This window comes from Toxorhynchites rutilus, chromosome 2 (genome assembly GCF_029784135.1).
Source record: "Toxorhynchites rutilus septentrionalis strain SRP chromosome 2, ASM2978413v1, whole genome shotgun sequence".
NCBI classification, from domain to species: Eukaryota; Metazoa; Arthropoda; class Insecta; order Diptera; family Culicidae; genus Toxorhynchites; species Toxorhynchites rutilus.
The window spans coordinates 243,585,648-243,657,736 of record NC_073745.1 but is presented as its reverse complement, the minus strand read 5'-3'; the positions used below and the strand labels follow the sequence as shown (position 1 = coordinate 243,657,736).

The following is a 72,089-nucleotide window of genomic DNA, read 5'->3' as shown; positions in this document are numbered from 1 at the left end:
TACCATAGATAATTCCTCACAGGAAAGAGAGATAAAATCGTTTTTTTTGTTCGCTTTTCCACTCGTTGTATTGTGTACTGTTCTGTCGAATTGTTCTCTTTCTCCCTCTGTCCCTTTCATATTTGCGCTGTGTGCGTTTTATGCACCAGACTGTGATTAGATAGAGATTTGTTGAATCTCCCATGCCACATAATGTTTGCTAATGGATTGAATAGTGCTTATGTTGCAATGCTGGATAATAACGTGCATTGTTTAACCCTCCTGTACTCGCGTGCAAAATCATAACACGTATTCTCGCGCACGGTGTCACAGACCGAAAATTGAACTTCTCTGTAATGTTGCCATTGTATATTCACAGGTTTTATTGGTATTTATTTGAAGAGGGTATGATTAAATGAAAAACCTCCAAAAATATATTAATATAAAATATAAATAATTCAGCTTCCTCAAAACAGAGTAATTTTTGATACTCCAACACAAATATCGAAATTCGAATTTTTCACCGTTATTAATTAATAGTAAGCAACTGAATATAATTCATGGAAGTATAAAGAGCTATTAAATAACATAAAAACGTATTAATCGATTGTGGTTTCATTGGAGTAAGAGTCAGAACATAGCATAACTGCATGCTCGAAAAAAACATTTATTTCATGCAGTTGTTGCGTGTCTTTCGGGTCTTTTATCGAACAGAAGAATGTATAACGACCTTCTAGATAATTACCAGATGATAAAGGTTCTGGAATATAAACATTGTATATTTCTAATATTCTTTGTCTCTGTATTCTTGGTAAACTAAGAATTAATACCTTTTTTTTTAGATGGGGCATAAAAAGATGATATAAAAGAATTTCTAGTAACTTCCTTTTATTTTTCTTGTTTTCTTGTCGATATTGATCATTATAAAAAAATTATCCCCGAAACTTTAATTGTTAAAAATTACCATTAGTCACCAACTAGTTCATAGTTTACTGTTTACAATTCTTCCACAAGTGAAATTCTTTCACAAGTGTGTATACGTATGACCATTATATTTAGCGAATAACTATACGAAAGTCAAACATTTACATTTTGCTTTTGAACGTATGAATCTAACGAGGAATACACCGACGAATAGTTAATATATGGATTAATTCAATCCAGTTACAAAAGGGGCTGAAATCAAATAAAAATAGTCCGGCAGTAATATTATGCATTATATTCTATAAATATTCCACACCACTAACATTTATTTAAACATTTCATTCAACGATATTCTAGAATATGAAAAAAGACACTTGTTAAAAAAGTGTTAAAAAAGTGGCACACATCCTCTTTATACCAACACATGCGATACGCTAAACGATGACGAACGACGAATAACAAAGCTAGAGAGAATCGCAAAGTCGTAGTGTTGATATTTTCTGAGAAATGAACGAATTTGTTGATTTCTCGGTCTGACAGACCAATGCGCGAGTATAGGAGTGTTAAGTACTGAATGCTTTACGATAGAATATGTGAGCGGAAAAATGTTCGAAAGGTCAAATCCACACGTTGAACCCCATGTCGGTCCCTAGGGACTGACATTGAGGTTTTTCGTTAGAAAAACGTTGATCACAACTACAAAATAAGGAAAAAAAATGTTTTTTTTCGGATGTTTTACGATGGACCTGATTCTCGAATACACTTCACGGTGGAAACGAAATGAAATGTATCCACGATGACAACGGTACGGTGTCCACATCCGGATACGAAATTAGTTTCCCACTAAAACTTATCATTATAATATTAAATTATCTTCAGATGAAACTTTGGTATGAGATTTTTATACCACATGAAGAAAACAAAGTTTTCCATTCACATTGAACACCAGTTTGATACGAAGAAGTTAGTTTTCATTAATGATTTTTTTATTTGAAAAGTGCTCATTCTGCCTGAAAACTCATCATTATCTTCGATACTTCACTAACTCGTAAAACGTAGTTCAATGGCGTGTCGTTTATTTCATTTCCACCGTGAAGTGTATTCGAGAATCAGGCCCGATATGTGACTACTTTCTAGCCGAATTTCTGACTATGTTGTACAATAAATATCTTTGGGGTGGGAACCGACACTGATATTGTGCAAATGCTCGTGATGCGGGCTGAATGGAAACCGTAGCAAGAACAATTCAGGGCTCAACGTGTTAAGTAGAGATGTTTAGAAAAAGCACAAATTGAAAAAAGATAGTTATGCTCATCAATTTCAAAGATGTCCATGTGCACTCTATTGAAAAAAAAAGGATTGGTGAGATTTCTATGTTGTAAGGTTTCTCTCAACATAAATGTGCGTAGATGGTACATGCATTTATGAATTTCCGAATTTTCTTGATCATTTTGGGGGAAAAAAGAACGTTTTCCTCTTTTTTGAACTTGCTCGTTCGTATTCTTTTTTTATGGTTTGGCCTCGTTTTTTTCTTTGATTACACCTTTTACTATGTTCTGTCAAAACAAAATGAGAGTTGAAATTTGAAAAATGCTTTTTGTATACGTCTTAGATTTTCTGAAGGTTGAATGGCTATTTGTTTTCGATTATGGTATATTTTTTTTGGAGCAGTTGTTATAATCTGACGATCAAAGAATTTGCGACAAATTGATGCTGTTTGGAAGATTGGGAAAAAATGTTCAGTGAAGTCTGTATTGAACTTAAGTTCTCGGAACAATGATGGGTTCCTAAAATTATCAATGAATCTTTCAGTAAAGTGAATATAGTACTCAAGAACATGCCCGCAGAGTTTGTCGTGTTGACTAGAGATTCGCTGGGATTTTTAACCTGCAAATCGGAAGAGCTTGCAAATTCATTTGGGAAATCTGAAAATTTTTTTCTTAAATTTTGCCTCAAACAATACATATAACCACAAATTTAAACTACTTCAAATCACACTGGCTCGGTTTACAAAATGACAATCACGTTATTGTCATCAATTCTGATAAAACATCTGCTGGAGAGCATGTGTCTAGATTCAGTGCGCAAGCGTTACTAAAATCATAGAAGGTGTCTGCACAATGACGCGAATGTATTTTGCACAAACATTAGACAACGTGATCCTGCCACAAGTATTCCATTCATCATGGTTTTTATGTTTAATCAACATAAGTGGCTTGAGGAAGAATACATTCACTTGGGAAACGCTATCATGAGCCACACCTTAATAGTTTCAGAGTCGAAATTATCCGAACGGATTGCAATTTTGCATTCTGAGTTGTGCAAATATCTGATCAGGCCGATTTGTTTCAACTAATTTATTGGAATTCACATCGCTATGCTTGCGTACTACGGAACAAGGTAATCAGATCGACACCATGGAATCTTGCTGGCAAAACTCAGTGTGGACCATGGAATCTTGCTGGCAAAACTCAACAAACTAGGAGTATCATCTGGCCTGCTTTCGTGGCTACGCACATATTTACTTAATCGCCAAATTTCCGTAAAAGTGGGTTCTTCCCAATCGAGGTGGTTCCAGAATGGTTCCGGAGTACCGCAAGGTAGCATTTTAGGACCTTTGCTATTCTCGCTGTTCGTTTACGACATTACTCGACTATTGCCTCATGGAACCAGGTTATGCTACGCTGACGATGTAAAAATTTATCTGCCAATTGAGACCGCCTCAGACTGTCTGCAACTCCAAAACTTGATTGACTTATTCGCGGAGTGGTGCAGCATGAATCACATGACTATCAGTATTCTGAAATACACTGCTACCAGTTTTACTCGTAAAAAACAGCCCATAGTTTTTAACTATAGCATTAATGGCTCGTTACTCCAGCACAGTGACATCGTCACGGATCTCGGTGTTATTTTGGATAGCCCAATGTCGTTTAGACAGCACTACATCTATATTATCAACAAAGCGTATCGTCAGCTTGGAATTATCTTTCGGATTGGCAGAGAATTCTGCGATCCTGGCGCTCTACGAACTCTCTATTGCTCTTTAGTACGTTCCATCCTTGAGTCTAGCTGTGTTGTTTGGAATCCGCTTTATGACTATTGGATACTTCGTCTCGAACGGATACAAAAATGCTCCATTCGTAAAATTTGACGTACGCTACCTTGGAGAAATTATGATGCTTTACCACCTTATGAGGAACTTTACCAGCTAGTTGGCATAGCTACTCTTGAGCAGCGACGCAAGGATATCACTGCAAAGACGGTTCATCAAATGCTGTCAGGAAATTTTGACTGTCCTGCTGTTCTGTCGCGACTCCAGCTTTACTGCCCTCTTCGGCATCAACGGAATCAACCATTGTTACGGGTTGAAGCGCACCGCACTAATTATGGACTTCATGAACCTATTCGGCAGATGGCGTTGGAATATAATCTTCGTGGAAATTACATGTCTAAAATGTGTTGTGTGCAACTGTGAATTTATGCTTAGTACAATATCTTTATCATTGTTATTAAATATTTTTACTTGCTTTATTTTAATGTTATTTTCATTTGTATACTTTTTGTGAAAAGATATTGGGTTCTCATGCCGCTTTGAGTTAAAATTTTACGTTTGCTCAAGGGGGCTCTTTCCAATCTGAGAATATTTTACCATTAAGACTTATAGTCGGATGGTGTTGAATTAAAAATAAATTTTAAAAAATAAATAAATAAAATATGTCAACCTTGCGACGCAATTAGACATAGACAACATTGAGCTCCGTGTTTCATTTCTGTGAAGCAAAAATGCATAATGGATATTCGGGAGGAATAAAAAACAACACATTCTCTGCAATTGAGGGAAAAATCTTGAACGAAAATTGTGTCTTACGATGATTTTATGTTAAAGTTTTGACATGCAAAGGAAATTAGTAGACAAAATAGTTAAGTTAAAATCAGGACTATGTCTTTTATGTTTCAAACGACATCGAGTGATAATTTCCATTCAAATTTCAAAAATTATTTTCAGGTCTGCCAATCTATACGAATACGGATGAATTATTTTGACGTTTTTTTTTAACGTTTTTTAACATTATAAAATCTTCAGGATAGGTTCCCCACCAGGTGCCGGTAATTGTACGGAGAAAGTTTACTCTTTGTTGATATTTTTTACACAGATACTCAGAATATGGGCCCCCAAAGTACATTGGGAGTCACACCAGACCCCAAGACACTTGAATGACATAGCATGAGTGATCGGTTTACCCAAAAGTTGAAGCTTTGGTTTCGCTGGTCTATGCTTCCTAGAAAAGACGACCATCTCTGTTTTCTCCGTGGAGAACTCAATTCTTAGACCAATGGCCCAGGTTGAAAAATTGTTCAAAGTGTCTTGTAAAGGTCCTTCCAGATCGGATTCGTTAGATCCTACGACAGACACCACTCCATCTGGGGGAGGCCCATGTAAGAGAACCGACTTACTGCCGAATCTCCGTGAGAAAAGTTCAAACGTTTCGCACAAAGCAAGTTATATACCATATTATTCAACAGAGGCGGCAGACCCCGAGAGTGTAATTTTTCTGACAAAACCTCTATTGAAAATGAATCAAAGGCCCCCTTTTATGTTCAAGAATACTGAAACCATTTGTTTTTTTTTGGCGTAAGCCATTTGAATTTCTGAAGAAAGCAACGCAAGACAATCATTCGTCCGCTTGCCCCTGCGGAACCCATATTGTGTATCTGAGAGTAGGTCATTCGTTTCAACCCATCGATCAAGGCGAAACAAGATCATTTCCTCCAACAATTTTCGAATACAAGACAGCATTGCTATTGGGCGGTACGAATTGAAGTCGGACGTGGGTTTTCCTGGTGTTTGAATATCTATAACTCGTACCTGTCTCCAATCATCTGGCACAATATTATGCTCCAGAAACCGAATGAATTAATTCAACAAGCGATGTTTTGCCACATCAGGGAGGTTTTTCAACAAATTGAACTTAATTCTATCCGTTCCTGGAGCCGAATTGTTACAAGAAAGGAGTGCAAGAAAGAATTCTACCATCGAAAACTCGGAATCAAGATCGCACCTATCTTGTGGTATATCTCAAACAATTTTTTGCACAGGAGCGGAATCAGGACAAACCTTCCGTGCAAAATTAAAAATCCGTTGATGTGAATATTCTTCGCTTTCATTCGTTGGTGAGCGATTTCTCATGTTTCGAGCCACTTTCCATAATTTTTTCATTGACGTTTCTCGTGGCAAACCTCCCACGAAATTTCGCCAATAAGCACGCTTTTTTCCTTTGATCAAGTTTTTAAATTTTCAAGGTTCAAATTAGATTGAAAATTTTCAATGGTTCCACGTTTCCGAAAAGCTTTGAATGCGCTCGATTTATCCTGATAAAGCTTGGAACATTGGCTATCCTACCATGGAATGGGAGGCCTTCGATATATAGTGGAACTTGGGATGGGTTTCGTTTGAGCGCGAACCGCGCTGTCATATATCAAACGAGAAAGGAAGTAATACTCCTCCAATGGAGGTAAACCATCTCTGGAATTGATGGCTAGAGCAATCGCGTCCGCATATTTTTTCCAGTCAATGTGTCTTGTGAGGTCATATTCCATGTTTATAGATTCAGAAGAATTTGACCCAATGGTGATGGAAATTTTGATTGCCAAGTGATCACTACCGTTGGGGTCCTGGATTACATTCCACTTGCATTCTAACGATAGTGAATTCGAGCAAAGTGAGAGGTCAAGAGCACTTGGGTTAGAAGGAGGTTTAGGTACACGTGTTGTTTCCCCAGTGATCAAAACGGTCATATTGAAGCTGTTACAAAGGTCATATATGTGCTCCCTTGGCCAAGTGGTTAGCGTCATAACTAACATGCCGGGTGTTCGGGTTCGATTCCCGTTCTGGTCGGGGGAATTTTTCGTCAAAGAAATTTCCTCCGACTTGCACTGTGATCACGCGTATTCTAGAACTTGCCACTCAGAATGCATTCAAGGCGTGTTATTTGGCATAGAAATCTCAACTAAGTACTAATAAAAATGACGCAAGTAATACTACGTTGAGACGGCGAAGTTCCTCTAGGAACGTTAGTGCCATTGAAGAAGAAGAAGAAACAAAGGTCATATATCAATATTGAACGATTGTCGTCGTACTGTTCCCCCCAGGCAGTTCCGTGAGAGTTGAAATCTTCCAAGATCAATTGCGGCTCAGGAAGGAGTGAGCACATGTCAACAAGTAGCTTGCGGCTTTAATTTATCTTAGGGGCAGTCCACATTCCACGTGGACAGGAAAAGTACGTTTTAGGATACCCCTCTCCTCCTCTGTGAACAAGTGTGGACATTCCTGATACCCCTCCCTCTGTTGTCCACGTGGACATTCCTTCATTTTTAAAAGACAATAATTTTTTTTATGTTCTATTGTACAGGGTTTTCCAACTTTAAACTCCGAAAGTAAATTGAAATAAAACACACTTAGAATTCGTATTCCGATGAATCTTTTATTTCAAATTAAAGTTTGGTTTATGCCATTATGTGTGAAATACAACATCATTCAAATGTCCACCTAGGGCTTCCTCACACACCTTGATCCGGAACTGGTAATTTTCGATGACTTTTCGGCACATATGGGGCGGTATCTCGGTCATAACTTCACGAATGTTGTCTTTCAAATGTTCAAGAGTTTGCGGAGAGTTGGCATAGACACGGTCTTTCGCATAACCCCACAAAAAAAGTCTAGCGGGTTCAAATCGCATGATCTGGACGGCCAATTGGCATCACCAAAACGCGAAATTATGCGTCCCTCAAATTTCGTTCGCAATATGGCCATGTTCGGTCGTGTTGTGTGGCACGTGGCGCCGTCCTGCTGAAACCACATGTCATCCGCATCCATATCTTCAGTTTGTGGCAAAAAAAAAAATCGGTTAACATGCGGCCATAGCGCTCACCATTCACAGTTACCGTCTCACCGTCCTCATATTCAAAGAAATACGGCCCGGTGACTCCACCAGACCATAATGCGCACCAAACAGTGACTTTTGGCGGATGCAATGGCCTCTCAACAATCACGTGTGGATTTTCTGAGCCCCATATACGGAAATTTTGGGTATTCACACAGCCACCGAGCTCGAAATGTGCCTCAAATTTGATGCGAAAATTCAGCATTTTGCTGCTGTTGTTCGTTCACCCAATCGACTTATGCCCGACACATTCCATGTTCACCACGTTCTAATTTTTGTACCAGTTGGACTTTATATGGATGTAGGTGCAAGCCCAAATGCAAAATTCGCCACAATGATGTGTTTGACAAGCCCAATTGCTGAGCACGCCGTGGAATCGAAACATTCGGGTCATCCTCCACACTGGCAGCAACAGCAGCAATATTTTCGGCCGAACGCACATTACGATGATGCACAGGTTTTACAGTATCCGCTACGGATCCATTTTGTTCGAATTTACGCACCACATTAGCGATTGTGTGCTCTGTAGGCCGTCCATGACGACCAAAATCCGTCCGTAATGCTCGAAAAACATTTGCCGGTTTTTCATCATTTTTATAGTATAATTTAACAAAATTAACACGTTGTGCGATGCCATAACGATCCATATTGTAAAATGGCAGACATTCAACTAACGATATGACGCTTTGGTTGACAGCTATGTCAAACGGTTGTCAGCGCAGGGCTGTATACTTTCGGAAGCCCGAAATGGAAAACCCTGTACATCTCAATCACTAAATTAATGGATTTTAATAACATTTTGGAAGTGAAAAACTTAAAAGTTAGTAATTGTTAATGTATTATTATTAATGTCATCCTGATTTTTTTATTAAACTGGATTGTTTCTATCAATCAAATTGAAGCTCTCTAACCGCTCTACAATTTGTTCTTTGACACCCAACTTCTATCTATCTTAATTTGGCTGCAATATCGATATAATTAATTTTTGGTGAAAATTCAAGCAAAATCTTCAAAAATCACGATTTTTACCCCACCCCACAAAAATATTTTTTTATGTTTCAAATATGACTTATTTCAAGAAGAAATGTAACCTTTCAACGTTAAGGTGTAATTTAAGTGACTAATTCATATACAGTGGGGTAAAAATCGTGATTTTTGAAGATTTTGCTTTAATTTTCACCAAGAATTAAATCAAGTTCCTCTTTTATATTAAAAAAAAAGAAAAATACATGCAAAAAAAACCAATTTTTTTTTTGTTTAGATTCGATTATATACAGTGAAAAGAAATCAGAAACTGCATATAATCGAGTCCGCGCTGTATAATCGAGTCCAAAATTGTATATAATCGAATCACATATAATCGAGTCCGACCTGTATATATTTTCAAATAACCGGTATCCGGCCGGCTAGTTACCGAATATCCGTTTCATCTCTAGTAATTATATGAGCAGTGTTTCAATGGTTTCTTATATTCATCTATTAGGAAACACTGACAGGCATGTTTGGACCCTACAAAGAATGTGATTCAAATGTAGATCTAGCTTATAGCACATAATACTGACAAATGTTGATTTTCGAACAATGTATGAAAGCTGTAAGCTGGAACTACGTCTGTTATGCGGACAAAGATTTTTCGGAAACGTTTCTTCAAAATTGCTCAAATGTTTTCGAACAAAAAACGTTCGATTGCATGTTGAGCAAACGAATTACATTGCGTAGAATGCAAAACGGTGAAAAAGTCGATTTTGTTCATTTTGTCGCTTACGTAAACTGACCAGACGTCCCGCATTACGCGGGACAGTCCCGCATTTCAATAAAACGTCCTGCGAAACGTCCCGCATTTGGCAACAGAAGCAAAAATGTCCCGCGATACCAATATATTTCAATAGTACAATTTGATCAAGTTGATTTTCTTAAATAAATAGATGAACCTCAAAAAAATCTTTTATTTCACAAACTGTTCAAGAGCGTGGAATTTTTGTTCAGAGAGTGTCAACTGGGAACAAAATTGGAAAATTATTTTTATAAAGTCTCCTATTGACTTGCAGGGTTCGACGTCAGAGAAAAGGCTAATTTTCGATCCCCTAGCTCGGTCGGGGCTCAACATGTTAAAAAAGCCGGAAGAACTAGTGTATGCTGGACAGAAAGAGACAGAGTTGGTTGATGAAGTATCGTTTATATAGTGCCGGGCGGCCATACGGAAATGACCGGAGTCTTAACCTTGGCCGATGAAAAGATGGATGCCGGGGGACGTTCTTGAACCTGGTCGTTGCATTGGCGGTCAGCTGTCTCTCCGTTTTGGCTATGAAATTATTGGAGGAAGTCTTCCGTTTGAGGTTCTCCCAAAAAAATTATACCGCTCCAGCTGGTGAATGTTGGGAAGGCTGGGGTTTTCGCTACAATGTTTACCTCCAATCGATCCATCCTCCAGTTATCTTTTGGCATAATGGGCTGCTGTCAGGTTCACCAGAATCTCCAACTACTGCTCCTACTACTGCTGCTGCCTGGTGCTCAAACACGGCCGGCCTCGCATAAAAATTTCTATTTTTGGTCAGATCCTTCTTCACCGTTTGGCCCATTGCTTCGATCTTCCGGCTTAAGGAGCGGCAAGGAGAGGATGTTGTAAATACTAGATCGGCTGTATCCGGCGGACATGGAGTGTCTCAGGATGTCCCACCTCTTTGCTGTGGGGTGGAGTTGGCAATAAGAAAAAATCATCAATACTATGCTACTGCTGTGAATCAACATAGCTGAATAATTTTTGTTGAGGACTATAATTCAATGGAACAAATTTTACTTAAATCTTACGTTTATTAAGGAAAATTTTGTCCATTATGTTTTGTAGTTTTTTTTCCATCGCCATCTGAAATTAGTCCATGTGTTCAATTCATGCGTTTACACTACAATCGCTGAAACATGGTTTGGAATTTTCAAGCATTTCATTGAAGAAAATGGTAGTATTTGAATCATACTTGCCAGGCTTAAATGTTTTGACTATGCGAGTTTTTTCAGGCGTGAACAAACTATGGACCACCGAAGTGCCAATACGTTAAAAGAAATAATACAGAGCAGGTTTCATTGCAGGTTTAATAATTGTTAAGAATTTCACGAATAAATGAGACTCGCTAAAGTATGGCTTATGTTCACATAACGTATATACATAACGTTTTTTTGTATGTCCCGCATTAGACATCTAACCATCTGGCCACTTTACGCTTACGCATCCTACACTGCGTTTCACAAGTTTCCGGTTTCCAGAGATATGTAAGAAGTCAGTTGAATTGAAGTATACAGTATAGGATATAACAACTATCTTCATTTAAAAGACTGGCCATTTGAACTTTATTGTTGTGTTCAGGAGCGAAACATTCAAAAAACAGACATTTCAGTGTTTCATAACTATAGAACCAGATGGAAAAACTCTCACTCCTTTACAAAACTAACGTCAATTTCACATGAATTACAATAGGTTTCTGATTCGTAGGTTATCCTCAATAGGGTCAAACAACTCATTCGGGGTGGTTCGACCAAGCTGCGCCATATTGTAGTATGTATCTCGTTCTACGCAGTTGATACTGCTCTTTTTAGCTCTTCAAATCACTCATACTGCTTGTAAGCTGCTTCTACTATTCGTATGACTCCTCATGAGTTCTTGATAGGGTTTTGATCTGGTAAACAAGCTGATCAGTCCAGAATCTGAAGCCCGTATTCAATAAACCATGACTTGGCTTTCCGGATGTTATGTATTGATGCCAAATTATCAAATTATTACATTGTTTTTGATGCAAAAACAGATGTAAATGATTCTGAAGAACTTCGTTGGAATTCTCACCGTTCATTGTTGTTGATACTAAGCTATCTTAACCAGACCTTTTTGAAAATATTTACCTCAAACCATCAAACTGCCGCCTGCAAAGTTACGAGTTGAATAATTACATGACACGTTCCGTAAGTCCTTCCATTGTGAAGAAATTTTATTCAAGTTGGATTTCTTTTTATTAGAAAAGTTCTCCTGAAATAGTGAAACTCATGGCATTAGCTTTTGGACCCGCAGCTTTGCAGATGAGATTTTTATGGTTTGGGGAGAATTTAATCAAAAAGGCCTGGTTTAGATAGCTTACCATCTACACGAATGAACAGTCGGAAGTACAAAGAAGTACTTCAGAATCATTTACTGTTGTTTTACATCAAAAACATTTACATCAAATGTGATAATTGGGTAATTTGGCATCAATTCACAGAATCCATAGAATGGACTGATCAGCTTGTTTACCAAATCGGAACCTTGTTAAGAACTTATGAGGAGTGATTATACGAATAGTAGATGTAGCTTACAAGCAGTATGAGTGATTAGAAAAGCTTAAACGAGCAGTACAACATGTCGCAGCTTTTTTTTTCCTGTGATGATCCCAAAGGCCTTTCATTTTTTTTTTGGGTCCTACCTCCACCCCATACGCTTCTTTTGGAGTGGGAGGGACTGATTATCTTGTAGATAATTAGTTTTTCAATGTTATATTACTTGATGTCGTTGGATTTTTTCTGGTACTATATTTCTCGTTGCGTCTACTCCCGCGTACAGTCTTCCGTGTTTCACATTGAACACTGGGTACGAGACGAACAGTGTTCTCCCTACTCTCGCAGTTTTATGTTTGCAGACAAACATTATTTTTTGTACCCGTTGTTTAAGAATGTGTCATGTTTGTTTCCCATGATGTTCAAACATGATGTTCAGTTTCTCTCGCATTTTCATCCCAAGCAACAGCAGTGTGTAGAGTAAAAGAAGCGAATTAGACAGCACACCACCACCACTCAACACACGGTGTGTTGGTGCGTTGATATGAAAAGGGAAAGGAAGCATTTATCATGACAATGGTGCAGTCGCTTCCCCAGACTTCAATTGGCAACATGCACGCAAAAAAATCTCATAGAAACTTCTTTCTATTCAGAGAATGTTTTCTTTGCACGAAACCAAGGATTATATAATCAGACTTGCAAAATGTGCATGAACTCATAGCCTCTTAGTTCATGCAATTTTTGTAATGCGAACTAAATTTCAAGTTCGTTTCTGTGAAAAAGTATTCTACGAAGAAATATTTTAGGATGAATAATTTCTTTCCGTGCGTGAAAAGGAACGAAACGAAAGCAATGAATAATGCGTCATCGGGTGATATGTTTGTACATGATGTTCGTGAATTATGAACATCGTGTTTGTTTACAATGTTTATGTTTGTGTATCATTGTTCGCGTTTGGGATAGACATTCAACACTAGCGAAAATCATGTTTGAATTCAAACAAAGACATGTAATTTTCACATCGGGTGGACATGTGTAAGTGTTTGTCGGAAGACTGCCCGCGTATGGCCATCACTCTAAGTCCATCACATCTAGTCAATTATGAAATGTACATTCTGTAGTCATTATATAATTATCATTTTGTTCTCATTCGCTGACATTCATGTCAGTGGTCAATAAAATTTTTTAACGAAGTCAATTGTTGTCCTTTTGAATTGTGCGATATTTGTCATTTCTTTAGCGTCTTGAGGTAATGTGTTGTAAATTTGTAGTCCACGATAGAAAAGTGATCGTTGTGTCGTTGTTTTTGTAAGATATGGTAATCTAAAGTCAGCTGCTCTCCTAGTGTAATGAGAGTGCACGTCTCTTCCATATTCGACATCTTCCATCAAATAATCAAGTAGTAATCCGAGTTTCATTTTATGAATAAAAATCAGGCAATTTCGGATAGTCCTTTGTCGTACGGACAACCATTGAAGCATATCCAACATCGAAACTCTTGGTGTGTACCTACTACATCTAAGAACCACTCTCATTATCTTATTTTGTAAACGTTGCAGTCTTTGTAGTTGCGAATCTGAAGCATGTAGCAATACTGTAGCACAATAATCAAAATGTGGCATTATAACAGACCGTACATACGTCACCTTAGATTCGAATGTTAGATACCTGTTTATCCGGCAAAGCACACCATATTTAACAGCCACCTTTTTTATAACGTAGTCAACATGTTCAATGAGCGTTAGCTTCTCGTCGACTTGCACACCTAGATATTTAACAATTTTTACTCGTTCAATCATTACACCATCCATGAACATAGGTGGATGTCCGTCTTTCTTCCGACTTCCGATTATCATCCAGTACGTCTTGGAAAGACTCAGACAAAGTCTCTTCATTTTCAAATACTCCGTAATTATAAGTCTTCGTTTGCCTCCGCTATTGCTGTAAACAAGTCATCATTCACCCAATAAATTGTAGAGTCATCGACAAACAATTTCAATACATCTCTTCCTGTATGATATTTCATGTCATTAATATAGAGAATAAACAATAAAGGACCTAACACACTACCTTGTGGAACACCTAAATCATTTAGTCTTCGATCCGATGTAGTATTTCCAAATGTAGTTCTATTATTCAAATAACTTTTGTAAACCAATGCAAAACCACACCAACAATTCCTTTGTTCTGTAATACTTGAAGAAGCTTCTGTCTATCAACAGTTTTAAAAGCTCTTTTGAAATCCAAGAACACAGCTACCGTGTATTTTCCATTCTCTATATTAGACTTCCATTTGCGTAATATTAAGTTTATCGCAGTCTCAGTAGAATGATTCTTTCGGAAGCCTGATTGTTCTGGAATCAAAATGCCTTTTCTGTTGATGAATTCCAGCAACTGCTTCTTCACACACAGCTCTAAAATTTTTTCTTGCAGTCTCAACATATTTATGGGGCTGTGTAGCTTTGCATCAGTAGTCACTTTTACTTTCGGGATAGGTTCTTTCCACGGTTCTGGGACTACACCGCATCGAAGACTTTCATTTACGATTTTCAACAACATACCATTCATAACTAACGACGCGTCTCTAAACACTTGGGTTGACACATTTCCAATTCCTGATGTACGTTACAAATTCTTTATTAATTCGTTGAGTTCATCATTTGTAACCAATGAGAAATTCCTCAAATGCGGATCGTCTTCAACTGACACTGACACTAACGCTGACAACTGACACACATTCGACACCAACACTGTCTGACATGGAGGAATTCTTTCATGTATTTCAATCACGCTATCAATAAAATATTCATTCAATCGATTTGCAATTTCTTGTTCGTCTGTTATTTCTATGCCATCAAAGTTCATTATATTCGGTTTCGTCGTCTTGGAATTCAGTAGTTTTTAATTGTTTTCCATAATTTTCTTCCGTCATATTTATTTATTCCCAATTCTTCTTGAAACATTGTATTTTTTGCCTCTCTCAGCGCCCTCGAATATAGATTTCTAGCAGCAACATAATTATTCCAGTTTCGCGTTGTTCTATCTTGCCTATGCTTACCACACAATCTATCACGGCGACACTTTAGATTAGCCAGATGATTGGAATACCAGCTGTTTACTGGATGTGTTGTAACGATTTTGATATCTATTAGTTGCGATACACTTTTTTCTAAGATTTCATCAAATGCTCTCGCTAGAAAAACTTTGTCTTAATAAATTGTAAAGACTCGCCTGATTATAACAAACCCATGATTTAACCGAAACATGCTCATTTTGAGTGTCTGGAACAAATTGCTACCTGGTTTAACACATATAGTCCCATGATCTGGAATTCTATAATCATGTAAAACATTTGCCACGCAGTTTTCATGATTAGAAAAAACTAAATCAATCTTTGTGCTACTTAGTTGGGTTACTCGGGTGTCTTGTACAACATACTGCTTCAAACCGCACACATCTCCACTCGTCTCAACTCACGACTCTCGTACATACTGTTATAATTTATATTGAAATCACCACAAATTATATTTTCGATACCATCATTCATCGCATCTGAAAGCCATTCATGCTCAAGTAATCTCAAGAATTATCACTGAAACTAGGAGAATGATACACGCCGCCAACAAGTAACTTCTGATTTCCTGCTCTAATTTTTATTGCAAGGAACCAGTTTCCATTTTTCTTATCGTTTTTAACTAACTCTATATGCAATCAATCATCTGGTATCCAAGAAGAGAGTAGAAACATAGATTAACATCATCAGTCAAATGTGTTTCAACAATTACCACCGCTAAAGGTTTTACGTCATATATGCTGAGAGAAATGTCATCGAAATGAGTGAATAAACCAGCCGCATTCAAATATACAATCGACAGCTCTGGCTGCTATTTACCGTAGTCAACAAGCTCTCTTGCTTTCCTAACTTTTTCCTGGTATATGGTACATTCATAGCTTAAAGCCGTGTGGCAGATATCCAACTGATGATCAGCATCAAACTTCTTCTTTCGATTGTTCTTGTCACAATTGATACATTTTTCATACTCTGCTTTACAATCTTTTGACTTATGACATTCAGCACAATACGGACAACGTATACTATCATTGCAATCTGGGGACTTATGCCGGTAGCTCCAACAGTTGTAACATCTCAAGACACTAATTGCTTCGAAAACTCTGCATATTTCCCAACCGACAGTCACTTTTTCCATTTTCAGTAATGCTTCGAACGTTACCGCATCAACTTCAATAATCGCTATATTTGCGCTACGTTTCCATTTTCTATTCTTGAATGACTTAACGAGTTGTATCTCCGGATTTTCGTTTAAGTTATTTTGTTTTTGTTTCTTCAATTTATCTAAAAACATAGAACCATCACCTTCTTTAATTTCTTCGTCATGACCAACAATCCTCATCTTTGGTTTGTTTGGCTGTCTGATGCGAATTTCATACTTTTTTCCGAGTTTTTTCTCTGATTCCTTCAATAAAACGGCAGCAGTTTCCCTCGAGTCACATCGTATGAAGGCCTCCCCTGTAGCTTCTACAATTCGCATCGATTTGATCTGCAATCTTACTGGATCAAACGAGGAATGCAGTTCAGAACGGGTAATATCAATGTTTTGGTCTGGTCGAAACCACCACGAAAGGGTTATTTGAACTTATTGAGAACTACGAATATCCTACGAATCAGAAACTTATTGTAATTCATGTGAAATTGACGTTAATTTTGTAAAGGAGTGAAATTTTCCAACTGGTTCTATAGTTACGAAACACTGGAATTTCTGTTTTGTGAATGTTTCGCGCCTGAACACAACAAAAAAGTTCAAATGTCAGTCTTTCAAATGAAGATAGTTGTTATATCCTATACTATATACTTCAATTCAACTGACTTCTTACATATCTCTGGAAACACAGAAGAAATGAGAGGTTTTTTAGTTGTGAAACGCAGTGTATAAAAACATGGACAGAGGAGTTGTAAATGTAAATTCTTTGGAGTCGTTTTCCCGGCTCAAACTATTGTTTGCAAAATTTCTATCTACGAATTGTGCAAATTCATGTTGTTTTTCATGTAGCACAGATTCGTGTGTAACACTGCATTTGATATATTTCATATTTCACAACATCTATCAATCACGCAGCGTATTATACAGCCATTACAACATCCTTTCTAAAGTGGTGAAATTCAGGCACCCAGCCCCGAAGAATGAATCATTGTGTTCCCCCTCTCCGGACTCTCAGGGGAGCGATAATTCCTAAGCATTTATGTACATTCAAAATCGAACGATTCCCTGATTTAGTGACCGGGAGACTGCTCACAACGCTCGCCTCACGCAACTCGAGACAGCAACGGAGCCAGAATCATCTCCCTCGGGGACCTTTTCCTGTGGTGCCGTTGTCCGCTAATCCAATGGATGCGTGTTTTTTTTTGTTGTTGTTGGGTTCTTCTTTCAATCGAAACAGCGTTTCGAGCGTTTCGAATGCCAACGAGAATGCCATGACCGTGTGAAGAGGACAGATGAATAAAAAAAAGTACCATCTATTTACCACTTTTCCCCCGAAATACGGCTGTGTGATCTGTGATCGGTGCACAACTACATGGATGCAGCAGCGTTCGCAACGGGACGGGAGCTGAACGTATTTATGTATATTTTATTTGGTTGAGTGGGTAGCAGGCAGCAGCATTGCCTGCGGAGGATAGGAAACATAAATGATGATTACTCCAGGCAGTAGTATTCGCCCCTCACTGCTCCTTGCTGCAGAAGCGAGGCGTTTTTGGTGTAAGGGGGACATTTATGTATGGGTGTGTATGCATATGCTAATGAGCTGAAAGGATGACGCTGCCCTCCCGTTGTTGAAGCTGAAGGTGGACTTTTTGCGTCATTCCTCATTGTTGGTTGAGAGGGGGAGCGAGCGTTTTTCGTAAAGGGGTTCACTCCGGTGGGTTGCTATGTGTTTCAGGTTGGGTGGCATAAGCAACACTACGATTCAAGGTTTGTTCTGAAATTCGGAATAAAACAATAAGTTGAAAGATTGCTCAGTATTGTACTTCCCGCAAACGAAGCCCCGATATGATCATGCTTCCCATGAGTGGTTAGTTTTTTTTTTCAAATAGTGTTGTTGCGACGTTATTTACTTGTGCTTTGGAGCAGCAGCAGCTGTCGATGCTTGTTCGCAGCGCTCTCTTATGTATTCGGGGCGCATTGACTGAGCACTAACACACAGAAATATGTGCTCGCATGGCGCGTCTGTGTGGTGGTGATGTATTTGCGCAGCTTGATGCTTGAAGTATATAGGCAGGAAAATAAAACCAGAGAATCAGATTAAATAGGACTTTTTTTTGTTGCTGCTTTCTTGAGCCCCAGCGAGATATTCGTGGAGGTTGAGTTTGGACGGGTTTTGAAATCATTTTCGCTCGTCTAGTGGATAATAGCAGGTTTAGTGGTTGAATTTATATTTTGAGATGATTGCCACCAGAAACTTTTATAATAATGTTGTAATAATTGTTGCTGCTTTTTACTTTATTACTCTAGTCTCACAGGAGATCTCCTGTAGATCCTGAAACATGAACAGCATTAATATAATCATGAATCGCGAGCAACATCGCCAAGCATTTTCATTTTATTTCAAAATGCTCTCGGTGAACGGAAATTTACAGAACACGAGCGAAACAAAAGTTGTCCCCAACGCTATGTGGCATTCAAACCTCGTACAGAGTGCGATTACATAAACGCAGGGCAAGCTTATGTGCGAGCGTCTCTCGAGAGGCCGAAGAGGGAGAAGTCGAATAACCTCTCGGCACAAAAATGTGTTCCGTAGAGGGTGTGAGTGAATGCAAAGCAGCGGGCGAGAGCGAGACAGCGAGACCAAACCGTTAGAGGGGGATCGAATTTCAAGCTCCTTCGCGTTGGCTCCTTACGAGACCGACACTCGCCGTGAATGAGTAAGCGAGCGAACGAGAAGCAACGAACGCTGGCAGGCGCTTTCGATGCTGTCATGTGTGTAGTGGTGTATATTCGCGTAGAGACGTGCAATCTGGTTATATACAGCGAGGGTTCCTATGGCTTATGTAGATACAGCTGTTGCCGCTTGTTCCGCCTGGCGCGGCAGTATATAGCACATCAGTTTCAATTGAGACAGCGTTCACGTTGGTCGTGTTTCGAAATATAGTGATTTGAAGGCGATTTTCACCAAAACCCCGAATATCAGAACAGTGAGAGGTGTGCTAATGAGCTAATGATCATTAGTGAATTTAGTGAATCAGTGAAAGTATTATGAACTGTTAGTAATTGATAATCATCAACCGTAAACGCGAACACATTTCAAAAGGCCTTAAAATAATTCGACAGCCTACTGCGTTTGAAACCGTAGCTAACATAAAGTGCCGCGCGTGCGTTTGTGTAGGTGCTGCCACCACAAAGTACGCACGCACACGCGCACAGTGCCCGTGTTTGTAAGCCTAGCAAGCCAAGTGGTACCAACTGTGAATGATTCTCGCGTCGTCATCATTTGGTCGTCGACCGTGAACGGGTCAGTTTCGTGCGTCGTTTGTCGTTTTATCTGATACCAAGTGCGAGAGAGAAAACGAAGAGAATATATACATCAAAAAGAGAGTGCAAAGAGAGAATGAACCAGTTCTCGGAAAAAGAAGACAGCCACAAAGGGAAAGAAGAGTGAAGACCTCAGCATAAAAGTTGTTCGTTACGCGCGCTCGATTTCGTGCACTTCATCAACCTTTCGGTTGCCGTGAAAGTGTGTGCGTGTGTGTGTATGCGCGCCTGTTTTCGACAACTGGTATTTGGCTGCAAAGAGCGCGAATGATCCCGACTGAATGTGGATGGCTGTGTTGGTGAAATAAGTGTTTTACGGTGTTATTGAAATTGGGGTTGCTGCGCTGAGTGATTACTTTTATTTTGTTTTGGAAAAGAAGCGACGAAGAAGTGAAACGGAAATTTGATTTTGTGATGGAGAAATAAGTGCAAGGGGAAATTTTGAAATAGTAAAAAACGTGAAATTCCTGCAGTGCGTGTTCACTTGGATTATTTTTAACGGTTGGATTACGCTGATGATTGGATAAGTCGTTATTTTGGATTACGCGCACTGGATTACACACCATGGATACCGAAGGATTATTTTGAATATCACACCAACTGTCACCCGTGTTTATCGCCAGGATATTGTTGACTGCTATGCGGAATAACAGAATGACAATGACTGGTGAGGTAGCGAAGATGACCAAGACAACCACGGTTGTCAACGGTCCGGAATCACCTTACAAGCCGAGCCAGATTCTTCTCAGCTCGGTCAATCCCTGCATCACGTGTAACCTATGCAAAGGATACCTCATCGACGCAACTACTATCGTAGAATGTCTTCACTCATGTTAGTATCAAATTTCCTTCGTACAAACATTCCTGAATCCCGTCAGCATGGGTCCTTGTCCAAGACATCCTGCCGACACGACTATTTATTTGTGTGTTCCCTTTCAAGGATCAATTCCTCTGTCTTGTATATATTTCTACGCTCTCCTGATGTTTCCAGGCTTTTATGTTTTATTCTCTCATGCTGCCTAGGGAGGCAAACAGAATAACAATAACCTCTTTTCCAGCGAGCCTTAACGAGAGTCCCTAACGACAAGAAGGGATAGAATTATAATAATTCTTATTTCGGCAAAACTCTAGTAGACCTTTTTTTTAACTAGCGAGTCGGGCCTTATTGCCAAATCGCAATGTTTGCGAGGGGACACAGCTCGGTTTTTGCAAGCACGAAATTTTCTCGACGCGCGCGGTGTGTGTTATCTTGCATCATTTATCATGCTTCCCTCGGGCGCTTCTGCCATCCTCAAACGAATTTATTATGGATGAATAATTTGATTTGCTTATTAGCGCTGAGAAGTTTCTGCTCCCTCTTCACCCACGAGGAGCACTCAAGGAAGAAGGGGTGGAAGGCTGTAGATACATAACGCAATGTATCTGGGACAAGGACTCGCCAAACAATGCTGAAGTTGAAAACAGCCTACATCATCATCATTATCGTCATCGTCGTCATCATTCTTATTAATGTTTGTCTTTCTTATGTTTTTTTTCCTCTCCGTATTTTTCCAGTTTGCCATAGCTGCATTATGAAACATTTGCGGACCGAGCAATACTGTCCTCAGTGCGAGATGATGATAAACAAAGCAAAACCGAACATCAAGTAAGTAGTGCTCTCAGTCTGTCTCTTTCACTCGCATGCAATATTCGTTATCCCTCGTGTGCAGAGATGCCAGCTTTACGGAAATATATTTAATTTTTGCAGAAACATGGATTTGTAGATAAAACTTACCGAATTTTGAAAACTTACTATTTACAGAATATGTTGTTTCACTTGCATTTTTCTTCACTGATAGTACTGTATAAAATGTTGTTGATTTTTGAAAAACACTTGATCTGAATTTCAAAATGGTTCAAAAATCTGCAACACATATAACATACAAATCAAAGAATTGCTATGGAATCAAATAAGTCGTTTTTGACCCGATCTGTCCGATTTTGTTTGTATCTTTGAAAAGCGTCAGCCACCCAATTATTATGTGAGTGATGATGGGTGATTCCGATTGCGACTAATTTTTTTTAAAGGCATTACCAAAATCATGTTTCTTATCGATTATCACCAAGGTTCTCGAAACCTACGAAAAGAGCTGAAAAAATGCATTAGAATCGGTCCTTGGAAAAGTTGTTCCTTATAAACAACTTTTGCGATCAATCAAATTGTTACACACAAAATCGTATCGAGTGCACATTGCTGGGATCCAGAATAGGTTAAGAAAAAACCCCGATTTTTTTTCGGAAGTTTGTGAATAGCAGACGAAAGAACAGTGAAATTCCGGAGGCGAGAAATTATGGTGGCCGACCTTCGGCTAGTAGACAGGAAACGACTACCCGAGTATCATAGACTCATCGAACGGCAGAACCGCTGACTTGGTGGATTTATCGCATCATGAAGTTATACAAGGTTTGTCGGATCTAGACTAGGGCATGTCAGTAGAATAAGATAGGGTCCCCGCAAAATCTCTAACAGATCTCAAGGATGAACTTGTTGAACCCCTGATTGCTCTGTGCTTTTGATTCATTTTGTTACGCCGAAACTTTTTAAGCGTCTTGCTTACTCCCATCTTTACGAACACATTATCGACCCTGTTTAAACAATACAGCAAGGAACTTCAGTTCTTTCGAACCTGTTAATTCACACAGCTCTACAAACTATCTATTCCTAACAGATAGCATAAATCGCATGATAGCTGATTTCGGCATTAAAGGAATAATATTCGAATGGATTAAGAGTTACAGTAGAACTCAGATTATCCGCAGAATAGTCTGGCAAGATCACCGCGTGTAATGAAAACCGCGAATAACGCAATAAACGAATAAAAACGAGGTGCAAACACAAAAAAAAATATATATTTCAGTAACAAAATTATATTTTATCAATACAGAAATAATTAAACTATTTTTATGGTCGTGGACACCATAGAACATATCATGTGAAAGCCATGACCAAAACAAAAGAGCACGTTCTACTGTATTTAGAGAGAAAAAGTAATGTGGAAGCGCACAACAACACATCTGGGGTTGTGATCCAACCCATCTGGGGTTAATTTTTTTTGTCGTGGATTTGGATAAATTGGCATAATTTATGACTAACGCAATAGTGTTCATATACACATAAAAATTCAAATAAAAAAATAAAAATTGTAAAAATTCTCCTTCCCGTAAAAGATATCGATGACTACAATCTTATTCAACAATATTCGATCAATTTCTGAAGATTCACCCACAATACGGTGGGAAAACCCTAGAAAATGTACAGAAAAGTTACTGATGTTTGTGCCGAGAAATTAAGAATGGAGAGGAGAACGTTTGTCAGCATGGAGTAGGGTGCCAATAAATGTATGGCCGTATGAAAAAATCGCCCCTTAAATTTCAAAAAGTTACCCTATACAAAATGTTCACCACCTCGAAAAAACACCCTATGCCGAATTTCAGCTCAATCGGAGGGAGAGTGGCGCAAAGCAGTCAAAGTTTGAGTTTTTTGAAAATCGGAAAATCACCCAAGGGGGGTGTAAGGGAAATCGGGCTTTTTCGAAAAATAAAAAAAATTAATGCCAAATGTCTTAAAATTGCAAAAATTGACATTCTGGGTTTTTTTTTCGGAGTATGAACCGAAAAGTATGGTTTTGGGTGCCAACAAAAATAGTTATCTCGATTTTTCATTCGGAACTTGCTACGAAATGTTGATTTGCACGATAATATACCCTATGCAAAATATTAGCTTATTCGAACTTCTGTTTTCAAAAAACTCAACTCAGACGTTAAAATTTGAGTTTTTTGAAAACAGAAAAATCACCTCTGCCTATCAATGTTATCCGGGTTTTTTATTCGTTTGTCGAGTATCATCATTTTTTAAGTAATCATTTTTATTGGACTAATTTTACCACTTTTCCGCTCTATTCTGTTTCAAAATTTTGGTTGATGAAAGTGTAGTTCTTAAAAAATTAAACAAAATTGAAACCATATTCTTCTCACATTTAGAAAAATCTAGCCAAAATTGACTACGGAGCAATCATTCCACGCCAGATTACCAGTTTATCTCGGAAACGGATAGTCTTCATACATTTTTTCCTAATTGTTAATGCAGATTTGCATGTATAATCTATGTTTTATATTATTTTTCTTAAACGATTCGCGTTATTTTTAAAAATTATATTCATTTTGGTGAGTACGAGATGATGACACTGCCCAACTTTGGTATTTTAAAATAGTATTCTAATGAAAGTATATAGTTTTTGGGCATACAAATTTTTTTTTATATAAATTAAAATTTATGATCAAGTTTTTGCACAGTGTATTCAAAATTTCATTTTTCTTAGAAAGTTCATTGATTGTTCAACCACTTTATCGAACACCATATTTTTGTCAAATGTTCAAAACAATTTTTAGTTGGACTTGTTACATTTCTACGAAATTTCTATTTTTTTTAGCTTTTAAGCGCCGCCATGCTTCATTCCGTCTTTTCATAAATTTCCAGCAAACAGTCCTATATAGCAGAGCAGAGGTTTTTTTTTCACTAATACTCGTGTTTAACTCTCTCGGTCGTTTGTCTACTCTCAGTCTCCACAGCAAAGAATCATACTAAATGCTGCATTCAAGCATGTAATAGGCAAACTAACGCAAAATGTAAACGATTGGTGGGATGTCTGGATTTTGCTCTTGAACTGAGAAAATAATGCAAATAAAGAAAAAGCTTAAAAATGAATCACGTTTATTCTACTTCCGGACACTCCAAGATAGTTCTCATATGCAGGAACTGTGAATTTATCAACTTGATTCAGCCATTGTCAATATTTATATAGTTTTCACATCTGAAAGAGGGAAAAAAATAATATGTTATATCTGAAATTGCGCAGTATTTTATTTCCACAAAACTAATCACAATCAAATATTCTTTGTGATTATAACATTGTAATTTATGTAATTTTATCTATTGAACCTGATCACGAAATACTACGGAGCCTTCATGAATAATAGAAAACGGAACTCGGTTTCAACGAAAGATTGTCAGTGTGGATAAATGAAGAAGATCTCTTTCAAGGAAAATTAATCCGATCAAAAAGAGTTAAAGCTACTCTGCAGAGAAGCTTTTAGTCGGTTTGATTTACGCAAAATACGAATTTTTATTTGATATATTCCAAGATTCACGCGAAAACAAATCTGGCACCTCTGATGCGCAATAATTGTGCCTATCTCTCCTGTGTTTGGGAGGCTCACACCCATACAACTGCTGTCACCGTTAGCGCGTAACCGTAAACATAAATTTGTCATGACAATATGTGCGTGGCACCCTCAAAGAGAGGAGCTATCTCTTCCAATAGATGAGCAGGAGGAGGAGAAGGAGGAGGATGGACTGCACCATGTGGCGCACCGCATGTCGAAATAACTCGCATCTTGTTGACATTGACAGTGTAATTAAACAATTGCGCGACATGATGGACAAACAGAACTCTTAGCAAAACATTTTATTGCCGCGGACACTACATTACAAACATTACAAACAAACGTGTTAGATCTCGTTTGACCGCGCTCATAACGTCGTTCCCTAATCATTGCGAAGAAGCATGACAGACGGAGATGAAAGAAGGATCTAAGAAAAGAAAAAATCCAAAATACCGGGAAATTCAGCTCGAAACAATGTGCGCTCCTTCGTTCGAGTATCTTCCCGAAAAACCCAGAGACACACGGTACACGTTTGCGTATGTGTATGTGCATGTGTTTGTATTTACGCGCGCTGCTGCTGCTGCGTATACCTTTCCGAAGTCACGGGAGCTATCAGCAGCAGCAACAAGCATCAGATCATCATAGTCATGCCAGTCATCGGAGCGTGATTCTTTCGTCCGTCTTGTGTGCTCTAAAAGTGCCGGGCACTAATACTTGCAGAGTTCCATTGCCGGTACCGGTGCTGCTATCGTAACCACCGCCACCGCCGCCACCACCTTCAGCTCACAACAGCTGATTCGATTGGGTTGTTGGAATAGCAGCGGATCCTGTGTGTGGTATCATCTCGGCATCATCAGCATCGTTGTCGTCGGCTTTGACGTCGGCGAGAAGCCCACGGGAAAAGAGTAGGCCTAAGGGAACGGAAACTGAGCCGAAATCGAGAATAGAAACACGATTCGCTGTGAGGAGGCGATGATGTATTATGGGCTTCCTTAGTCGGTGAAAGGGCGCTAGAAATAGAAATATATATGGTAGCCGAAAGGGATGGGATAAGTTAATTGTCGCCTCGTCGCTTTTATTGCTTTCAATATTTCATTATTACCTGGAAGAGGAAGAAAAGATTATCTGGAGAGAGACGTTGACGGGTGGTGTTATGGTTTTGACGGATATATTGATTATGGCGGGTGTTTGTTCAAAATTGCCGCGGGATGAAGCGATAGCTGACAAAACACGCAGCTGGGAGGCTACAGAGAATCTAGTTTCTAGATTTTCCCACTTCAGTCACCATTCATCTTTTGGAAAAATCCAATTGAGTTCAAAATCTTCTCGAGCCACACTCAATTGATCTGCGAATTGTTGCTGAGTTGTAGTGTCAACTTCAATCAGTGCTTTCAACGCCCCGTTTTAATTTTTTTACCGAGATCTTCGTCTTTTCGTTTCTTGCGTCAAGAAACAAATTTTTCATTGAACCACCCAAATCGATTTACCAAGAGAGCGCATATTGGCCGCAAACTTCAACAAACATTCGATGCGACCCTGCAGAAGTTTCCATCAAAATATAGAATCTATTTGCAACTCTGGAATAAGAACGATATAAAACGTTTCATCTTGAGACTAACCACTCTCGAGATGGAAAGTGTATTTCAAATGTTATTTTTGTGTTCCACCATACTTTAATCAGACAGCAGGATTTCGAGTTGTGGTTTTTCGAATGAGGAAGATGAAGTAGATTTTGAGATAATTTGTTCGTATAACTTTCGAAAAGGCTAAACACAATTCTCAAAAGTTTTTGTCGTTTCACATAAATTTGCGAAATACGTTTTTTTTTCAAATCCCATGTTTTGTTCTCGCGTTATCTTAAATTTAGTATCATTTACAGACAATTGTAGCCGTCATGTTGTTACGTTATGGAGGAGGATGATATCCCCGAAGCCTTGCATACACATAGCTCCATTACTTTTTGAGGTGTTTCTTCCCTTCTCTCGTTTTATTCTCTGCATCAGCATCAATCAGCTGAGTAGGTGCACAATCTTTCGAAGTCTTCCCTTTCTACACAAATGGCAAAATTTCCCTATGAATAAGCAGAATCAGAGGATGTAATTGGAATTTCTAAGTTCGATAATAATTAGAAATGTTTTATCAATCGTATATTCTTCCTCAAATTGCAGAAAAAACAGTGTGGCAACGGTTGACTCTCTTGATTGGAGATCTGAGAGGAGGAATATGATTTTTTTTAGTGATTTTTAAATGTATCTCAAATTCTAATAACAGAGATCGAACAGTGTCTGGAGAGAGCGACGAGCATTCTTTGTTCTATTCCATTACGATTATGTTCGAATGTTGTACTTTGTAACAAAATACAAAGTACACGAGTCTTCTCGAATTTGCTACTCAAGATACAATCAAGTCGTGTTAATCGGCATCGAAATCCATCTAAAAATATCGCAGGAAAGACTATGTTGAAAGGGTAGAGTGTCTCTAGTAATATTGAGTGCCATCTGAGAAGAAGACGAAAATAAACGTTCGAATGTTCCTCTTTCCCAAATCGGTTTTTACTAGAATAGCTGATCGTTCCGTTTTAATATACAAGATATGACCAAACTGAAGCTATCCTTAGATAAGTTTTTCAATCATTCATCGACGGTTATGCTCAAGTCAACGTCCCTGTATCATATTATGTAAAAGAATCGCTTCTCCCTTTCAATCATAGGAAGTTAATTCAAACATGATGATAATTTTTTAAGAAATTTTGATTTGAAATTGAAGGTATATGAAGAGTTTCAGTGACAAACAGCATGATTTTGTTAAAAATAAGAGAGCCTCGCGAAGGTGTCCGTCTATGTCAACTTCTTGTAGATTTAACAGTTCGGCTGAAAAGTTCATAAGGTTGACATCTAGAAGGCGCCTCTTGCAAAAATCTACTTGACTATTACAAAGCACCATCATTCAATGGATACGTGTCAAAATTTAACAGTAATCGTTCGATTGTTTCGTGAGTTTTTCCACAATAACAAAAGTTGCTTCACTTTCAATGCACTCTGGTCCAGGAGGTGCATTTAAGTGGAAATTAGCATCTAGAGCTCGACAGTGATTCTCTAGACAAAAACTGTCTTCGACAAAGTTGTTACATATAATAGAGCGCTCAGTTTTATGTTATCAAAAATAGGGTGACCAAAATTTTCGATGAAATGAAAAATCTAACTTTCTTATCTCTATATTTAGAGGTAAACATAGTTCAACAATATTGTAGCCCTGGTTATTTTAAGTAGCTTTGTGGAACAATATTTCTTTCTATCTCTTCAAATAACCGATATAGCGCTTTTTCTCAAGGTTGAGTTAGGGTTACCATGAAAAAAAAGGTTTTTTTGCTCTAACTTTTATATGTAAAATTCTACATCAAAACTGTCTTTGAATGATCTTTAGAGCTTTCCAATCCACGCATTTTACGGTGCATAACTTGTATGTATCTTAATTCTACTCAAAGTTATTGATGTTTTTTCCCCGAAAACACGACCTTTTCATTTGCTAGTTGTTCTTTTTGGGGCAAACATAATAAAAAATGATTGATGGCATTTTAAAGAGCACATTTGATTCTACATAAGGTGTAACTTCCAAAAGAGTGTTATTTTTTGTATTTGAGTAAATTAAATTTGAAATTATGAGTTTTTGCATATAAATGAACAAGTTGCAATTTTTAAATGCATATAGTAAGCGTAAACTTTAAAGCAGCATCACTTCAGTTCAGTCTTATAGCCACTCAACATGGAGGTTCAAAGAAGACACATTGTTGATTTCCTTTTTACGGTGTACGAAATATAGAAGACGTTATACAATTATTACGAGAAAAATTTCTGACTATTTTCTTTTTCTACAATAAAATATATTTATTGTATAAAAAGAAAAACGGGGACCGACAAATTATCAAATGCTTCCTGAATAGAAACCGTATGAAGAACAACTCGGGGCTCGACGTGTTATTTTTTAGTAATATATTGACATATTTTACTGGCGATGAGTTGATTGATGACATTATTTTACCAAACTTTTGTTGTTCCTATTGTTTTATTCAAATTTATTTTTATAATCTTCCTTATGTACATATTAACATGTTTTGGTTGTTATAATGGAAATTAAATTCATAGTAATAAATAAAAATCATACAAATAAAAAAACTACAAAATCAAATGCTTAGCTCTAGTTATGTAAAATGCGTGGATTGGAAAGCTCTAAAGATCATTCAAAGACAGTTTTGATGTAGAATTTTACATATAAAAGTTAGAGCAAAAAAACCTTTTTTTTCATGGTAACCCTAACTCAACCTAGAAAAAAAGCGTTATATCGGTTATTTGAAGAGATAGAAAGAAATATTGTTCCACAAAGTTACTTAAAATAACCAGAGCTACAATATTGTCAAACTATGTTTACCTCTATCTATAAAGATAAGAAAGTTAGATTTTTTATTTCATCGTAAATTTTGGTCACCCTATTTTTGATAACATAAAAATGAGCGCTCTGTTATATGTAACAACTTTGTCGGAGACAGTTTTTGTCTAGAAAATCACTGTCGAGCTCTAGATGCTAATTTCCACTTAAATGCACCTCCTGGACCATAGTGCAATGGTGTAAGTGAAGCCTTCAATATATATTGCTATGTGATCAATACGGCTACTGCTGGTGTCGCGACCCGGACGAGATCAAAGGAAAACACGCAATTTAATTTCCAACACTTCATTTAAATTTAAACAAAACTTTCAAGTTCCAAAACAACAAACATCTCTTAACACTAAAAACACTAAATCCATTCAAATCAGCATTTCCAGACCAGAATTCGCTCTTGGAAAAGAATAATAATTAGTGCATATACATATCTGTTTATTAATCGACACTCACCGTTTCATTGGGAATCAAACATAAAACAGTATTTGTACAACACATAATAAACAACACTAGCATTGAAGACAACACAAAACGATAATCACAACATGTAAACAATAGCATCCCAATTGTCACGGAACAGGGAACGCATGGAAAAGAACCCGCTATACAAAGCGTATTGTTTATAGCGAATATTCGAGAAGGAACCCGACCAAGGAATCAATCGCAATTCTACGCTATTCAGATGATTATGGGACCAATCATATAAATAGGGCACGAAATGTTAAAAACAGTTCAGTCGCAATAAACATAAACAGTATAGATCAAGCGCATTTGACTATATTCGATCTCATTTCTTCAATAACCATCGGGTAGCCAGTCTACTCTTCATCAATCTGGAACTCTGCTCAGAAACTATCTGGGCAGAGACAGCTGGTGTGTTTGATCCAAAATTATCAGATAATTATCTGTAGTGTTCTGGATTACCAGATCGAGTGTAAGGCCTGTGTTTCCACTTCCGATTATGCAAACTCTGGCATTGATCCGAAAAAGGTACTATTAGTACATAAATGTACAATTTTCCAGTAATGCGAGTCCAGTGAACCGTTCCCAATTACTTTAAACGACGTAACAACGAACCACATCATAACTGTGGCAGATCATTACTCGATACTTCATACAGCCTTATCCTCGATCTAAACAAAATAATTATCATTTGATACTGATTGTATATTCATTTTAGAAACACTGCTTACTGGTGTCCCTGTTAGAGAAATATCCACTTATTTGTTAGTAAGCTAATCGTAGGAAATGTGGCTTTACGCTATTCGATGCCGGAATGCATTATTACGCATTATGTGTACACATTTTTGTCGAAAGATATCGGATATTTACTCAAGAGATATCATATCATTCCTTCCAACTCAATCCTATGGAGAGGTTGAGTAAAACAATGAATGCATGTATTCGGACTTATCTCGATCGAAAGATATTCGTTTAGATACCCGTTCATTTGGGATACAATATAGCTAAAGCATACTCGGCACTCAGCAACCCGGTCTTTACCATATTACTTTCTTTTCGGTCAGGAACTAGTTAGTTCCGGGACGATCTATCTGGAATTCGGATTCAGAAATACTTACAATGCATAAAGGGCTCAAAACGAGCCTAAAATTGATTCCCTTATTCGGGATTCAGCATGCGAAAACCTGAAGAGAACAGTGTGTGAACTATTATAATCACACACTGTTTTCTTCAGGTGCGATCGAAACGCAGCATGCTGTATTATAATCCAGATCAAAATGTGTTAAACGAAAAAATTCGTCATTCCTCACCAAAACAATCTCTCTATTCAAATCTCTAAGCTGGAGATTCGAAGAGATATTTGCAAAAGTAGAGTTTTGGAGACGGAGATTTTCAGATATAGAGATTTATAAAGCTAAATATTTGTAGAGATAGAGATTTGAAGAGATGGAGATTTGAAGCGATACGGATTTGTAGAGATAGAGACTTGTAGACATAGAAATTTGTAAAAATATAGATTTGTAGAGATAGGGATTTGTTGAGATAGAGATTTTTAGGAATAGATATTTGTAGATATAGAGATTTGTAGAAATAGAGAATTGTAGAGATAGTGGATTGTGGGGTTTGAGATTTGTTGAGATAGATATTTGTAAAAATAGATAATGTTTTAGAGGCGGAAATTTTCAGAGATAGAGATTTATAAAGCTAGATATTTGTAGTTATAGAGATTTGGAGATATAGGGTTTTGTAGGGATAGAGATTTGAAGAGATAGAGATTTGTAGAAATAAAGATTTGTATAGATAGAGATTTATAGAAATAGAGATTTGCAGAGACAGACATTTGTTGAGATAAAGATTTGCTGATTTGAATATTTGTAGAGATAGAGATTTGTAGAAAATGAGTTTTGTAGAAATATCGAATTGTATAGAGAGAGTTATGTAGAGGTGGATATTTGTAAAGATAGAAATTCCCATTTCCATAGTATCTGGAACATAAAATCAAGCTATTTCGAAGGGTTCATTAGTTTTATTTTTAACTAGCTGACCAGCCGAACTTCGTCCCGCCCGAAATAGATTTTTAGATATGAATACTTTTGCACGTTTACTTCTATGAAACCGTTCGTGGGTTCAATCGCAGAACTTCACTGATAGATCTTTCAGTTGGCCTTCTACAATTTTGCTTTTACTATTATTCATTATAACATTTTGTTTTCAAAGCGCGTTATTCCATCTGCGAATCCAATGCCATTTCCGCTTCACTCCAACGGAAACCGAATCTTAATTCTGCAGACGCGAAATCCAGTTGGTCTAACAAAAATGTCATTGTAAAACATATGAGAATTTGTTCTCGAACTTTCCCTCAAGATTTAAAATAAATTGAAAAAGTTTCTCACCGTTACCTCAATCTACGGACAGAGACAAATACAACAAAATAAAGACAGCTCTAATCGGAATCCTTTTGTGGGTTTTGTGCTTACCAACACATTTGGCCTTCCATTTTTATTGATATAAAAGAGAAGATACAAGAGTGCGGTATTTCGCCATGATGTACTTTCAAAACATATGGGAATTCAATTTTCCGTATTTTTGGTTTCCGAAAATTTTCCGATTTTTCTCTCCGTAACATTGATCTACGGGCAAAAACGGAAATAACAAAATTAAGACGGCTCAAATCGGACGATTCCTCCCTCGGATTTTGCGCTTACCAACACATTTGCTTTCGCTCGCTTCGTAACTATCGGAAATCAAGGAGATTTTGACACTGCAATATTGTGTGTATGTTCTGAAATATACATATAGAGAATCGATTAAATCGTGAAACTAGCCATTTGTGATCGGCGGCAAAGATCGAGCATAATTTGTATCAATTGATCGTATATCGCCAAAACATTTGGGACTCTAAAGGATCTTTACAGAAGACATAAATCACTCGATGGTGTTTTAGAAAGTCTCGAGGAGATTCCTTTTAACAAAATAAATGAATGCTCTTGAATTGATAAATCCGATTACCTGAGAATACTCCCTTCATATGCGATTTCTAAGTTTTGTTTTTCTGTGATTTCCTTGCGAAAGTAACTTGTAAACGAATCGGATTCGCTGTTCAATCATTCATAGTCATTTAAAATGCGCCAAAATTGTGCATCAGTTCTCTCGGTGACCATCCCCAGAGGAGACAAAAAATAACCTATTTTCCCCGACACTTTCGAAATGCGGTCAAGCAACAGCTCTTCTCCGAGCTGACGACGAATGCTTCACGGTGAGCCTATCCGGTGTTGCAGCGAGGCGTGAGAGCGAGATGCCAAGGGGATGAGGCGAACACGGGAGACAGAGTCAGCAGAAATGGGTTCCCATCCCGCCAAGCCATCCCGTCAGAGATATATGTGAACATTCTGCACAGATGTGTCGAAAAATCAATAAAGAGGGGAAAATTGTGCCGTTTTTCTTTCGGTAGTCAGTTTCTCGTCACTGCCGTTTTGTGTGCTATTCGACGATTGTGGAGCGGCATTCGGAACGCGCTGCATTTAGACGCGGCTATTGGGCGAGCAGGATATGCGTCAATGTGTTGCCTGTCGGTTCGCTATCGCAAGAATATCTTATTTCCTCCTAAACGGCTGATGACGGTGATCATCCACCAAAGTGCGCGCGCTAGTTTTTCGAACTGGTAAAGGTATTCAAAAGTATGCGGCGTAAAATTTTCCGGCACCGATCATTAGCATTAAAATGCGCGTGTGAAACAAAAATGCATGACATCGATGCCCCGGAATGACGACGAAATAGTGGAGGAATGGGAAGAACAAACCGCTGCGAGAGAAGTGATGGATGGAAACACAAGGCAAAAAAAAGGCATCGAAACAGCGTGAGAGGTGGTAAAGTCGTAAACAATACATTACGGTATATAGGCCCGGGTCGGCTTCGTAGAGCCGCAGCAGCAGCAGTGGTCTAGTTTCCCTCCTTTTCAAAACGTAATTAACATTCGAGCAGCGGTTCAAACTTGTGCGCTTAATGCGCTACGGCAGCAGTGGTATGGAATGGAGAGAATGAGAAGTAATTATAATTTTTCTACACGTTTGAGCCCAGGACAACATATGTCCCGCGCACGCTACTATAAATAATTTGAGCGCTGCTACCACTTGTTTCGTGTGTTTATCTTGCAACGAATTATTTATTTTATATAGAGAGGGACCACGAAGGATAACATTGTTGTTAGAATTTTGAAAAGGCAATCAAAAATTGGAAAAAATATCTAATTTCATCAATTCACTTTCCAGACGCGACGCTACGCTGCAAGCCATCGTCTACAAGCTGGTCCCAAGTCTGTACGAAGAGGAACTGCACCGCAAGCGGGCCTTCTACCGGCAGCATCCGGAGAAGGCGGCGCTTGCGACACCGGAGCAACGGGGTGAAGACACCGAGCACCTCATCTTCAGCCCTAGCGAGAAAATCCCGCTATCCTTGGAATACGCCGAAAAGTAAGTTAATCATGCTATCAAGAATCAATTGTCGCCTCATTAATTTCCTAGCATATCTCTCCCTGGGGTGAAATATCCGCAGTCGGCTCTGCGGCTCTCCGATAGACGGAGACGACGGAGAAGATGCCTTTGCACATCCCCATCACCACCATCGTGGCACTCTTTCGTTCGAATAAATTACGCCGATAATTTATTTCCACTCCGCTCAATTCGTTCGTTAAAAGTTTCCGCTCCCGATAATTATCCCCTTCTTCCGCTTTCGTTCGTTCCGTAGGTTCCGCCATTCGTGCGATTCGAAGTGTGTCTAGTGATGTCCGACTTTTGGAATTAATCGTTCATCAACTAATCGAATATTTTTCAGCTGTTTATTTTTTGAATATTATCAATTGTATAGCAATTTTCTACCGTTATTACTTGTTATTACAGGGCGGACTCGATTATATCGGGTTTCTTCCACTGTGTATAATCGAATAAAAATAAAATTTATTCGTTTTTTTTATGCACATACTAGCTGACCCGGCAAACTTCGTCCCGCCCAAAATTTGTTTGTTGTTATCAATACCTTCAAACATTCACGTTTTCTTACTATGAGCAAGTTCATGGGTCCAATCGCAGAACTGTTCATTGATTGATCTTCTATTCGACACCGTTGAATTTACCTTTTACTATAAAATTCCTAGTATTCCTAACAAAACTCATCATTATAATATCAGATTACTTTCAGACACAATTCTCGTTCAAGATTTTTCAACCACTTTCAAATACTATCACGAAAGCCTCCGCCGGTCCCAAAAACCCCTACATACCAATTTTCATGTTGATCGGTTCAGTAGTTTCCGAGTCCATAAGAATCAGACAGACAGACAGACAGACAGACAGAAATCCATTTTTATATATATATATATATATATATATATATATATATATATATATATATATATATATATATATATATATATATATATATATATAGATTTTTTGTTTTTTTGAATATACAAGATTAATTTAATTTTTGATTCATCCCCTTAAAGTCAGAAAACACCTTTATCACATGAATAAAATTAATTTATTCAGAATCTCTCAGGAGATGATAAACAATCATATTTGATGAAAAACCCCTCTACGCATATGTTTGAATTTCATCAATGACAGAGTTATAGAACTTGTTTTGTTTCGGACTTTCGGAGTGTTGCCTTAAACTGGCCATACATTAAAAAGTATGCTACGGAAGACAATTCTGTTGCTTCCATTCCAAAGATGAGATAATTTAGTACAGGATATAATAGTGGAACATCTAAATTGGTGGATTTAAGTAACATTTTGGAAGTGAAAGCTTTAAAGTTTGTAATTCTCAATGTGTTGTTATTAATTTTATCCTAAAATTCAGATTAAACTTGATTGTTTCTATCAATTTGATTAAAGATCTCGAACCGCTCTACAATTTGTTCTTTGACATCCAACTTCTATCTTTCTTAATTTTACTGCAATATCGATATAAACAATTCCTGGCGAAAATTCAAGCAAAATAGTCAAAAATAAAGATGTTTACCCCACTGTACATATAACAGTTCCCTTTTTTCATGAAATAAGTCAAATTTGAACTGAAAAAAAAAATTCAAACTGTATATAATCGAGTCCGAAATTGTATATAATCGAGTTCGACCTGTGCTTGTATTGGTTCGAAATTATTCGAGTTACTAGTGATGCTGCGATTTCTGTTCGCATAACATTTACATTTTAGTTAAATACGCATTTTTGATAACAATCCGCGGTGCGGATTATCCGCTGAAGCGAGTTCTATAGCAATTCTATAGAGCTTTCCGAAGTTTGCCAGAGAGTTATGCTTTTGATCTTTTTTTTTAGCATGACTTTCACATTTTCTGTCTTGTGGTCGTCTGGTACACGACCATGCAGAGTATTGACAAAACATGATGAAATATCTTTTTTTAGCGTTGGCACTTTATTTTGAGCCCTCTATTGCGTTTTCTGCGATTTTCGTTATCCGAGGTGACGATGTCAAACTATTCCGTGGATAATCGGGGTTCTACTGTATTTATACAGTGATACACATGATATTCAATCCTTTTGAACTTGGTCGTCCTGGATAGAACCGGAAGGTCTTAATTATGCGTCCGTGTTCGGGAACACATATACCGTTTATCAAAAATGCAAGAGTGTGAAAAAGTACTCACAGTTTGCATATAGGGTACCTCGCAAATTGTTGAAGACATTCCAAATGTTGAACACTCTGAGAAGTTCTAGTTAGAAATCAATTTCAATTGTTGTTTTCCAAACATTATCATCAAAAACATCTGCGTTTGAAAGTTACAAATGTTATGTTGACCTATTGATAACATTTACATAACCCTTATCTTTGAAAAATGCGATTGAAAATATTGTGTAATCAATGATCATTTGGCACTGCAATTTTCAAAAAATAGAAATAAGAAAGTGTGTCCTCAAAATAAGCTTTAGAATAAAAAAGGAATATTTCACTGTCACTATTTTTCAACAACGCCCGATAGAATGTTTTAACTTCTTTTACTTAACTTTTAATTAACGATAACACTTCTTCAGTCATCCGGAGTCCTGTTAAACTAAAATATTATATGAATAATAAATTTTTGGATTTTGTAATTTTTCATCTCATATTCCATTTGTCGAACACTCTCATAACCTCAAATTGTTTTTTTCCATTAGAAGGGGAGCCAGAATATTTTTTAAGTACATGATATAACGATTTTGTTATGTGTGCTAGTGTAAATAAAACTGCAGTTGAAATTTAGTTATGTGCAAATCAACAAAAAGAAATATACCGAAAACAACAATCCGATGTAACTGAAACGTCCACTTTTGTAAACAATTTAATATGTGTGACCATACACAATTTTGAATATGAGACTATACTCATTTTTGTTTTACATATTGCTTGGAAATTGTTGAAAATTGAAAAACTTCGAAGGGAATAATGAAACAAAATGATATTCAATATACCCATATCTGGCATCCCTGTTTTCGTCATTAGGTTTTTTTTACATAATCGGTTTGTCTCACGCAAGGCGGGTATATTATACTAGGTAAGGTCTTTTTGTCACTAAGTTCGTTAGTGGAGAGGTATATGAAAAGAGTACGGAAGAAAGCAGAAGGAAAATTATTTACCTGAAGCAGGGTTGCCAACTATAATTTGAAAAAATCAGGGAGAATGAAAATAAAAATCAGGATAAATCAGGATAGCTCATATTGGGTTGTCCGAAAAGTTTATATCGATTTTTGGGGAAACAAAAAACATCATTTTCAATCGAAGCGGAAATTTAATTTTATATCCATAATTCTATATCTTCCTTCCTTCGGGCGAAGACCGGATATGTAAAAGAATTAATAAGCATGGTATAAATCTTCGCATAAGCGGAAATGCTAGTGTTTCGCCTGACTTTTTGAACGTTTATATTTTTTCCGAAAAACCTACAGCATCACTACAGAGATTTGCAGAGAAATCAATATTCAAATTTCCACTGAACTCATCATCCATGCTTTGAAATAAATCTTTACTGAACAAATGAGGAAAGCATATCAGCAGAGGAAGACTTTTTTTTAGAATTTTCCCTAATTTTAATGATATTTAGTACGGCTATAGATATATTCACCATAGTCCCATCTTTTAAGTTTATTCAACATTGAATCAGACGAACAAATTACATAAAAAATCTTTTCATATTGACTGTGGATTCAAAAGTATTCTCTTGAGTAAGTTTACACTCTGAAACGTATTCCTACATTAATAACACTGGGGATACATCTACATACACATTATTCTCAAAAAAGCAATGTTGTTCCTCAAACTTAATTTCGTTGTAATTTCATAAATTCGTTAAACAATCTGGTTTATTGAAATTTTCTAGCAATGTTTTGGGAAGCCACGAAACAATTGAGGGTAGAGATAAAAAAGTTAAATACAAAGTTTACCTTAATGTATGATATTTACAAGTGCAAGCCGGAGAACTATCATGATAGAAAACTTTGGCATGGAAACCAGTATAAAGGGTGTGTCACATCAAATTACATCACGGAAAAAACGCTGTAGAAATTCGCCCAGTAGACCGATCCTTTTGAAAATTTAAGACAGTAAAATAAAAACTATTAAACAACTTTTGGCATTTTCTTTTTATTCATACTTCGAGCCCAAGCCCGTATGCTTGCACCTTCCTCTTTACCCCGTCCATAAGGTTCTGTACAACGTCAGGTTGTAGTTTTTTTTAACAGAAATCCATTTTCTCTTGAAGGCCGCCTCCGATTTGACAACTTTTGGGTTCTTCCGGAGGGCCTGCTTCATAATCGCCCAATATTTCTCTATTGGACGAGGCTCCGGCGCGTTGGGCGGGTTCATTTCCTTTGGCACGAAGGTGACCCCGTTGGCTTCGTACCACTCCAACACGTCCTTTGAATAGTGGCACGAAGGGAGATCCGGCCAGAAGATGGTCGGGCCCGCGTGCTGCTTCAATAGTGGTAGTAAGCGCTTCTGTAGGCACTCGTTAAGGTAAACCTGCCCGTTTACCGTGCCGGTCATCACAAAGGGGCCGCTCCGCTTTCCGCAAGAGCAGATCGCTTGCCACACCATGTACTTTTTGGCAAACTTGGATAGTTTTTGCTTGCGAATCTCCTCCGGAACGCTGAATTTGTCCTCTGCGGAGAAGAACAACAGGCCCGGCACCTGACGAAAGTCCGCTTTGACGTAGGTTTCGTCGTCCATTACCAGGCAATGCGGCTTCGTCAGCATTTCAGTGTACAGCTTCCGGGCTCGCGTCTTCCCCACCATGTTTTGCCTTTCGCCGCGGTTAGGAGCCTTCTGAACCTTGTATGTACGCAGGCCCTCCCGCTGCTTGGTCCGCTGGACGAATGAACTTGACAAATTCAGCTTATTGGCGACATCCCGGACCGAACTTCTCGGATCACGTCTAAACTGCTTAACTACGCGCTTGTGATCTTTTTCACTGACGGAGCATCCATTTTTGCCGTTCTTCACCTTCCGGTCGATGGTTAGATTCTCGAAGTATCGTTTTAGTACTCTGCTGACCGTGGATTGGACGATTCCCAGCATCTTACCGATGTCCCGATGTGACAACTCCGGATTCTCGAAATGAGTGCATAGGATTAATTCACGACGCTCTTTTTCGTTCGACGACATTTTTTCAAATTTACGACAGTGAAGCATGGCCAACGTGATCTATACACTCTTATCTGATTATAAGCGACAGCTGAAGATATAATTCCTAAAAATTAAATTTCTACAGCGTTTTTTCCGTGATGCAATTTGATGTGACACACGCCTTAGTCTCACGAACGAATGTTGTTGAGGTAAGAAACTAACTGTTCAACATCTAGCGAGGATCGTTCAACATTTGGTTGAATGGATGGATATGTGTTCAACATTTGGGTGCCAGAACATCATTGAAAAAATATTTTTTCTTGAACAATGCAAATGGTCCAATATAATAAAAATAACAAGAAATGACGCTTAATGATTGCTAGCAAGTGATGCTGGGGAGTTTTCATTAATTTCATGTGTTATCACGAAGAAATCAAGAATATATGAACATACCCAGCTTAAGCGTTCAACATTTGGCGAGTTACCCTATCTGCTGAGGATTTCCTCATGTACTTTGATTTCAGTCCAGTCTAGCGGCAGAAAAGAAATGGGATTAGGAGAGAAGAGCATTGTGCTTAGGCGAGTATATGTCATCAATCTCCAGTCACATCGCAATCAAGAGCTGTAGAGTTGGAGAAAAAATCCCGACTCCGACTCTGACGCCGACTCCCCACAATTATTGGTGCCGACTCCGACTCCTGCTGGAAAAAAAAATTTAATAATTCAAAATCAGGCACGACTCCATAGCCCTGGATTTCCGTGTGGGCGCCAGTTTATATACAGATTTGTGTGATTTAAATAGTCTGTTTTAAGCTATTGAAACAAGTTTTCGTGTCGATAATTGACATATGCTCTTGGACATTTTATCTTCCGAATGAAATTATTATTATACCACTCCTTCCAGCCGACAAAGAGGTATTACGGTCAAAATCTTGCATTTCAAGTGTGACACTCTGGTTTTCGAAATTTTGAACTTACACCCGGCACAGAAATGAAAGACGTAGTCCTACCTCCAAAACCTCTTTGCTTTTCAGACGGGAAAACGACCGAATGCCAAAAAATCAATTTGTGACCACACAATATTTCTTGACGCTCCATATAATTTTAAGACATTTGGCACTTTTTCAACTCCGATTTCATGTTCTCCCCCCTCGGGTGATTTTTCGATTTTCAAGAAACTCAAGTTTTGACGTCTGCGGCACTAATAATTGAAGTCCGATTGAGGTTAAAATTTAGCATAGAGTATTGTATCGTGCAAATCAACATTTCCCGTGTGAAAAATATGTTTTGGCTCGTACTCAAAAATAAAGTACCAGAGAGACTTTTCATGCATTTTGAATACATTTGACAGCGATTTTTTCCTCGATTTTCATGCATTCTTCAAGCAAACCGTTGACAAAAGACATGCAGATAAAAATGTTATGATGAGGTTGAATGAGACATCACTATTTCGTGAACTTAAAGTAATCAAAACAAATATCAAAAAATGAAATTACAGTGGTCGTATGGGTTTTTTTCTCTGAATTTTGGATCGATTAATCCACGCAAATTGTTCGTTCGTTCCGATTAATGGTTGCGTAGAAATCGTTCGATTATTGTTTTTCGTAGTTAGTATTAATCGATCAATCGAATGATTATCGGACATCGATAAGAGTGTCCATCGTCATCGTCGTCGTAGTCCCCTTCAAGATGTGATATTAATTTTCGCTCTTTTCGATTGTTTTCCCCCTTCGTCTTGTTTCTCACAGGGAGCTCGCCAAGAACAATAAAGAATTCGAGCGGCCGAAATTTCTCCGCTGCGTGGCAATCTGCCCAATCGCCACTCTGAAGAAGTTCATCATCCGCAAGTACTGCATTCCGACACATCTTTACTACGTGGAAATCATGTACAAGGTGCAAACGATCACCCTCCCGGATCATTACACCCTGATGGATGTAGCGTACATCTACACCTGGAAAAAGGCAAGTAGCAGTTTTGTTGGAGAAGCTCTCCGTTTTCCTCCACCGTGTGTTTGGCTCTGAACAAGTTTTCTAACAATTCGATTTTCTATCTGTCTTCTCCATTCCATCCCATCCGAAACGCAGGATGCAGAGATGAAGTTCTTCTATCGCATTCGTACCCACGAGATGAAATCGGTGGAGCTGCCGGAGGTGCCTCTGCGGAGATCTCCGAGTATCACCACCAGCACTGGGCGCAGCAGCAGTTCGCTGGCGCTCATCAAAGAAGAGGACACCGACAGCAAGGAGGCGCATGATGTGGTGGAACTTATCAAGCCGAGTGACATCAAGCGGGAAGAGCCAAGTTTGATTGAATGCGAGGGGGGCAAAGCGTGCACCGGTGATGCACCGGCTTCCGAAACGACGCCGACAGTGGCAATCCCCGCGGCGGAAGAAGGCACACACACAATCGCCACCAGCGCTAAGAGTGCGACGCCTGTGCGAGGTGAGGGTGCTGGTGGGAATGATTCCTCCCCGGTTGATGTGAAGCCGAACGTGGCGATGCTTGGGAATCAGCCCCAGCAGCAGCATGGTTCACAGATTCGTGGTAACGGTGGTGAGGGGAAAGAAGCTAGCATTAGTGGAAACAATAGTGCAGTCGAACAGCCGAAAGTCAAGAAGAATGAATCGATCAAGTTGAAAATTGAAATGAACAAAAACACTTACGTTAGCATCCTGCAGAGTCCCCAATCGGATGCTAGCAGCAAGCACAAGTCGGACAAAGTGGATAAAGTGAAGAAGAAGAAGTCGGAAGATAAGGACAAGAGTGTGAATAAGATAAAGTCAACCAGTGATCTCAAGATTAAGATAGAGAAAGTAAAAGACGGACTAGTCAGTGTTAAGAAAGTGGGCAAAAGCAGCAAGAAAGTGCCGTACAAAGTAGAACTCAACAGTGTCAGTGAGTGTTCGAAAAAGAAGAATAAAACGACGAACAACGAGGTGGTGGAAAGTAAGAAAGCGAAGAAAGACGCTCATAAACTTGAGAAAATTGCGAAGAAAGCGAAATCTCCGAAACGAAATCCAGATTTTGATAAAGTGCAACCCTCGATTGTGTTGAAAATTGACCAGAGAAGTCCTGAACTCTCGACATCTACCCTGAAGATAGTGTCACCATTGGCTTCATCGTCGCCCAAGCACAAACCAGAACTGTCTCTGGAAGATGAGAAATCGCAGTTTTTGAACTCTTTCGAGTTGACCCCAATCAAGGCTGTTCAGGGCAACGGCTCACGATCTCCTTCGACTTCCCCTCGGTCAAACTCATCATCTCCTCCGAATTCATTGGCGCAAATGAACACCGCTCAGGGCGGTGAGGGTAAACAGGGAAAACGAAAGGCTAAGGAGCCCGCATCTGGTCGTAGTTTAGTGAAGAAACAAAAACTTTCGGACGACGAAATGAAAGCGTTGGTCGAAAGAACTGTTCAGGAGAATATTAAGTCCACCTCGGAACAAATTTCGTCGTCTGCAGCTTCACTGAAGGTTGTGAAACAGGAGCTTGAAAGTCCACCGCCATCTACCAATGGCAACCTGTCTCAGTCGCAACCCTTGTCTGTTAAAGCGGAATCCGCGCTCAAGGATCCTACGAAACAGGAGCCAAAGCCGGAGTCTTTCGACTTCAAAGCACCCATTGTTCTACCTCCACCGGTAGTGTCAACTTCGAATATCCCGGCCCCGAAACCGGCCCAACCAGTGATGATTGCCCCGAAGCCTTCAGTTGAACCAAACAAGCGTCCAATCGTGCCTTCGTTCCAGAAGCCTATGCAGCCAGCGAAGAAACTACCTCCACTGCTTCCGAAGGAAGTCGACCATGCAAGGAATAACCGACAGAAACATTCGCTTCCCCGGGGAGGACCCCAATCGAACCCGACCTTCAACATGTCTCACAATAAGGATACCGAGATCAGCCAAATCAAGCCGGAAGATGCATCGAAGAAAAACATCAAAGTCTACGGTCCGTCTTCCTCGGACAACGATAACTTTGCCGTGCCAGCTGCGCTGTCTTCAACGTCAAAGCCGAAGCCAAACAAGAATCGACCTGTGAACTATTTGAACTATGCTCTGATGAACACCAACAAAGCCCCAGCTGGATCCCGCACCCCAATTCCTTCGTACTCAAACTCCCCCAGCTATTCCCCGGACTCGCCACAGTACAACCCCAACTTCAACATTTCCACCAAGCAGTACAAATACGCCAATCCGATGGCATACGCAAACTTCCTCAAGAACATGGCAAGCGAACGTAAAACCAGCAACACGTCACCCCCATCGCTTGCGACAGCGGCGGCGGCGGCAACGGTGGAAAAGAAGCCGGAAGTCACGAAGGAGAAAAAGCGGCCCTGTCCCAGTCCCGAAAACAAGCAGGAGCCTCCGGAGAAACAACCCAAACTCCAATCCCTCCTCAATCAGATCAACATCCCCCAGTCGCTCTCCATCACCCTGGCGACGGAGGAGGACGAAGCTGCCCGGGAGAAGGCCCGCAAAACCTTGCCAGACGATGATAAGAATTACATTGAAATCCTAAAGCTGCCGGAAATTTCCATCACCGAAGCGGATCGAAGCACACCCCCGAAAACGGTGGCCAACACTCAGGAAGCGGCGACCCAGAAGCAGCCAAGCGCGGCCAAGAGCCCAAGTTTGGCCAAAGCGGACAGCAAACCTAAACCCGATTCGTCAGCGAAAAAATCCAGTCTCGAGGCGATGGACAAAAACGCCGCATCTTTCCATCAGAAATTCGTCCAGTTCAGTTCGGTGGAGAAGGAAAAACAGCCCCAGAAGCAGAACAAAAATGGCAACAAGCCAGAAAAGCAGCAGCAACATTCCCCCGTGTTCGCCTCGCCATCCTCTTCCTCGCCGAATGGCGGCAGCGGCACATTTAAACTCCCGAATGCAACCGTCCTGAGCAATGGCATTGTGAAGCTCAACTCTTACCCTGAGCTGGATCTCATAAACAAGAACAGCGTTGTTGGGCAAAACCCAAGGCCTGTTGTTCCTTCACCCCCCAAGGCGGCAACCGGCGGCGGCTCCAAACACATTCCGATTGCGCCGAAACCAACGGGAACGTACTTCCCGCCCACGGGCACTCCGACCGCACTGATCTCCAACCGTAAAAGTATGTCCCCACCTGTGCCCCGCTCGGCCGGTTCCCCCGGTCAGCCCAAAGCCATGACACCGCCAATGGTGTCCTCCGCTCTACCACAACCTTCACCGCACAACGCACTCACTGCTATGGGACCAATGTTCGGTCTGCAAATGAAACCGGAAAGTTCCGCCGGATACAGCAACTATCATCAGCCCAAGAAAGCGGCGGCGGAACCAAAGCCGAAGAAAGCGGCTCAAAAATCCACGAAGAACAGCAACGCGCTAGATCTTTCGACCCCGACGTTGGCCCTGCCACCAGCAGCGTCACCATCAGCATCAGCAATGACGGCGGCGGACAGTTCCAAGGATGCGATGAATATGCTAATGATGAACAACAACCTGAGCAACGCTCAGAAAGCCATTTTCCTCAATGAAATGGCCAAACTGAACAACAGCGGCATGATGGTGCCCCAAATGGGGTTACACCCGCTGCTGATCCCCTACTATCTGCAGCACTGGAGCCGAATGACCAAAGCCGCCGGCAGCGAGAGCATGGAGAAATGAGATTTGCTGAAAACCGTTTCGCCGCGGTGCGGTGACGGACACCCTCTCGGGGGGAGACGTTTGTGATAAATATTCCATAGGCATATGATAGGTTTAAGCCGGGGGTCCAAACCATCGTGTTCGTTAATGTCATTTGACGAATGTATTCGGGGAAAATCAAAACCTCATTTCGTCGCGAGAGATGAGGAAGAGCACATGATTAGGGCAGAAAGACTAAACACACTTCATGATGTATACGCTTATACGTTTTTGTTGATTATATTTTGATGTTTTATATGTGTGTGTGTGATGGTTTTGTAAATATGTGTACAGCGGTGAGAAAGTTTGTGTGTGCGACAAAAAGGTGCTGTCGAAAGGCACGGGTATGAAACATCTAGCACAAGTGGTGCTGCAGCTGAAAGGAACTGAAATTTTGTAAGATAAATACGAATGAACGAGAGAATGAGAGAAGTGAAGTTTGAAGAGATTTGTTTTTTTTTCTTCCTGCTTTTTCATTAACGTTGAGTTAATTCTCCCCATTTCACATCTTCTCGTCACTTTTTTTTCCATTCATGCTTTTTTCCGTTCGCTCGGCAATAATCTCACACGTACGAAGAGAGCATTATTTATCGTTTGTTTACGGCGCTGCCGCCCAAAGTCGTGCATTCTCGTCTGTTGGAGAAAATTACGAAGGAAAATATGAGCGAGTCACCTTCGGGCTTCGACATCGCCAAGAGCTTTGTTAGCGTTTCGTTTCACATTCTCCGTTTTTGGCGGATTGCAGCCAGCAGAGTAGGCTCAGAGTAGGCAACTGTGAGTTTTTGAAGCTTGAAGATTAGGGCCGGAGGAATGAGTAACGGACAAGGAAGGCCCGAGCGAAAGTTAAAGATAAGGACGAGTTTGCTGTGTTCCGCCGGTCGTTTTTAAAGCAGTTGATGATGTACAATAAGAATTGTATTATATTATCTTTAGGTTTAGTTGTAATTGTGTGATTCAATCGTCGTAACGGAGATGTTAATTGAGCACTTAGACGTAAAATCGTTGTTGCAACCACACTAAAGTCTGTTGATTCTGGCATTATGTTATATTTATTTTTGTTTTTACTCATTACGTTACGTATTCGTTTTGCAGAAATCTTCGATAGGGACTCAATTATAATATAATTTATATCGCAGATGAGGAAATAAGTCAGAAGAAGAAAGAAACTATATTTAACTGTACATATATGCATATATCTGAAAACAATTTGAAAATAATAAAAGAACTGTGAATCGAATGTTTATGTCGAGCAATTCAATTGTGTCATCCGAAATTCCTGAACATGATTTCATTACTAGTATGTCCTTCTCGATGTTTGTTTGTTCGCTTCGTCACATTGGTAAGTATGGGAATCGAAATAAAATTTGACTCATTTGGGAATTATTCAATACATGCTCTCACATTAGAGCCATTCCTCGCCAAATTAGCTGGAAAAATCCCGATTTTGACCCGACCTTCTTCAATTTTTGAAACTTTGTACATAGAGTAGAAGCAAAATTGGTCGATTTTTGACCAAAAAACTCAAACTTTGACGGCTGTGCGATACTAGTAGATGAAGTTCGATTGAGCTGATATTTTGCATAGGGTAATTTTTCGTGGGAATCAATATTTTCAATCAAGTTCTCTTTGAAAATTCGAAGGTCAGTTTTTTCCCATACATCCATTAGCAATCTAGTGTACACAATAAGTGTCAAAGTTGCTACCCTGTATCGCAAGTTTGTACATCATTAAAAATAAAAAAAAATGTAATTAATCAATAATACATAGGTGTCCGTCTTCACCGACTTTCCCCTATATGTAATAACTTGATTCGCGTAATTCTTCAAATTATCTGTTGGGATTCAACCTAGGTTCCATCAAAGATCATACACTCGATAAAAAAATTAGAGGAACAGGATGCGAAGTCGGAAGTTTTAAGTGATTTTTGACATGTTGTAACTTTGTGAAAAATCAACGTGTATTGATGGGATGCGCATCATTTTGAAGCTACAACTTTTAGGTATTAGAATATTTCACGTACATATTTTTATCTTGGTGTGTGTAGGTGTAGTGGGCAACAATATCGGGAAGGAATGAAAAATCGAATTTTCTTTATTTTTTCAAGAATATTCTGAACTAACACAATTTTTTGCTAACCAACTCCACAGCCTTCCAATTAACCTTATCAACCAGCTTTCATTTGGTTCTAAGAACGTTCCTGTAGGACCTTCCCACACAGAGATATTTCAGTTTGAATGGAAAACTAACCTTTCGTCTTTGATGATGAATAATTCAATAAAAAACCATCGCACCGCAAATCGAAAGACAGTTTTGAAAACTCCAATAAATTCAGCACAAAGGTGATTTATTACTTTGAGGAAAAAAAGTCGCAGGAGGGTTGTGTCCGAGACACGACCGCATAGTTGACGTAGGATTCCGTTAGGTTATCTGTTGATTTTGGATATGTTTGAAGAATTACATCGTTAAACTCTTTGATAATGATTTGGTTTTAATGTCTCTGTCAGGGAACACATTTCGGTGGGAACAAAAGCTCCTACTACTTTCATGTATTTGCAATGCCGATTTCTCCCAGGCAGCTTGGTTTTGATGTCTTTGTTAGGGAACACATTTCGGTGGGAGCAAAAGTTCCCCCTACTTTCATGTATTTGCAATGCCGATTTCCTCCAGGCAGCTTGGTTTTGATGTCTCTGTTAGGGACCCGCCGCATGTGTCGTCAATTACGACCAATCAGAAGTGGGTATTTCCGTTAGGATAGGAGTTGAGATTTTTCAATTGTTTGACAGTTAGTTTCATGACATATATTATTTTCTTGAATAGAAAAATTGTTATGGAGTGCCGAAATCGATTGACGCTAAAATTTCATCAATCCATCATGAAATGACTGAGCAATAAGCGTTTGAAATTGGACAATTTTCACGATGTGCTCGATTTTCGATTTTCAATTTGTACCCCAATATGTTCCCGAAAGACGTAATCCTACGTCAAAAACATATTTTGATTTTTTGGATCGATTTAAAAAAAGTGCCAAAAACAGTATTTTTATAGTGCTTTACAAAATCCACTGTAATTCTGCAAATATGGCAGTAAGTTCTAATGTTTGCAGGAAAATTTTTAGCTCAGTGTATTCCCTAAACATCTGTGAGCGTTTCATATTGATACGTTTAGCTGATTTTTCAAAATTTGGAGTACATTAGAGAATCATTTAATCGCAAATCGTATCAGAAGTACAAAATCCTACGCGACTTTCAGAATGGAGGATACGTAACTTTCGTCTTTATGGTTTGTGGGCAGTCTTTGGATATCGATAAAAATCGAAAGATACACAATGTGCCATGCAAGTAACCTCTCACGAACATATAACCAAACATGAGTGGGTTATTCGGATACTTGTATGAATGACAGTTATCACTTGTGTTACACTAAATGATTAAACAAAGAGAGAAACGAAGGCTGTTGATTGTATATCCGAGCTGTACCAAACATCGCACACCGTTTTCGAAGCATGCATACAAGATTCAACCGCATATATCGTCGCGTTCTACTATAGCGGAAACCACTGCACTGACAAGTGTAGAGCGAGAAATCATACAAGAAAAATTACGTCCTCATTCGATCACCAGTTGCGGAGAGCAACGAATGGGAGGAGAGCTAAAACGAGAGAATTTTTGTTTCTCACTGGAGCGGTTACCTAATTAGCAACTTAGTTTTCCGAAAATTTATCTAGACTAACATATGATAAGGGCCAAATATATTTGACTATTTTTTAATATTTTTTTTACCCGAAACAGAAAAGAAAGTTATCTATGGAAGAGATTAGGAAAATAATTGAATTTTCAGAATAAAATATTTTTTGAAATTCTACACTGAAAAAAATGGGTGGGTTATATCTATGATATAACCGCAAGGTTGACGTGGGACTACCTTAGCTTAGTAATCATTTGTATGTATTGATTGAATTTTTGATTGAATGAAACAATTTCCGAATTCAATTGAATTCAATATATTTACGTTGTGAGTAAAAAGTTTGAACAAATGCCATGTCTCTAGTGTCTGCACGATCTTACCAGGTACATAAGTTTAGGAGACCGTGTTAGGGAAACACATTTGAGTCTGCACAAAGGCAAACGAGTATAAAAGTACTCGCAGTTTGCATGTATTTGCAATGCCGATTTACCCAGACACCTTGGTTAGAAGTCTTTAAACGTAATCAGATTTCAGTCGGAACAAAAATACTCCCGACCTGCATGAATTTGCAATCCCAATTTTCCTAGACACCTTGGTTCTGAAGCCTATGTTGGGGAAACATATTTTAGTCGGAACAAATTGCCCTTGACTTGCATGTATTAGCAATGCCAATTTTCCCTCGCTCCATGGATTTGAAGTCTGTGGTAGGGAAACACATTTCAGTCGGAACAAAAATGCCCCCGAATTGCATGTATTTGCAATGCCAACTTCCCCACGCCCCTTGGATTTGAAGTCTGTGTTAGAGAAACGCATTTCGGTGGGAACAAAAGCTGCCCCTACTTTCATGTATTTGCAATGTCAGTTTCGCCAATGCTGCTTGGTTTTGAAGTCTGTGTTAGGGAACATATTTCGGAGAGAACAAAAGTCCCCCTACTTTCATGTATTTTCAATTCCAATTTCCCCAACGCTGCTTGGTTTTGAAGTCTGTGTTGGGGAAACCGTAAATCGGGCCAATCAAAACGAGGCAGTTAGGGCGTTTAGATAACGCTTAACATTTTACAGTTATTCAATTATTTATCTAATGAAAAATGACATTTTATTAATTGCGATAGATGCGTAGAAATATTCCCTATCAATTAATGCAAACATCTTTCCGATCCAGTAGAAAATGTTCGAGTTATAACATTCGAAATCTTGCATTTTTTCCTGCATGTTCAGTGTTTATGTTTTCATTTTACCCCCCATATATTCCGGTTAGACGTAGTCCCACGTCAAAATCGATTTCAAAACTAAAAGTTGATGGTCATCTCAGATTTTGATGAAATGGTAGATATGTGGTGAATGAATATGTGCCCAACAACTCTTCCATACATCGCAATTTGTACATATTTAAGGCAAAAAAGTTTTTCTAACATAAATTTTTTCAAAATTTTTTTTTGGGTGTTTAATAGGGTGGCATGGATGTATGGAACAATTTTCATAATCGAATTTCAAAAACCGACCATGTACATTTAGTTTATTGGTGCTAAAAAAAGAAGATTTTCGAGGATCAAAAAATCAAAACTTTGAGCGCTTTGAGGCACCCCTAAATCATGTCCGATTGAGCTGAAACTTTACACAGGTCATTTTTTTGAACCAATGAACAAAATGTACATGGTCGGTTTTCTGAAATTTGACATGACCATTGTCGCTGCCATTCTAGTGTACAGATATAGAAAAAATCAATAACAGGTAGAAATGGATTTATGGTGGCCCTTGGGTGCTAAGGTATAGTTTTCATCTTGTTTTTGTAGTCAAATACAATATGTTTCAATTCAGAGTGCAACAACAGCTTTCAAACAATAGCCATCTGCCAGAAATATCTTGATCGGTCGGTCACGTATCGAATAGTTGTTGTAAATTTAGGTATATATTAAGAGTCACTGTAGATATGATAATAATAAATGGATTGTATAGATACCTAAAGGATGAATAAAATGACTTTGAAGTTGTTTGAAAATTACCAGTCGTGACCGGCAGAAAATGTAAAGTGGCGGAAAAGAAATAGCATTATTTTGTTTCTGCGTAATCATCAGAAATCAACTAAGAAAAGTGCGACTTTGTTTAGCAACATGAGTCAAACCGTGATCTCAAGGGTTTGCAAGGATTACAAATGTAGTGCTAGGACTTACCATTTTCGCGTAAAAAAAAATTATAAAATAATGGTCAAAAATATTTGGCCCTTGCCATATGTTAGTCTAGATAAATTTTCGGAAAAACTAAGTATGCCAAATTGTTTAATTAGGTAAGGTCTTCATGCCCAGAAAGTTTCACTAAGTTCTAAGAGGGTCATGCCAACATCTGGTCGAGTTGGCGCGAAATCCGTCATTAGTTGAATATGAATCATTCGCTTTGCGTAGTCTGAATGATCCTGCTATTTCATGATGCATGGAGAGGTCCGACATGTATACTGCCGTTCTACGCATAGTTGCCCAATGTTCTAAAATCAGCAACTGAGAAAAGCGCAATCAAAGTTTTCTCGCATATTTGTCTACCAAAAGCTTTAAGCATTTCAATTTAGCAATACATCGGTTTTTTTATAAGCACTATACTATTGTTTAATGAAATGTGATGAGATCCCCTCACTGAATCAATCTTGCTTGATTACGGGTTTTAAAATTCATGGTTGGACTGTTATGCCTAGAATATCAACATGGGACAATTGAACTTGATGTTGTTTTTTGATATACAATTTTTTTTGTATTTTTCCGAAAGATTATGCGTAGAAACATCGTTCTATGAAGAAATGAGTGATCTGCAACACCTTTGCAGAATATAAATCTCATTGTTATTAGATATTCGCTAACAAGGTGTACACGTGTTCTGTTAAACTTTTTCTTATTTGTTTGAGAATTCGTTCGTTCTTCCAAACCACAAATGAGTGCATTAGCCCTGCTGAAAGTGTGACATGAAATTCTTGTACTTGATCCGATTTATTCGATATGAATCTACAAAAAATACATGGTGGGACAGTTATGAATAGAATATCAACATGGGACAGTTGAGCTTGATGTTGTTTTTTTAAAGCTGGCAACAAACTATATGTTTTTTTTGTGTTTTTCCGTAAGATTATGTATAAAGACAAAGTTTTATGTAGAAAAGTGAAAATCGTCAAAAAGTAATATGGGACAACTATGCATAGAACGGCAGTATATGTTAGAGGCAAAGAAGAAAGTGAACTTTCTGCGCCGAAACCGTACATGACGGGTTTGCTTGCGTGCTGTTGTATCATGAAGTGCGAACCGAAGCAGAGTTGTCTAGTTCTCTTTTGTGTCGTGATTAGTAGCACGTAAAAGCAAAAAAATGCCACTGGGGGAAATTATTTCTGTAAGATCATATTTGCACGAACGAAAGCGATTTTTTCAATAAAATGATCAATCGGCAAACACTGTTTGTGGCTGAAGAGTGCATGTGTGTGTGGGAAGGCGTATGTATATGTGTGAGTATCATCACTGCTTACAATATTTGTACATACAAACGCATGAAAACGAAAGTTACGAATCGTTCGTTGTGAGAGTCGAGTAGGATTTTGTACCTCCGATACGATTTGCGATTAAATGCTTCTCTAATGTACTCCAAATTTTTAAAAATCGGCTAGAAAGAACGGCTAAACGTATCAATATGAAACGTTTACAGATGTTTAGGGATTACACTAGGCTAAAAATTTTCCTGCAAACATTAGAACTTACTGCGTTAGAATTTGTAAAGCACTATAAAAATACTGTTTTGGCACTTTTTTGTAATCGATGCAATAAATTCAAATAATTTTTTTTTCGTCAAAGTAACAAATTATCCTTGTGCAGAATTTATTGGAGTTTTCAAAGCTGCCTTTCGAATTGCGGTGCGATGGTTGTTTTTTGAATTATTCATCATCAAAGACGAAGGGGTAATTTTTCGTTCAAACTGAAATATCTCTGTGTGGGAAGGTCCTACAGGATCGTTCTTAGAACCAAATGAAAGCTAATTGATAAGGTTAATTGTTGGCTGGTTAGCAAAAAATTGTGTTAATTCAGAATATTCTTGAAAAAACAAAGAAAATTCGATTTTTTATTCCTTCCCGATATTGTTGCCCTCTACACCTACAAACACCAAGATAAAAATATGTACGTAAAATATTCTAATACTTAAAAGTTGTAGCTTCAAATATTCACAAACATTCCGATAATGTTTATCTCGATAACACGTAAACGCGATAGGCCAAACAGTGGATTGATAGCAACAAATTTCTATTTTAATTTTTTTCCCACTAGGAGCTTAGTTTTTTATTTATAACTTGTCTCAGCTTCCTTGTTTATTTTTTCTGATGAACAGAAAGTATATGAATATTTCAAATAAATTGAAAAAAAGGCATTAAATTGAAAATGTATAGCTTTGCCGAGGTTTGCATAACTCGAGAACTAATCAGGCAAATTGAACCAAAATTTGTATATGGAGGTTAGGTTAGGAAGCAATAAATGTATCTATGGTGATCCGACACACCTACCCCCTCTGTAAGGGCAAGGGGACTGCCATACAAATGAAACACAAACTTTCTGCATAACTCGAGAACTGATCGAGCAAATGGAGCCAAATTTGGGATATGAGGGTTTTTATGTACGAGAATTTTTTCTATGATGGTAGGACACCCCTTCCTCCTCTGGACAAAAATAGTACACATATCCCATAAAAATAATACACGTATTTCAAACAAACATATTCCAACCAAACATGACAATTGAAAATTTTCGGAAAACTCTGAAGGAAAATGGGGAAATTCGGAAAATTCAATTCGCATATGTTCTACAAATACATATTGACAAGCGTTTTTGGATCGCCGAATGTATTGATAAGAGCCAAACTCGAGCAAGAAATTGTCCGATTTGGGGCTGTCTTCATTCTATCATATTTTCTGTATCAAACATTTATTCCATTTAACGGAGAAACATGTTATTTGCAAGTGGATGAAAAATCTAGCATGAGAATTGTGTCTGAAAATATTTTGATATTACAATGACTAGTTTTGGTAGAAGTACTAGGGATTTTATAGTTGAAGGCAATTTTAAAGAGTAGATTAGAAGATCAATCAATGAATAATTCTGCGATTGGACCCATGAACAGCGCTTAATAAGAAAACGTGGATGTGATAACGAAAAATACATTTTGGACGGGACGAAGTTTGCCGGGTCAGCTAGTACAAAATATTTTTGACGACAAAATTAATGCTCTCAAATCGCTCTACAATTAACTCTTTGACACCCGACATACAGGGTCTTTCAGATTAAACGCTCACATGAAAAATTCGAATAGCTCGATGGTAACACTGCATTCTCTATTTCGGGACGATAATATTCGGCTACTCGTTCAGTCTGATCGGATGGTTTTTAGTGTCAAGATGTACAATTTACAAGAACGTGTATTTTTAGGGAAACCGTATTACTCGAACAACCGAAGCCCTAATGAAGCTTTGTCCTCTTATGGTAAGAATTTCAACATTTCTCGTCGTCGATTACTACCTCTGGGGGTACGTGAAGGACCGTTGCTATGTTAATAAGCCACAAAACTTAAAGAAGAAATAACTCGGATTTTCAACAGCATCGAAATCTTAATGTTAGAGTTGTGCATGAAGAATTTTGTTCACCGTTTAAAACGCGTTATCGAAAAAAGGGGTGATTAGATCGAAAATGGCCTAATATAAGTTTCTTTTTGGTTTTTTTTTTAAATAAAAATCAGTTCACTTTTGTAGTAGTTATTAAAATTTGTTGCGTGAGCGTTCAATCTGAAAGACCCTGTATATCTTTTTTAATTTTGTTGCGCCATCATTCTTGACAATTCCTGGAATCTACCAAAATCACGATTTTTACTTCACTGTAATCATAATAGCCAATTAAATGTCACTTTAATGTTATCGTTTTTTGGACTGTAGATAATAGAGTCTAAAATTATATATAATCGAATCAGCATATAATCGAGTCCGACCTGTATATGAAACGAACAAAAACAATTTTTTTGGCTCGATTATCTACAGGATTCGATTATATACAATGAAAAAAAATGAAGACTGTATATAATAGAGTCCGTTCCGTCCGTTCGTGAAACGAATTTCATTTAACTCGTAAAAGATTTTAAAAAAAAATCAGGACAACTTCTTGAAAAGAGCCTTAATTAATTTAATTTTTAAAAAACTATAACGTCTATAAAACTTTTTTAAAAATTGAAATGTAAGATTTCTTCTAAATTTTAATGAAAAAATATAAAAAAATAATCAACGTCAACTTCTTTGAAGTTTTTTTTCCACTTCAAGAAACCATTCAATTACTTAAACCTTGATTATTTTTGCAGCAGCTTTCGGGAGCCTCTTTGTGAGCCATGATAGCAGGATGCCGTTTTATGTAGTACCCTATGATCAGAAAGTACCGGCAATTTTTAAATAAAACAAAAATGAACTAAATTTCAGGCAAATTTATTTTATCTTCTTCAAAATATGATGCATCTGAAGCAACACACATGTGCCAACGTTTGACCCAGTCCTCCATGCATCTCTGGTAGGTCAACGAGTTCCCTCGTCACATTCTCTTTGATCTCTTCGATCGACTGAAATCTCTTTCCACGAAGTGACGACTTCAACTTGGGGAACAAATAAAAAGTCACACGAGACCACATCAGGTGAATACGGGGCTTGTTCGATGGTGTTTATTTGATGTTCTATCGAATACATGTCGGGCTCGTGCGATGGCACGTTATCATCATGCAAGATCCTAAAATTGTCGACCCACTTTTCCATCTGTTTGCGACGTGGAAGCAGACACTAATGATCAGATGGAACTAAAACTTGATAGATGTGCGCCTTAAGGTCATACCAACATAAGAAAAAAAGAATAAACCGGTTCCCGCATGCACGGTACGTTTGAACGAAACATTCCCGGTACTTTCTGATCATAGTGTAATAAAACCTGAAATAGCATAACATGAAAACAAATCTATATATATAAAAATCTCGTGTCACGGTGTTTGTTACCGAACTCCTCCGAAACGGCTCGACCGATTTTGATGAAATTATACTCAAAATACTTGGTAGGTATGAGAATAGGTTGTAAACTATATATGATACCGGTAGGATACCGATAACCATACATTTTATACCGAATAGAGTGGCTCTATGCAGAAAAAAAGATCTGGATATTTTTTTTCAAAAATTTGACTTCATACCATACATATAACCTTAAATTTTGACCCCAATTCCCTATTTTTAATTGCGATTTTATTATTTTTGTGTCGAAAATATTTTAATAATTTAACCGTTGTTCGTTTTTTCAACAGAACGAATTTATTTAAATTGTTCAATGACTGATGGCGTAACGCCCGCTTCATTGAACATCCATCTACAAATACATAAGTAACATCAATTCATCTGAAGCAGGGAGACTCTCCGACGAGCTGGAAACCTTTTTGAATGAGCACAATGAGTTATCGGAATTCTTCAAATCAAATTTGCTCGGATTACAAGATGACATTCACGCTATTACCATCAACCCTGATAAAACATCAGCTGGAGAGCACGTGTGTAGATCCAAAGCACAAGCGCTGCTGGAATCATGATAGCACGGTGACCCTCGCTATGTTCTTCTTCAATGGCACTAACGTTCCCAAGGTTTGCCTTCTCAACGTAGTACTACTTGCGTCATTTTTATTAGTAAATAGTTGAGATTTCTATGACGAACAATACGCCTTGAATGTATTCTGGAGTGGCAAGCTCAAGAATACGCGTGACTACAGTGCAAGTCAGAAGGGTTTCATTAACGAAAAATCTCTTGCATAAACATTAGACCAACGAGACCCCGTCACAGATACTTAATTCATTATGAACATCATTTCTCATTTTGATTTAATATTTATGAATATGCGACGAAAAAAAGAGGGCGCGCTCGAAGGATTTTTATGTTTATCATATGGTGATTTGACATGGTCAAGAAACGCCAATTCAAGATATCGTAAGCTGTGCCAACAATTTATGGTCGACATATACGCGAAGGTAGAGAGTGAACGACTGCAATTCTTACTACACAATCAACAAAAGCGGTGCGAGGAATAATACATTCACTTGCGAGACACTATCATGAGCAACGCCGACACAGCTTTAGTTAAAGCCAGGCCACAGAGCAATGCATTGTCATGACATTGCGCGTGTGTTCAAACACAAAATAAAGTTCGATCGTATTCGTCCCCACATATTGTTGGTTGTATTCTGTTGAATGGAAAAAACGCAATTTTACATTCTGTTCAAGCTCAAGTCCAATCGAGTTGAGCAAATGTGACAACCTTGCCACGCAATTCGACGTAAACAACATTGGTCTCCATGTTCCATTTCTATGAAGCAAAAATAGTAATGGTTTTTCGGGTGGAATAAACACGCAAAATTTAGCATTCAAACACATTCAAAACAAATTTAGCATCCAAACGAAATCGAATAATAAATTTCATTCAAATTTCAACAATTTAGAATTATTTCCGGAATTATGCCGATCAGATAGAGAGTAAATTGAACCACAAATACGGATGACTTATTTTGACCATTGTTTCGCGACAAGGCGAACGAATTTAAGAGTGTAAAAGTCGATTTCGATCGAATTGTAAAATCCGATCACTCATATGCATATATGAATATTGAGTTCTACAAATCGGTGAAGAGTAATAAAAACATCCATGAATAAAGGAAGCAATATGGCTGTGTTTTAAACATAGATTACCGATGTGAATACTCCTCGATTGAATGACAACGATTAAATAACGCGATTCCAAACAGGCCGATTAATCAGCTCCATTGAAGTTAGCTGGCGTATCGTTGTTTTCCAATTTATGAACGAGACCAAGCTGTTATAAACTAAGCCATGTTGAAAATCACATGCACGTATTTCCTAACAAGGAGACAGCAATAAATACTGATTTTCTATATTTCATTTTTTCTACTTTACGACAAACTTATATTACTTTTTTCAGTTGACGTTTAACTTTTAAGAGATCAAACCTGTCAGTAAATTTAATGAAATACACCAAGAAACATCATATAACCTTTCGTTCAAATCATTAAATTCGTTTTTTTATCGGTCACATTCGATTTATTTTAAAGATCGTTAAAATTCAAACACACTTACAATACATTAAAGGGTGTGTCACATCAAATTGCATCACGGAAAAAACGCTGTAGAAATTCGCCCAGTAGACCGATTCTTTTGAAAATTTTAGACAGTAAAATAAAAACTATTAAACAACTTTTGGCATTTTCTTTTTATTCATACTTCGAGCCCAAGCCCGTATGCTCGCACCTTCCTCTTTACCCCGTCCATAAGGTTCTGTACAACGTCAGGTTGTAGTTTTTTTTCTCTTGACAACTCCGCCTCCGATTTGACAACTTTAGGGTTCTTCCGGAGGGCCTGCTTCATAATCGCCCAATATTTCTCTATTGGGCGAAGCTCCGGCGCGTTGGGCGGGTTCATTTCCTTTGGCACGAAGGTGACCCCGTTGGCTTCGTACCACTCCAACACGTCCTTTGAATAGTGGCACGAAGCGAGATCCGACCAGAAGATGGTCGGGACCTTGTGCTGCTTCAATAGTGGTAGTAAGCGCTTCTGTAGGCACTCCTTAAGGTAAACCTGCCCGTTTACCGTGCCGGTCATCACGAAGGGGGCGCTCCGCTTTCCGCAAGAGCAGATCGTTTGCCACACCATGTACTTTTTGGCAAACTTGGATAGTTTCTGCTTGAGAATCTCCTCCGGAACGTTGAATTTGTCCTCTGCGGAGAAGAACAACAGGCCCGGCAGCTGACGAAAGTCCGCTTTGACGTAGGTTTCGTCGTCCATTACCAGGCAATGCGGCTTCGTCAGCATTTCGGTGTACAGCTTCCGGGCTCGCGTCTTCCCCACCATGTTTTGCCTTTCGTCGGGGTTAGGAGCCTTCTGAACCTTGTATGTACGCAGGCCCTCCCGCTGCTTGGTCCGCTGGACGAATGAACTTGACAAATTCAGCTTATTGGCGACATCCCGGACCGAACTTCTCGGATCACGTCTAAACTGCTAAACTACGCGCTTGTGATGTTTTTCACTGACGGAGCATCCATTTTTGCCGTTCTTCACCTTCCGGTCAACGGTTAGGTTCTCGAAGTATCGTTTTAGTACTCTGCTGACCGTGGATTGGACGATTCCCAGCATCTTACCGATGTCCCGATGTGACAACTCCGGATTCTCGAAATGAGTGCATAGGATTAATTCACGACGCTCTTTTTCGTTCGACGACATTTTTCCAAATTTACGAAAAATTGACAGTGAAGCATGGCCAACGTGATCTATACACTCTTATCTGATTATAAGCGAAAGCTGAAGATATATGTAACCGATTACTCGCGGTTGGCTCGAGGTTAGTATTACAAGTGTTTTCGTAATTGTGATGTTGCTGTCTTCAATGATCTGTACCTGTGCCCGACACGGGATACTTCCTATTGGGACGCAGGATATATATATATAATGAAATCAAATTAGGCATATTGAGGTTTTAGGATGCACTAAATGTTTGTATGGTAGTTACATTCTCATTCTCATTCTCTGGAATGCATAGTGGGTCCCATAAACATATTACACATATTTCAACCGAAAATAATCCAAACAAATATGATAATTGAAAAATTTCGGAAAACTCTGAAGGAAAAAGGAAAAATTCGGAAAATTAAATTCCCATATGTTCTACAATTACATAGTGACAAGTGCTGTTAGTCCATTTGATGTTTGCGGTAGCCAAAATAATCTTGATTCGAAACTGGAAATGAGTTTTTATGTGATGAAACGCACTCCTATGTCTTCTTCTATCTATACCAAAAAAAGGATCGCCGAATGTGTTGATAAGAGCAGAACTCGAGGAAGGAATTGTCCGATTTAGGGCTGTCCTTATTCTATCATATTTTCTGTATAAAATATTTATTCCATGTAACGGAGAAACATGTTATTTGCAAGTGGTTGAAAAATCTTGAACGAGAATTGTGTCTGAAAATAATCAGATATTATAATGATGAGTTTTGTTAGGAATACTAGGAATTTTATAGTAAAAGGTAAATTCAACGGGGTCGACTGAAAGATCAGTTCATGAACAGTTCTGCGATTGGACCCATGAACTTGCTCATAGTAAGAAAACGTGAATGTTTGAAGGTATTGATAACAAAATTTGGGCGGGACGAAGTTTTCCGGGTTAGCTAGTATCACATAAATCAATTAAAACACACCGTTTCTCTCGATTCTCGTCCATTTTACACAAGGAAATAGAAATATGTCTATCATTTTTTATTTTTATTTATTTATCTATTTTCATACCGATTTACAATTATGCACTTCGACAAAAACTATATTTTCGTTCGGATTGGTACCCTGTCGAAAAGTAGTGATTCTTAATCAGCCAGCGGTATACTGTTTCGAGCGACATCTTCGGCACCAATATTATTCTGTACGAAGGTGAAATGTAATCCCTCAAATTAGAAGAAGCCGCATATTCAAATGGTGATTAGCATCACAAAACCATGCGGTAGATTATTATTCTAAACTCGAATTCTCGAGGTGACACCCCGAACCCGGTACATTCCCGAGCAACAGCCGTAACATTCATTCCATCCGCCAAATTAGTTGTGAACGAAAATTTTAGCGGATTACAATCACGAACCGTCACTCACTCGAGCTGACAGAAATCACCGCACACGTCACGACAAAACGAATGACTATAGTTTTAATGCTTTCCGCCGCCCGTCCCATCCCGTCCCATCAAGTCTCACTCTCCCCACCGTCTCGGATTCGTCTGCTGCAATGGTTCTGTGCTCCCTCGATTAAGCCAACAGCCGAGCCGAGGACTGTGTGTGTCGTGAGGCGCAATTTGCATATTGAACCGGTTCACTGCTGTGTATGAACATCATATAGAAACATTGGAACGAGTAGAATAAAAATAAAAACCGAGTGCGAGAGAGCGCGCGCAAAAAAAAATTGCTGAAAAAAGTATAATAATATAAAAAACGAGTTCACCGAGAATGAGAGAAGGTACGGCGGAATGGCAATGAAGATTCAGGGTTTGCACTGTGCAGAATCAGCACAGCATAAGCCGAAAGCATAGCGATACTGCCGCTGCTGCTGTTGCTGTGGCCCAGCCAGAGAGAGGTTTGCGGAGGGGATGATGACGATGATTTGGTTGATGACGACGCTGGTATGAGAACATCAGGACATTTTCCGACAAAAGCACGGCAACGTGTGCGTGAGTGGAGGGGGAGGGGGTAGGAGAATTGAAATGTTGAAACAGATTCAGGCTGAACGCGCGATGAGAGGACGATTCCATTGGTGGCCTCGAGGAAGGATCAGGAGGGAGGGTATAATCTTTTGAAATTTAAATTCTTCAAAGCGGTACGGATATTTTTGTTAAACAAATGGTTATAGTTATGCCCAGGTTTCGCTTTTATTTGCACGCAGAGGCCGCTCCGAAGGCATCGATTTTGTGCCATTGACAACCCGTATTTTGATGTTTTTTTTTGCATTTTGCGTACGAGCGAGAAGATGAAGCTACGAATGTGTCAATTGTGTGGTTTTATTTCCGAAACATGAAAACGATTTACTAAATGTTTAGTGTTATGCGTCGCAATTTAGAGCAATCAGTCAGTGATTGAGCGCAGCTACTTATACTTACATGAAATGCTCCACAAGTGGCCTTTCAATGATAAATGGATTCAAATCCCATACGAGTATTAGTGAGTCAATTAATAAATATCCGCGGTTTTTTATCACTCGTTGGTGTTGGTGGTCATATATCAGTCAACACAAATCCAATTGTGTCAAAGAAATGCACGCCTGATAGATAACATTTTTGGCTACTTTTTTGCAATCAAAAAGGTATATTGATTTCTAACTGAATTAAATTTTAGAATTTCAGAAGCAGCATTTCGTCGAAGACCTCCCAGTCCATGGTGAAATAGCCAATATTCCAAGCTTTATCAGGATAAATCGAACGCATTTAACCCTTTAACGGGCCGTGGAAACTAGCTAACGAATCGACTCCAGCTTCAGAGAACATAATCCTTACATGAGGAATAACACATATCAACATTAAAAAAAATTTTAACTATTGAAACAGTTGAAAAAATTGGTGGCAATATAGCTGCCACTGCCCGGCTAGCGCAAAATGTTGGTGGCAATATAGTTGCCACTGCCCGGCTAGCGTAAAATGTTGGTGGCAATATAGATGCCACCTGCCCGGCTAGCGTAAAATGTTGGTGGCAATATAGATGCCACTTCTAGTGAAGCTCCAACCAATCACCCAATTGTAAGTTGTGATGATACGTACAATAAATATTGAGTTCCATACAAAACGCGTGACGAGCAGGGGATAATTGTTGGTAATATACGTGACATACTTCATGTAACACGAACTATACTTAAGGGCTTAATTTATAGATTAGGTAACACTGAATGGGGAGAGAGGGACCATGATGATACGATTTTTTAAATGCATTTAATATAGAAAAAAACGTTTCGAAGAGGAGGAAAAGGGTCAGGTCAGCTCAATTTTTGGCGATCCATCATTAGTGGAAAATCCTAAACTAAAAAAAATTAAGTTATTACACCTTTGTTTATTTTTATAAAAAAAACAGTTTGAAGCATGACAATAATTTTGCCACTGTTTGCACTTTATGAAAGACTCTGCTCTTCGTGGAACAATCTGAAACACGGTGTTGCACAGAGCGTTACCTTACACTTAGTGCATTGTATTTTAGATCTCTTATTCCTAGTTTTCGTACTGCACAAGCGGCAGCGGCGGTATTCTGGTAGCTGCTCCAACTGATGACTTCCAACATCCGTAAGGCGTAGGTTGTCTGGAACTCGTTCTTTCTGGTAGTTTGATGACATTTTGGGTTTCTTTGTAGCATATTTCGGCTCGGCTTGTAGACTTCGTTTTCGGCATGTGTAATCACCTACGAGATCCCGTGCCAGCTTCAACCTGAACTGCAACTGCAACATAGGGTTTCGGATGCGACTATTAGAAGAGTACAACAAATGTGCATTTGTGATAGCCAAATTTATGCAGAAATAGAAAATTCGCATCCACCACTTCTTGCTTTTTCTTCCGACCTCATAGCTTTTTCTCTTTTGATCGAAACGGTCAACACCTCCCATCCTATTTATGTACTCCACAATAGCTTTTGGACATGGAAGGGTTTTAGTGGTACCATCATGTTGCGTTCTTTCACATGTGGCTTTTTCGGTAAGTGGATGAAATGCTGTAGTCAATAGTGTAACCATTTTGACGTCTTGCCACATTATAAAAGCGACGTTTTTCTTCACACGCCACTTATATTGACCTCTCCTGAAATGCTTACGCATTTTCGATTGTGACTTGTGTTGTTTGATCAAAACTGGAAGATCTGATCTGTTACAGTTGACTGTAGCTGTTACGTGAATTCCGTGATCAAATAGATATTGTACTATTTCGTAGGAGGTAAAAAATCTGTCAAAACTGAAATGACCTTGAAAACCATTTTGGATTAGTTGCTTGGTCAACTGCTTTACTACTTGTGCCCCCAGACCGACAGTTGGTGCTTTATTGTCACGTTTACCGGAATAAATGTCGAATTGGAATACGTATCCTGTTTCGCTGTCGGCCCTGACCCAGACCTTATATCCTCTTTTCACCGGCTTGAGTGGCATATACTGTTTCATTGATGATCGGCCTTTGAATTGAATCATTGCTTCATCAATCGACTGCGATGATGTGCATTTTGCAGCATTCTGGCATGCAGAGTTCAATAAGTTAAGAAGTGGGCGAACCTTGAACAACTTGTCAAATTGATCGGAATTCCTCGAAGGCATCGCGCTGTTGTCATTCAGATGTAGGTTCTCCATAATTTTCTTAAATCGTTTGCACGGCATAATAGCAGCGATCTCTTCCGTCCAGAAGAAGGGGTCAGTGGACCAATACAGCTCAACAGCAGGCAGTGGCTTTAGTCCCATCAATATTGTAATTCCAAGAAAAGCTTTCATTAGATCTTGAGACACCGGCTCCCAACTTCGACTTTTCTGTTGAGCTGCGTACATGTTTGTTTGTGTAACCAACAGTTCTATTACACTGTCGTCGAAAAATTTTGCAAAATAAACCGACGGTTTCGTGTTATGCGGAAAATTATCCGAGGCTTGCAAACGAACATTATCAAAATTGTTCGCGTTGGGTTGCTGAGGCCAATCAGTTTTTTTCCAGTCATTTTCTTCTTCGTCTGATTGGTCCATCTCAGAACAATCATCATCCGGTTGATCGTCGTTCGCTGTGTCTGTGTCTATGTTACATTTTTCGGATGCAGCTTCAGTAGTTAGCTTCCCTAATAAATAAGAACTAAATTAAATGGTTTACTTCAAACATTTTTATAGAAATAGCCTGATAACCCGAGAAACTTAACACGTTGAGCCCCGGCTGAAATAGGGGACCAACAATGAACTTTTCGTCAGATCCGTGTCGATCCCAGTGAATCAATAGTGAACTTTTCTACATATCATTTTGTAGCTTTGTTGTTGCCGTTCCAAATGCCGGCACTCTCCGAACGAAAAGTCTACTGTCGGTCCGGTGAGATCGACACAAAAAAGGCGAAAAATTCAGTGTCAGTCCCCAAGGACTGACGTGGGGCTTAACGTGTTAATATTTTAATGCGGGCTGAATAATAGATTTTTTAAAAATACTTACGGTTCTGGAGACCGGAAGAAGCCGGTTGTGGTTCATTTGTCGAGGCATTTTTTTCCATCCTGACGTCTTTAGCATGATCATTTTTTCTTAGCGAAAGCTTATCGAGGAAAACTGGAAGCGATTTGCGGCTTTTTAGTGCTTCTGAATCATCTTCCAGCTCGTCCTCAGACGTATCGAGATTATCGGACAGTCCAAAAGTCTCCTCTAATTCGTTCGGTTCTGTATGTGGCATAAAAAGTAGAGAATTATGAAACTATTTACATTTTCCAGCGCAGGAATTAACATTTCCAAACTTACGGTTACGGAGACCAGAGACGCACAATTCTTTTTCAGATGTATTCCGTTCAGTTTCACTGTCCTTATCATAGTCATCAGAATTGTCACTTGCCACAAGAATATCGATTATGGATACATCCGAATTGTTGCCGGCAAACGATTCCGCATCTGTTTCAAAACCATCCTCAGATACATCAGGAGAAAATCCACAAATCTCCTCCAACTCTTTTTCGAGGTCATCATCCGATTCATTGTCACTCGACATAGCTTCAGCTGAAATGTGTAACCTAAAGTTATATCGTAATGAAAAAATGGTTCAACACAGAGAACCGTTATTTTCCATTACGTGATCACAGCAGGTTACACATATTGAAATTGTATACTAAAACTTACCCATTTGATAGTTTGAAATGTATTCGAAATGTGTTTTGCTGGTATTTCGAAAATTGTGAATTGTTTCTACGAATTATCAGTTTTATGTTTACTCCGGTGAAATATAAACAAAAACAAAAACACTGGAAAAAAACAACATGTTTACACGCTAAAATACACTAACAATAATTTTCAATACGCAAACAGTTTGAAACATTGAAAAAGTTGGTGGCAATATAGATGCCACCTGCCCGGTTAGCGTAAAATGTTGGTGGCAATATAGCTGCCACCTGCCCGTAAAAGGGCTAGTGTTAGATGTTGGTGGCAATATAGTTGCCACCTGCCCGGTTAGCGTAAAATGTTGGTGGCAATATAGATGCCACCTGCCCGTCTAGCGGAAAACACTTGATGGTGAAAATTATCTTTTTGTAATTGAATTTTTGATGTTAGATTCAACAAAAACAACTAATAAAACTCATGATCAGACTCAACAGGTCCTAAACAATTCATATGCATTGAAAACTTAAGCAAAAAGACTGTATTTCAATGACTTTACGGGAAATTTGCTGTGGCTGCTATAAATCGAGAGTTGTTAACACAAAAATGGCTCAAAAATGAATAGTTTTTGATTTTTTCGTGCTTAAAAAAATCAGGCATGTTGCTAGACATCAGAACAAGTTACTACATAAGGTTTGAAGTGATAATTTATTGTTAAAGAAGAGAAAAAAATAAAATCGTTGGTGGCAATATAGATGCCGGCACCCGTTAAAGGGTTAAAGCTTTTCGGAAACGTGGAACCCCTGAAAATTTTCAAACGTATTTAGCCCTTGAGAATCAGTTCGAAAATTTGATCAAAGGGAAGAAACGTGCTTATTGGCGAAATTTCGTGGGAGGTCTGTCACGAGAAACGTCAATGAAAAAATTATGGAATGTGGCTCGAAATATGAGAAATCGCTCTTCAACGAATGAAAGCGAAGAATATTCACATAGATGGATTTTTAATTTTGCATGGAAGGTTTCCGGAAGGTGTCCCGATTCCGTTCCCGTACAAAAAATTGTTCGAGATATTTCACAAGATAGGTGCGATCTTGATTCCGAGTTTTCGATGGTAGAATTCTCTCTTGCTCTCCTTTCTTGTAAAAATTCGGCTCCAGGAACGGATAGAATTAAGTTCAACTTGTTGAAAAACCTCCCTGATGTGGCGAAACATCGCATGTTGAATTTATTCAATCGGAGCATACTATTATTCCAGATGATTGGAGACAAGTGCGAATTATAGCTATACAAAAACCCAGAAAACCCGCCCGACTTCAATTCGTACCACCCAATAGCAATGCTGTCTTGTATACGGAAATTGTTGGAGAAAATGATCTTGTTTCGCCTTGATCGTTGGGTTGAAACGAATGGCCTCCTCTCAGATACACAATATGGATTCCGCAGGGGCAAGGGGACGAATGATTGTCTTGCATTGCTTTCTTCAGAAATTCAAATGGCTTACGCCGAAAAAAAACAAGTGGCTTCAGTATTCTTAGACATAAAGGGGGCCTTTGATATAGTTTCAATAAAGGTTTTGTCAGACAAATTACACTCTCGTGGTCTGCCGCCTCTGTTGAATAACATGTTATATAACTTGCTTTGTGAGGAACATTTGAATTTTTCTCACGGAGATTCGGCAGTGAATCGGGTCTCTTACATGGGCCTCCCTCAGGGCTCCTGTTTAAGCCCCCTGTTGTACAACTTCTATGTAAGCGACATTGACAATTGCCTTACACAAAATTGCAGCTTAAGATAACTTGCAGATGATGGAGTAGTGTCTGTCGTAGGATCAAAAGAATCCAACCTGCAAGAACCCTTACAAGATACGTTGAACAATTTTTCATCCTGGGCCATTGGGCTAGGAATCGAATTCTCCACGGAGAAAACAGAGATGGTGGTTTTTTCTAGTAAGCATAGACCAGCAAAACCAAAGCTTCAACTTTTGGGTAAATGATCACTCACGCTTGAATGACATCAAGTATCTTGGGGTCTGGTTTGACTCCAAATGTACTTGGGGGGCCCATATTAGGTATCTGAGTAAAAAATGTCAACAAAGAATAAACTTTCTCCGTACAATTACCGGCACCTGGTGGGGAGCCCATCCCGAAGATCTTATAATGTTGTATCGAACAACTATTCTCTCAGTGATGGAGTATGGCAGTTTCTGTTTTCAATCAGCTGCCAAAACACACCTCATTAAACTCGAGCGAATTCAGTATCTTTGTCTCCGTATTGCGTTGGGATGTATGCCCTCAACGCATTCCATGAGTCTCGAGGTTTTGGCAGGCGTACCCCCACTAAAAGATCGCTTCAATTTATTATCTCTTCGGTTCCTCATACGGTGTAAGGTTATGAACCCATTGGTGATCGGAAATTTTGAGCAGCTGATCGGGCTAAATTTTCATTCTGGATTCATGACTTCATATCATGAATTCATCTCCATGCAGGTTGATCCTTCTTCGTATATTCCCAACCGTGTTCGTTTTCCTGACTACATCAATTCCTCTGTACATTTTAATCTGTTCATGAAGGAGAAAATCCATGGAATTCCAGATTATCATCGATCGGGGATCGCTCCAACGTATCAATTGTGATAATATGTGCTTCACTGATGGGTCCTCTATGAATGAGTCCACAGGATTTGGAGTGTTCAACGAATTTTTTGGCACCTCCCACAGTCTTCAGAATCCTTGCTCAGTGTAACATGTGTTGAATTGGTAGCAATACACTGGGCGCTGGACAGCGTCGCCTCACGACCTGTTGAACACTATTACATTGTAACGGATAGTCTTAGCTCTGTCGAAGCTATCCGTTCAGTGAGGCCGGAAAAGCACTCGCCGTACTTCCTTGAGAGAATACGAGAGATATTGAGTGCTTTATCCAGACGCTGTTATGTCATTACCTTTATCTGGGTCCCTTCACATTGCTCAATTCCGGGTAATGAGAGGGCTGACTCATTGGCAAAGGTAGGTGCAATTGAAGGAGATATTAACCAGCGTCAAATCGCCTTCAATGAATTTTATTTTTTAGTCCGTAAAAATACCATCGCTAACTGGCAACGTAAGTGAAACGAAGATGAATTGGGTCGGTGGTTTCACTCGATTATCCCTAAGGTTAGTCTCAAACCATGGTTTAAACGTCTGGACTTGAGTCGGGACTTTATTCGCACCTTCTCTCGACTCATGTCCAATCACTGTTCGTTAGACGCGCTACTTTTTCGTTTTAATCTTGCCGACAGCAATCTCTGCGTTTGTGGCCATGGTTACCACGAAATCGAACACGTTGCTTGGTCGTGCGAGTTGTATCTTGTCGCCTGATCGAATTTAGAAAACTCGAGGAAAGCAGTCCAATGTGTCGTTGAGAGATGTGTTGGCTCGGTTAAACCTTGATTACATGTCCCAAATATTAGGCTGTCAAAAAAGTCCTGCGGTATTTCCGCGAGGTGTCGTTGTAAGCGTGTAGTTCTAGTTGTATTCATTGTATCGAGTCATACTATAGCTTGTTGGAGAGGTATTTTTGCGCGCTATAATATAGTCCTTGACAGTGTTTTGTTTGGTTAAGTCAGTTTGGTTCGTGAGTTATAGTGTCGCAAATATGGAGCAAAATAAAGAGAAAATCCGACATATTTTACAGTACTACTATGACAAAGGCAAAAATGCATCTCAAGCTGCCAATAAAATTTGTGCAGTTTATGGACCCGATACAGTTTCCATTCCATTTCCACCGCACAACGATGTTTCAATGTTTTCGTTCTGGTGTAGAGGTCGTCGAAGATGCGCCACGCTCCGGAAGGCCTGTCGTCGAAAATTGCGACAAAATCGCTGAATTAGCCGAGAAAGACCGGCATAGTAGCAGCCGTAGCATCGGCCAAGAGCTGGGGATAACTCATCAAACCGTTATTAACCATTTGAAGAAGCTTGGATTCACAAAGAAGCTCGATGTATGGTTGCCACACACGTTGACGCAAAAAAAAACATCTTTGACCGTATCGACGCATGTGAATCGCTGCTGAATCGCAACAAAATCGACCCGTTTCTGAAGCGGATGGTGACTGGCGATGAAAAGTGGGTTACTTACGACAACGTGAAGCGCAAACGGTCGTGATCGAAGCCCGCTGAAGCGGCTCAGACGGTGGCCAAGCCCTCATTAACGGCCAGGAAGGTTCTGCTGTGTGTTTGGTTGGATTTTCAAGGAATAATCTATTATGAGCTGCTTCCCTATGGCCAAACGCACAACTCGGACCTGTACTGCCAACAACTGGACCGCTTGAAGGTAGCACTCATGAAGAAGAGGCCATCTTTGATAAACAGAGGCCGCATTGTCTTCCATCAGGACAACGCCAGGCCACACACTTCTTTGGTGACGCGCCAGAAGCTCCGGGAGCCCGGATGGGAGGTTCTTTTGCATCCGCCGTATAGTCCGGACCTTGCACCAAGTGACTACCACCTGTTTTTGTCCATGGCGAACGAGCTAGGTAGTCAGAAGTTAGCCACAAAAGAAACCTGTGAAAATTGGCTATCCGAATTTTTTGCCAATAAGGGAGCGAGCTTCTATAACAGGGGTATTATGAAGTTGGCATCTCGTTGGGAACAAGTCATCGAACAAGACGGCGCATATTTGACTTAAAAGAGATGATTGTAACTAATTTTATGAACAAATGAAAATTTAAAAAAAATACCGCAGGACTTTTTTGACAGCCTAATATATGTTTTTCTTAAAGCTATCGATCTTCGAGTGTGATTGTTCTTACATCCTTTTCCCCTCCTTTTCGTTCTTCGCGACCTATCGGTTCCCTTCCTACTAACATTAGAATAAGTCATATTGTAAATACATATCAGATGTATGGATAGTTTTAAGAATTGTGTGTGATGTGTAAGTGTGAATGAGAATGTGAACGTGAGTGTGAGTGTGAACATTGTTATAATCTCCTTACATCCCATCATTTTCCTAATGAAAATGTGTCACCCTTCTAAACTCGAGTCCACCGCGAGTAATCGGTTTCCTATTTTATTAACCAGAGAATTAAGGAAACATGTTAATATATTCTAGCAAAAGTAGTATTACTCCTTTAAACGTATGTAACTGTGCCTGTAGAAATAATCGGATTGATAAAAAACCGGCAAAACAATGTGAAGTGAACGGATGTAATTTTGTTTTGGAAATTTCAGTGTTGAAGATCTATCTCGGTCTGGTCGCCCAGTTACTAGAAACTCGATTATAATTTGCAACTGGTCGACATGCAAGCACTCAGGAGATAACCAATGCACCAAGAAACAACCATTGGACAGTTCGGATTCATTTGTAAAAAAACTACGCTACCCAAGGAAACTCGATATTTGGGTGCCACGTGAATTAGTGCGAAAGAATTTATTCAATTGAATTTTCATTCACATCCACGTAGCATTACTATTACTCAACGAAATCGACCCATTATTGAGCCAGTGGTCTTTCGCTAACTGGATGTTCTTTAACTATACTGTACAGTACAGTACAGTACAGTATTTTTTAATTTTTTTTTTGTTAGGATGACCAATAGAGTGGCCAATGAAAATGGCCATCTCGAATTTTCAGAGCGAACTTGATTAAAAATGTTGATTACCACAAAAAAACTACCCTATGCAAAATATCAGCTCAATCGGACTTCATTTACTAGTGTCGCACAGCAAAAACGGTCAAAGTTTGAGTTGTTTGAAAACTGAAAAATCACCCAAGGAGGGTGAAAATAGTATTTGTTTGATAGGTATCCATCACAATTCCTTGATTGGTAATAGGTTTAATTTGACGACCGGTTGTATTATTACCACTGAACCAACGCCCGAGTTGTTTGTTTGTTTGTTTGTTTGTTATTGAATTGCAAGATAACTTCGAGTAAAATCGGAAAACCCAATCTATTCGTTACATTGTTTACTTGTTTCACTACTTCCGCTCTATATGTCGTGGGAAAAACTGTGGAATTTAGCTGGGAATATTTACTATCAATTTGTGTATTTGGAATCAAAATCTATTCATTGATTGAAGAGATGAGAATATTCACGATTTGTACACTTTTCCTCGAAACATCGAAACCATCGAAATCATCCATCGAAACATTGAAAAAGGCTAAAGGGTGTTTCACATCAAATAGCATTACGGAAAAAACGCTGTAGAAAATTATTATAAAATTTTCTCTCGTGTGTTTTTCCGCTCCGTGATCGTAGCTTTTAAGTGCTTGTGTGAATGTATCGTTTGTCAGTTGAACTAACGCTGTAGAATTTTTTTATTTTCGTGATAATAGTAAATCTTGACGTTTTATGCAATCCTAAGACATTTGGCATAAGAATTTTTTTTTTCAAAAACCCCGATTTCATTTACTACCCTTTGAGTGATTTTTCGATTTTCGGAAAACTTAAATTTTGACATCTGCGACAATACATAGTAAATGAAGTCCGAATGAGCTAATATTTTGCAAAGGGTATTTTATCGTGCAAATCAACATTTTACAGGGAGTCCCGTATGAAAAATTGATATGACGATTTTCATTGGCACCCTAAACCATACGATTTGCGCCATACGTCCCAGTGTCGATTTTTGACAAAAAAAAAAATTTCGAGATGCCAGTAGATCTCGACGTTTCATGCATTTTGAAGATATTTGGCATCAAAAATAAAATTTTGAAAACCCCGATTTACTTTACTCCCTTACTTGGGTGATTTGTCGGTTTTAAAAAACTCAAACTTTGACCGCTGTGCGACACTAGTAAATGAAGTCCGATTGAGCTGATATTTTGCATAGGGTAGTTTTTTTGTGGTAATCAACATTTTTAATCAAGTTCGCTTTGAAAATTCGAGAGTCACTTTTTTCCCATACATCCATACATCCTAGTGATCAATTCAGAACTACATTTTTCCCAAAAATGACTTTTCTTAAAAATTCA

General features: G+C 38.8%; 2 protein-coding genes across 3 annotated transcripts; one reads left to right on the top strand and one right to left on the bottom strand.

The window, feature by feature from the left end:
* Positions 1–19,270: 19,270 nt before the first annotated feature.
* LOC129768715 (polycomb group protein Psc) lies at positions 19,271–46,277 on the top strand. The gene is made up of 5 exons (XM_055770532.1): positions 19,271–20,516; positions 21,239–21,329; positions 34,054–34,254; positions 41,146–41,359; positions 41,483–46,277. Exons 1-5 carry the CDS (start codon positions 20,324–20,326, stop codon positions 45,032–45,034), a joined length of 4,251 nt encoding a protein of 1,416 aa, XP_055626507.1. The 5' UTR covers positions 19,271–20,323; the 3' UTR covers positions 45,035–46,277.
* Positions 46,278–61,784: 15,507 nt separating this feature from the next.
* LOC129771244 (piggyBac transposable element-derived protein 4-like) lies at positions 61,785–65,906 on the bottom strand. Of its 2 annotated transcripts, XM_055774690.1 has the most exons (4): positions 65,162–65,906; positions 64,790–65,055; positions 64,493–64,711; positions 61,785–64,133 (listed from the first exon to the last, which is right to left on the bottom strand). In XM_055774690.1, exons 2-4 carry the CDS (start codon positions 65,031–65,033, stop codon positions 62,452–62,454), a joined length of 2,145 nt encoding a protein of 714 aa, XP_055630665.1. In that variant the 5' UTR covers positions 65,034–65,055; positions 65,162–65,906; the 3' UTR covers positions 61,785–62,451. The 2 variants fall into 2 exon arrangements, with proteins under 2 accessions (XP_055630665.1, XP_055630664.1); XM_055774689.1 differs by having other exon boundaries at positions 64,790–65,906.
* Between the last annotated feature and the right edge of the window lie 6,183 nt (positions 65,907–72,089).

Excerpts from the sequence above, each read along its gene's own strand:
- LOC129768715 (XM_055770532.1), top strand. The coding sequence starts at position 20,324 with ATGCGGAATAACAGAATGACAATGACTGGTGAGGTAGCGAAGATGACC. Across the intron at positions 21,330-34,053 it reads AAAGCAAAACCGAACATCAA|ACGCGACGCTACGCTGCAAG; the intron begins GTAAGTAGTGCT and ends TTCACTTTCCAG. Across the intron at positions 34,255-41,145 it reads TCCTTGGAATACGCCGAAAA|GGAGCTCGCCAAGAACAATA; the intron begins GTAAGTTAATCA and ends TGTTTCTCACAG.
- LOC129771244 (XM_055774689.1), bottom strand. The coding sequence starts at position 65,033 with ATGTCGAGTGACAATGAATCGGATGATGACCTCGAAAAAGAGTTGGAG. Across the intron at positions 64,712-64,789 it reads CGTCTCTGGTCTCCGTAACC|AACCGAACGAATTAGAGGAG; the intron begins GTAAGTTTGGAA and ends TGCCACATACAG. Across the intron at positions 64,134-64,492 it reads TTCTTCCGGTCTCCAGAACC|GGAAGCTAACTACTGAAGCT; the intron begins GTAAGTATTTTT and ends CTTATTTATTAG.